Source organism: Xiphophorus couchianus, chromosome 20 (assembly GCF_001444195.1).
Source record: "Xiphophorus couchianus chromosome 20, X_couchianus-1.0, whole genome shotgun sequence".
Taxonomy (NCBI): Eukaryota; Metazoa; Chordata; class Actinopteri; order Cyprinodontiformes; family Poeciliidae; genus Xiphophorus; species Xiphophorus couchianus.
In genome coordinates, this window is record NC_040247.1 from 28908951 (window position 1) to 28968916 (window position 59966).

At 41.4% G+C, this 59966-nt stretch overlaps 3 protein-coding genes and 1 long non-coding RNA gene across 8 annotated transcripts; 3 read left to right on the top strand and 1 right to left on the bottom strand.

Annotated features, from left to right (window-relative positions):
- Positions 1-11914: 11914 nt before the first annotated feature.
- barx1 (BARX homeobox 1) lies at positions 11915-22723 on the bottom strand. Of its 2 annotated transcripts, XM_028003738.1 has the most exons (5): positions 20127-22723; positions 15768-16603; positions 14524-14794; positions 13203-13287; positions 11915-12349 (listed from the first exon to the last, which is right to left on the bottom strand). In XM_028003738.1, exons 2-5 carry the CDS (start codon positions 15967-15969, stop codon positions 12182-12184), a joined length of 726 nt encoding a protein of 241 aa, XP_027859539.1. In that variant the 5' UTR covers positions 15970-16603; positions 20127-22723; the 3' UTR covers positions 11915-12181. The 2 variants fall into 2 exon arrangements, with proteins under 2 accessions (XP_027859539.1, XP_027859540.1); XM_028003739.1 differs by lacking the exon at positions 20127-22723 and having other exon boundaries at positions 15768-19482.
- On the top strand, positions 19626-32717 carry ptpdc1a (protein tyrosine phosphatase domain containing 1a). Of its 4 annotated transcripts, none has more exons than XM_028003735.1 (10): positions 19626-19855; positions 24812-25264; positions 27086-27257; positions 27345-27425; positions 27529-27647; positions 28432-28569; positions 28649-29712; positions 29897-30082; positions 30565-30675; positions 31671-32717. In XM_028003735.1, the coding sequence occupies exons 2-10, from the start codon at positions 25177-25179 to the stop codon at positions 31782-31784; spliced, it is 2073 nt and encodes a 690-aa protein (XP_027859536.1). In that variant the 5' UTR covers positions 19626-19855; positions 24812-25176; the 3' UTR covers positions 31785-32717. The 4 variants fall into 4 exon arrangements, with proteins under 4 accessions (XP_027859536.1, XP_027859535.1, XP_027859538.1 ...); XM_028003734.1 differs by having other exon boundaries at positions 19627-19855; positions 25169-25264; XM_028003737.1 differs by lacking the exon at positions 19626-19855 and adding an exon at positions 25385-25454 and having other exon boundaries at positions 25158-25264.
- A 1237-nt stretch (positions 32718-33954) lies between these two features.
- Positions 33955-35417, top strand: LOC114135014 (uncharacterized). Its single transcript, XR_003593515.1, has 2 exons — positions 33955-33993; positions 34082-35417. It is a non-coding gene; the product is annotated as an uncharacterized LOC114135014 (long non-coding RNA).
- Positions 35418-36530: 1113 nt separating this feature from the next.
- Positions 36531-56226, top strand: wnt7aa (wingless-type MMTV integration site family, member 7Aa). The gene is made up of 5 exons (XM_028003892.1): positions 36531-36636; positions 38782-39193; positions 39435-39661; positions 45133-45404; positions 55234-56226. The coding sequence occupies exons 2-5, from the start codon at positions 39123-39125 to the stop codon at positions 55711-55713; spliced, it is 1050 nt and encodes a 349-aa protein (XP_027859693.1). The 5' UTR covers positions 36531-36636; positions 38782-39122; the 3' UTR covers positions 55714-56226.
- The last annotated feature ends 3740 nt before the right edge of the window (positions 56227-59966 follow it).

A 59966-nucleotide genomic window follows, 5' to 3' on the forward strand; every position in this document is an offset into this window, starting at 1 on the left:
TCAGGGCTAATGCTAATTTTTCCATATGTGTTTTCTGTGTTACAGAAGAACAGACCTGATGGGGAAACAAGAAGGACAAGGACATATGCAAAATGATTGGTTTTTTTTGTCAGTTTAAAAGTGTACTATTGGGAGAATTTAAGTTATTCAAAGAATTTATCAATACATTTAAGTTATTCAACATTTTCAGACTAAAAGTGTTTAGCAAAATTTTGCTGTTGTTTATAATGCCATCATAAATGTATCTTTACACTGTTTAAAAACGGCCTCTGTTTAACGCAACGTGATGGGCTGGCAGTAAACTGAATTGAACTGAATTAGTGGTGTTGGTAGCACTGTTGCCTTGAAGCAAGAAGGTTGTTGGTTTGAATCCCGACCCGGTTCGTCTTTCTGCACGGAGTTTGCATGTTCTCCCTGTGAATGCGTGGGTTCTGTCCGGGTACTCCGGCTTCCTCCCACAGTCCAAAAACCTGACTGTCAGGTTGATTGGTTTCTCCTTAGGTGTGTGTGTGTGTGTGTGTGTAGGTGTGTGTGTGTGTGTGTGTGTGTGTGTGTGTGTGTGTGTGTGTGTGTGTGTGTGTGTGTGTGTGTGGTTTGTCCTGTCTGTCTCAAGGTTGCCCTAACTCTCGCCCATTGACCACTGGAGATAGGCACCAGCACCCCTCTCTACTCCACTTAGGATAAACATGTTAGATAACTGATAGAAGCTGTGAATCAGGTCATGCGATAGTTCGTAATGTAGAAAACTTTTTTCAGAGCTGGTGATAGAAATTTGTATGTTTTTTTCTATTTTGCCTACAACAGTTTATCTGGGGGTTTTTGTGTGTTTTTTTTTACCAAACTAAAATATATGGTTGTCTTCTCTTCTCTGAGTGGAGAGAGGAGAGAGTTGATTTACAAATGTATCATAAAACTCAAACTAATATAAAGTGACCAAAGGATTCCCATTGCTAAAAACCCAGCATGGTCTAAAGTGCCACATGAACACATGCAGTCACGGTAGATTTCAGAGGTAATGGAGCTCTGCTAAAGTAAGTTTCCTTCTGCAGGTAATTTCCTGTGGCTCCCCTTACAACTGTCCGAATGGAACTAATGGGAGAAGGCATTAGAGGACATAAACAAGAGCACATCGGCCTGTCGGCTTGTCCACCACCAATGTCTCACTGTAGAGTACAGTACCCGTCCATCTCCCCCGCCCGGCTCCGAGAGTGGTTTGCAGGAAATGTCAGCCGGTGTGATTGATTTCAAATGGCCAATTCCTTGACTTCATGCTTCTATAAAACGAGACAGCTGCTGGGAGAAATCAAAACCCTGCAGGAGCTGGAAAGACCTTCTTTTTTTCCCCATCTGTTTAAAAGAGTTATTGCCTTTAGCAAGATGAGTAAATAAAAAAACATGGCCAAGATGTGGATGGAGGTCAGCGAAATGTTCATTATATAGCAATTACAGCACAAACTCGGCCTTTCCTCTTGAAAGGCAATCCCACTTTGGAAATCTTTATACAATCAAGACATGACATGTCGGCCATTAAACTTAGGTAAGGATTTGGACTTACAAGATGGCCACAGCAGAGTACTGAGGCATTTTGATTGTTATTTTAAAACCTCCTTTTCAGAGTTTCCACAACCAAATGTTTAACCTCTCTTCCTTTCAGCTATGCTTGCCATTTATTATGTTACTTCAGTAAATGTTTAATAGCTTAAGTGTCGAAGAGTTTCTTGTTGAACCTTTTTCCGTAACATTCTTCTCCAATGAAAATACTAAAGTTGTGGGAGCTGGCTGCCTTTCCTTCACATTAGTTCCCACATTTTGGGAACTAATTTTCCCAAATACTGAAAAGATTAACTACTGCGGCCAAAAGTTGAAATTACTACATTTACTCCGTTTTCTTGGATAATTTTTTGGGGGGGGAAAAAAATAACTTTGAGTACTTTTACTACACCATACATTTTACTTTTCCTTCAGCAATTATTAGAATGCATCATTACTCTTACTTCTGCGACAGACTGGCGACCTGTCCAGGGCGTACCCCGCCTCCCGCCTGGTACGTAGCTGGAGATGGGCACCAGCAACCCTCCCGACCCCATTAGGGACAAGGGTGAACAGACAATGGATGGATGGATTACTCTTACTTGCCGGTATCCAGTAAAATTGCTGATACTTTACCCACAACGACTTCAGTGGGGCAAAAAGTTAAATAGGACAAAAGGAGATAGAGGAGAGAAAGAAAGATAAAAAGAATACAAGAAAACACCCTGTAGTCTGCTTCTACACCTGCAGAAAGAGAAAAAAAGGGAAAACGGCGAAACCACAATGACAAACAACATGCATTTCAACAACAAATTCACTGAAAAGTACATTGTACTAATTAATACTGATAAACACACGCGTGTGTTTACGTGTGTGTGGGCGTGTACATCTGGTGTAGGATTTCAGCATCATAACATCTTTGTTGATCTTTGCTTGTTATTAGCAGGTCCCTCTTGAAAATGAGATCTAGATCTCAACGGGGTTTACCTGATTAAATAAAATAAAGGAATATTTACTTGTTAGACGTCTACATCTGGAACCTGCTTCCAAATTTTGTACCAGAAGCAAGCAATTGTGAAATGGTATGACAATAAAAGTCCTTGAATCATTGGAGAAAGTGAAGCTTGGATACTTTGTATACCTGACATATGTGTGAGCGTTAAAGGAGCTTCCCTGGGATTGACGAGGCTGTAAGTCTTTGCATATTTGCGGCGGCGAGGAGCACTGTGTGAACCAAGAATTCACGTTTCTGAGGGAGGGTCTCGACTGCCTTGCTCACACACAGCTGCATGGAATGGCACACACACTTCAGCAGCTGAAGATCTGGCTTTTCTTGGAGCAGGTGTGTACGCAGAATTTATTTTCGCCACCAAATGACACTGCGGCCATTTGTGCAAAATCCAAAACCTTTTCTTTTTTTTGGTATCCAGTCTAATGCTCTGTAGAAAACTGGTCAAGGTGGAGGCAACCGGCTTCGGCTGTTTCACCATCTAAAAAGGTCGACAGGGTCTACAGAAATAGCAGCTCGCCAAACACAGCTGCTTGACAGATGTGTTGTCTGTGCTTTCGTCGATTACGAGAGAATACTGAGCATCTCTGATATCACTCGTAAGGTTTTTGAGCATGCAAGGAGTGATTGCAGGATTTATTAATGCAGTGCATTTTATTCGGTATATGTTTATCTCACTGTCAGTCGACGTGGATCCAATGAGGTGGCTATGTTTAGCTCCTTTCTTAGTTTTGTCTCATTTAGTTTTTGATGAATTGAAAGCCATGTTCAATAGCCTCATGGAAGAGAAGGGTGCTCTTGCTCGGTGAGCGCGTATTTCACACTTACAAAATCTGCAGAATGCCTGCGATGCATCTCCGATCTCCGAGAGCGGATCCCTTCCTTAAGTGTTCTCTCATTCTTCCACTCTTCTACATTTTACATTTTCATATTTTACCCACTTACTGGAGTTCATTCTACTGCGGCCTTGTCACTCTGGGCTCTGGGCCCGTCGCCTAGCCAGCTTGGGTGGAAACGACAAACAAGAAACGAGGACACTTCCTGTCAATCATCTCTTACAATACGGAACTGGGAGATAATCGACAAGTTTAACTCGGAAAGAAAGTCAAACCCGGAATAAGCAACTTCACGTTCAGAAACATTCCCCAAAATCGGTAACGCACGACTCACAAATTTGCAACTGACTTAAAAAAATAAATAAATAACAGTCTTAAAGTCGCTTGTAATAAGCAGACTTGACAACATTGTCCGTGGCGCTGTTGTTACGTCTATTACAAGTTGGACTAAACCATTGTTCCAATGACGGCACAATGGGGGTGAAACTTAAGAGTTCACTCCTATTTTTCTCTTAGATAAATGGCATATTCATTTCGGTCTTTGTTTCTTCTGACTTTTCATATTTATATTGCTTTACTACAAAGGTCCATGTTGTGATTTATTTGAAGGGTTCAAATCTATACTTTTCCACAAGCTATGCTCCACCCACTACATAGATAAAAAAAAAAAAAAAAAGTTTGGCAAAACCAAAAAGTTGAGAGATAAAAAAAAAACTCCAGGAATCTGATCTGTTTGGTGCGGATGTCTTCCCCTCTCTCATTACCCACCTTCCTGTCCAGCAACTCTCAACTAAGGGCCGCTAGAGCTAATCAAACCTAAAAACAACAAAGATAAAGACATTACAGTAAGAAGGATAAAACATCCAAAGGGGTAAAAACTTTTTAATATATACTGAGTTTTAGAATAATCCTGCTCCAAATATCGATGTTGTTGATATTCTGTTGTCAGATGCCTTCTCAGTCCCTCAGCCACGAAGGGGCTGGGAACTGAAAACTGGTCCTTTTAAAATGTAAACAGCGTCATTTCCTCTGGGAAAAAAAAAATCTGACCCCACTGGAGGAACATTAACTGGACAGGGTTGCCAGCATGAGCAGTTCGAGAGGGAAAAAATCAAATAAAAAAAATCAAATCTACATATAGTTTGAGAGTCTTTTAATTCTAACGAGCAGAGAAAAAAAGAAAACCTGACAGCTTCTCAGATGGTGGATTAGAGGCAAACCAATTAAAATCCCCTTAAGTCACAGTAACGTTCAATTTAATACCACTTTGCTCAGCGACACGACCGAGTCGGATTCATCAGTCATGGAGTAAACTGTCTTTAGGCTGCGTGTGCTGTAAATAAGAAGCAAAAAGAAAAACATTGATCTATTTCCTCTGCAATTCTAAGCCGCTATTTTGGCAACGAGCTCTAGGTCACACATGATGTGTTCACTGACATGCGGCTCTACAGAAAAGTCCAGTGCGACTCCCATTCATTAGAAGGCTGAGCTGTCAGCACTCGGAGGAGGGCGGGACGGGGAGGGGGTTCTGAAGCAGACCACATGGCAGCGTTAGCAGTTTGGAGTGATGGGGAGAATAAAGTCCTCACTGTTCCAGTCTCAACAGTCAGAGAGGACAGAGCCATAAATCCTGCTTCTTGTGTCCACTCGGTTGCCGGAGTCACGTTTTCTGATCAACAATTAACCAACGGGAACTTTTCTGCTCGGCCCAGGAGATCAAATACCTTCTCCTGTGGATGTTCTTCACCGAATAACACTCAGCACTCCTTTGTCGATCGTTATTTGTGGAGCTTGAGCGACTTTTCAGCTCTTTTCATTTTACGTTTTAAAAAAAATGGGGCTTTCCGAGGGCTTTTAAAAGGTTTCTTTTAAAATCCTAGATCTGTTCAGTCCTTATGCCTGCTAGTGATAAGATGTACCACTGCGGCTTGAACAGAAACTGCAAAAGACATAGCAGATATAACTGAAAGAGCATCGTTTTGAGTACAGAAGCACATTTAGGCTTAATGACTCCCAGGTAAAAGAGTCTAAATGTATAAACTGACTGCAAAGCTACTTGAATGTCTGAAGGTAAATCCCTAAAGTGTTTCAAGGATTTATATTCAGTTCCATTAGAAATCCAAGTGGTGGAGGACAAAGTGTTTCTGTTTTCAGACAAACAGAAAATCTATTGCAGTTAATGATTACCTGCAGATCCACACCGACACAACGCCATGTTGCTCGTCTTTAAAATGTTTGTCTTGTGTGGTTTGTTTACCCCCATCGGTCCATCAATGTCACACTGAACAGTGACATGTCATCTGATTATTATCAGTATCAGTCATGTATAATGTGTGTGCAGGCCTCGTGTGTAGCAGGTCTGTTGTCACTGAGCACACTGTGAGAAGAATGGCAGGCCTAATGCGGAGCTGGGCCTGCACAGAGTTGGGTTTCAGGCTAATTGGGATCATGCGCCGCATGTGCAGTTTTGGCACATGTGCTAAATTAATCAGGGGCTCTTTAATGGTGGAAAAAAAAATCCTCCTGTGTGCAGTTGGAGAAGTGGCTTGACACCCCGCACCCCCAGCCCTCACTCTCCCCCCTGATCCCCTGACCGCCCAGGCCTGGGCTGTGTCTAAGCATGGACCTTTTGACTCAATAAACACCCGCTATTTAAAAATTAGGGTCAGCGTCCCAATGCTCACACCGACGCGCTATCAAGACCACCACAAAGGCTCCACCTAATGATTAAATTGTATGATTGTTCTAAATCTGCAGATTCCTGGCAGCTGACGCTTCCTCCTGATTGTAATTTATGTCGGAGGCCATTGCTGTCCGACTGTCTGCCATGTCCAAAGCCCAGGAGAGGGGACTGCCTCGTGAATCGGACCTGTATCATCCCGTCTGCCACGGCTCCCGGGCTCACCGTGTAGCACGACTTAAATCTGCTCCTGTTTTTCTTTTCGTTCAGCCTGCGTAAGCTCTGTTGTTTAGCTTAGCCTGTCATCTAGGTGAATATCATTAAGGCTTGACAGAAATTTGACATCCTTTAGGCAAGGACTGATTAGACATTCTCTCAGATAAAGATGCTGGTGGAGGAGTGTGTACCGTTATATGTGTGTGTGTTGGTGTGTGTGTGTGTGTGTGTTGGGGGGGGGGGGGGGAGGGGGGGGGGGGGGTGTGCATGCATTTGTTTGTAATACCTTGTGGGGACCATTTTCCTGACACATACTACGTTGTGGGGACCCACTGCTCCTTGTGGGGACCGAAGCCTGGTCCCCACAAGGAGAAACACTCTTTCTGGGTCAGGGGTCAGATTTAGGACTAAGGTGTGAATTGGGTTTTGGTTAGGGTTAGGGTGAGGTATGTAATGTTAGGGTTAGGTGTTAGGGTGTAGAAATGAATGGAAGTCAATGGAAAGTCTCCACAAAGATAGCCACGCAAACATGTGTGTGTGTGCGGGGTTACAGGTAACAGCTTTGGATTCTACCTGACACTAAGAGCACTTCTGCAGGAACGCAGAAGAAAGGAAATTGCCCAGTGAATACAATTAAAAGGCATATTACATGTTTGGGAATGAAAGTTTGAAATCTGGGTTTTATCCTGACTATTGAGATGGCTGTGAAAAAAATAAAGAAATTAATAATAATAATGAATTTTATTAATAATGCACTTTACATTTAATTGTTAATCTCAAAAGTGATGCAATCAATAAAACAAAAATAAACACAAGAGCCCTAAAATGCTGATTAATAATGAAAACAAGACAAATTGCTTGCCAGGAAATGTTAAGGTTTTTTTTCGGGCCTCTTTTAAAAGTTCCTTCATCTTTCCACTGGTAATGCTGAGCTCAACGGTGTGAATTATGATCCTTTCCCCCCCCCATTTATTCAGCATTTTAATGCTAATCCGTCATAAACGCAGGCATGGGGTCAACTTTTTATTAAATACATGATCGATTATAGCAGGTCAATATGAGAAACTCTGGTTTGGACTGGTTATCACTTGTAACACTTTTGACAGTAAATCATCTCCTTCATTTACTGTTGGTGCTTCAACATATAATGTAACACTATTAAATTACATAACTTACAAAGTAAATTGTTTAATTTTAAAAAAAAGAATACATTACAGATACTTTTATTGGACTCGTAATTAATTAGGATGAAATTAGAATGAACCATAATTAATTTGGAATCTGTCTGAGTGATTGGACTGAATGGACTATGTATTTGTAAATTGTATACATGTTTTTATTTCATTGAGACATTTCTTAAGAAGCAGTTTATAAATGAAAAGACATTTCTTAAGTGTAACCCTGCAGAAGAAAGTTGGTCTTAATTCAAACATTACAGTTTTTGTGGAGACATGTGGCTGATGCTGTATGACTGAACTTACCCATCATGAAATCTTTGTACTCGGTTTTACAGCTTCAAAACCTCTCAGTACGGCGCCTCATGAGGCTGACGTGTCTAAGAGATGGCAGATATTGCAAGATTTTTTAATTTTTTTTTTTTTTTTTTGGTGCAATTAAATGTCAAACAAGAAGAAAACGCCACAATAAATAAAATGTAATTTGTTGTTTAATTATCTCTTGGACTCACAGGGGGAAATTCTGATCATTCTAGTCCTGGTCAGTCCTATATGGTAATCCACAGAATTATTAGTATTATTTTATTGTTTATTTTTTAGGCTGCCTCCCTCAGCAGTCTTTCTAAAATAAGGGACAGGTTCAGCATTTTATTGGAAAAGACCACCATGATGGAAAGGTTTTTGTGTGATGACTCAGACTCAGACTTCTTAAATGAGCTTGTGTTTTTTCCTGTCATTCTGTTTATATATATATATATAACAGTTATAGTATTGTTGCTACAAAATAGCCAGAGGTAGCTTAGTGTGAGGGTGATTTAGAGAATTAGTAATATTCTTAAATATTATTTAACATTCAAAAAAGGAGGATAATTTACTGGTCTGAACAAAATATCAATATCTGCTGCACTTTCTACACCCAAAAATATATGTTGCTTGAATTGTCAAAATATGATACTACCTTTTTGCTGTGTGTTTTTTACCAACAGGCAGAGCGAGCTACTTATAAATGTTAAAGCTACAAAGATACAGTCCGACAGTGGGAGGGCTCTTGTCTAAAAAGCTCCGTTATAAAATAAAATGTCTAAATGTCTAAAGCTATATGTGGTTGATACCGATCGCATAAAAGAGAAACAGATCATATTTGGTCGAGCGGACCTGCCGGGGGTTGAACCCCAGTGTGTGACAGGTGGAGACACACACACACACACACCACTCCGCTCACTCGGAGCTACACACACATTTCTTAAATGAGACATTCTCTCAGCGGCGGCCTTTGCTGTGAACAGTTTGGTTGCTGCAGATGCTTTTCTGACAGGAGCCCAGTTGGCATAAAAACAAAGTTCAGCACAAAGAGTTTTCCTCCTTGTCATATGATGTGATGCCTGAAATGTCATTGAGATAAATCGACTGTGACGAAAACACATCAATACAGAAATAGAAACAGAGTATTTGCTCTCCGGTATCTACAGGCTCCCACCACAAAAAGGACACGCAATTTCTGACTCTTATATTTGTGCAGGTCTCAGCTAAAAACCAGGACTTGGTGCACGGAGTTAGTTGGCGGTAGAAAGTTGATTCAGGGTAACAGCGATCTGGCTTTCTGAAACCGAAAACCGGGGATATGCTCATAGTTATCCCCAGAATTTACCCAGGATTTTTGACTTATCCTGCTTTCTGAAACGGGGCCTCGGCGTCCCGCTAATCCAACACTCAACACACTTCCGCCACAGAGAGAGAGAGAGAGAGAGAGAGAGAGAGAGAGGAAAAGGTACAACTTCTTCTTCTTCTTTTTTATTTTACTAAAACATTGTGGCGTTCAACAGTTATGAACTTATTATAATCCCATACCTGTTTCCTGTAACTCTTCCGTTTCCAGCCGGTTCAACATAACTGCCACATTTTCAGCATCCCAATATTATTTGTTATTCTGTGCTTTGCGTGTATCACTGCAGCGCCGCTCATATGTCTTATTGTTGTTATAATGCTCGACAACCGCAGTATAAATAAAGCTGAGCCGAGTGGTGTTGAAAATTGCGACCGAGCCAGATCTTCATCATCTAATCCACCGATTTCATCATCAGTTAAAACAAACAAGTCATATTTATTCTTCATCTTGTGCGCTAAATGCTTATTAAAATAAACCGACCGGCTGGTGACAAGCAATTCGCTGCGTGCGCTTCAATGCCGTCAGGACAGGTCCGCTGACGGAAACCTGCGTGCGCATTTCTCCGGGTGAGACTGATTTCTGTCTTAGCGCCCATTAAATGTCACATAACGAAAAGTGCAGAGGCTGCAAGTCCGTGTTATGTGCAGAGGCGACGGAGGCCCAGTCGGTCCAACCTGAGAGCGGAGCTCCCAGCGGACAGGGTTTGTTTTGATGTGGTCTAAAAATCCACAGCAGGTTGTTCTCTCTCAAAATATAGGCTCAGAAAATTCATAATGCAACCATTTTAAAAGTAGCCGACAAACTGTATTTTTTTTTTTTTTTTTTTTTTAGAATATCACATAAAATATAATTCAACACGTTGCTTGTTTTTTTTTTTTCCGGGAGGGGGGGTGTAAAAGTATTCCCAGGCTGATAAATTATAACGAATAAACTTATTTGTCCTGAAACATTGCTAATGGAACAAAACGAAGCGTTGAAGCGGTCACTCCACAGCAACAAAATCATTAACTTTAGGAGGTTGTGGCTGCTGCTGAAGATGTTTCAGACATGATGTTCAGTTTGAACTATCATTTGATGCTTTGAGGTATTGACGGAGCGCTTTAATGGATGCTTTGGACCAAACTAATGCTTGTCGACGCCAATAAGTTACGGAATCAAACATTAACCGTGTGCGCGCGAGTAGGAATGACTGATTTCACGTAAAGCGTCTTTGAGTGCCGTGAAAATTACTTTTCGTTCGTATGTATTCTGAGGGAAAATAAATGTTGCAGCTAAAAAATCAATAAAAAATCAATAATATCTTATTTAATTTTTCATTCAGTTGTGTGGATGATTCAGAGCAGCCAGCTTTGCTGATAAGACAACTGCGTTTGAAATTTGTATTTAGCGGCGCTTTAGAAAGCGCAGGATCCGTCAGTTTTAGCTGATATCAGCCTATTTCTGTTTGTTTGTTTGTTTGGCGCATTATTTTTTTTTATATTATTATGCTGCCGCGTGGGTTTTTGGTTGAAAAACATTATTGTTAAATAATATCAGTTTTCTTAGTTGGGTAACAATTGGGCTCCGCCCTGCGGAGAGGGGGCCCACTCTCAGCCATATGTTCCAGTTTGAGCCGCACACTGGGCGCAGTGGGATTATGATGACGTTTTCCTTCTTCAGCACACAATTAGAATTAGAATGAAGCTCATCTGGATCCAGCAGATTCTAATAGCTGTAGAGCTATTAGAACATGCAGAGTTAGAGTTTAACATCACGTTAAGAAAACCGATTGGATTCAATTTAAGATATTTTGAATGTTTCTTTTTTTTTCATTTGCCTTCCGAAGAGGCTTGTTTGTCTGATTAAAACAACCTTTTACGCATAACTTTAAAGCAAATATTTAACATACCAATTATTATTTCTGTACTGATCGTTTTCTTCCTATCAGCCTGGTGTATCATCTGGTGTTACTTTGTGTATCTGATCAAATGATCTGTTTCACGTTTTGGCAGAAATAAAGATTGCAATGAAAAAACAAACGTCTGTAATTTACAATTTACGGTAAATATATAAAAATGTGGTTGCGAATTTTACCTTACAAACACGGTAAAAAAAAAAAAAAAAAAACCGTATGCGGTATTTTAAATTAGAGACATTTTTTAAAGTGCGGAAAACATTAAATGTGTGGAATTATGTGTTTCACCTTTTTTTTTTTACTGAAAAAAAATTCAAATGAATTCTTAAGTATATTTATAATATCCAACATATAACGTCTAACTTTAATTATCAGCTCTCACCTACTGAGACATCTAAAAGCAATTTTTTTTTTAAATATTAAAACATGTGACAGCTTCAGTTTTGAGTCTTCCTTTTTTTTCCAGTTTCTTAAGCTAATAAAGAAAAAAATGTTTCAGAAAAGTTTGAAAAAATCTGGTAACATGAAAACTCATTATAGGTTCCAACTAAAACAAACAAGAAAATCCAAAAAAATGTTTTTTAAATGACCTATTAGTCTAACTGAACTCTTTATTTGTTTCCTGACCCTTTATCACAATCACTCCTCAGAACAGCTTATTTAATTACATCCAGCATAACATGAAGAGTGCTCGTTCAGTTGCCGGCCTGCTTTTTTTGCTGAGTGATTTAGGATTCTGCGGGGATTGGTCGGCTATTATCAACATTTTCCTGTCAAAGTGTTTTTCATTTCCACGTCTGAGGACATCTGACATTTTCTGGTCCACATAAACCCGACTGCTGGCTGGACTCCAGTCACACGACCCTCTGGTAACACGCACGTTGTTTGGAATGACATGGAGGAAAGCGTTACTGAAAATATATTTAATAATTAAACATAGCACAGTTACATAAAAAGGAATGCAAAACAGATGAGTAAAAGTGGGTCCTTAGAAGGTGAAAACAGACCTACTGCAAAGGTTTGAGTTCCTTCCTGAACAGCAGCAAGTTCATCATGAGGGAACGCCAAAAAAAAAACCACACGGCTGCTTCCTGGAGCATATCGGGTCTCTTGGAAGCGTTCTCCTAAAGGAGCGCTGAGCGTCCCAGCGGTTCCACGAGTCCAGCTGAATTGCTTCACTCTTCCTGTGTGTTCTCGAAGTGAGAGCTTGACCCCTCGGACTGACGGTCGGCGTCGCCAGCAGGTCGTTCCTGCTCAGAGAGCTGCTCGCTGCTGGGGATGGAGTTCTTCTTTGGTCGGCCTTTTGGCTTGGTGGGGGACTCCAGCCCTCCTCCCTGTAGAACCTGCAGACGGGAAGAAGAAGAAGAAGACAATCTGGTCTGTGTCGCTGTAAATGATCACCCACACTGCAAAAACACAAAATCTTACCAAGCATTTCTGGTGTAGTTTTTAGTGCAAATGTCTTAGAGCACTTGAAATAAGAACTAACTTATATGTACATTTTCAGCAAGATATAGAAGCTTGTTTTCAGTAAATAATTTATTAATATTGATTTTTTTTTTTAAGTATTCGCTCCATTAGCAGATTATTTCACTTATGACAAGACATTATTCCCTTGTTATAAGTGAAATATTCAGCCAGTGAAACTAGAAATTTTACGTCACTATTACAGGATTATTGACTTTGTACATTTGGACAGGTGCGTCCAGGAGTGGACGCACCTGTCCGGGGTGGAGAGGTACTTCTGCTTCTCGAAGCGCTTCTCCAGGCCCATCAGCTGCAGCTCGGTGAACACGGTGCGACTCCGCCGGCCCTTCTTGCCCCTTCTTCTTTTCAGCCTCTAAATCTTGCTGAAAAGTTACTTATAAGTTAGTTTTGTCTTATTTCAAGCGTACTAAGATATTTGCGTACTAGAAACTAGAACAAAAATATTTGGTTAGATTTTTTAGTGTTTTTTGCAGCACTAGATAGTTGCCATTTCAAGACTCTTCTATTTTCAATTCCCCCCCCCAAACAAATCCTCAGTTCTCTGATATTTCATCAACCACAAAAAAACACACAGCTGCTGCTACCACTGATATGAGAATGGGAAATTTCAAGGTGAAACAGATTCCTGTGGTCAGCAATACAGAGCACCAATATCATCATCATCATCATCATCATCATCATCATCATCATCATCAGGGCACAACTTACAATTTTCTTCCATTTCATCCTCCTGTTCTGGTACCAGGTTTTCACTTGCAGCTGACTGAGGCCCAAAGACTCGGCCAAATCTATTCTGCAAGGAGCAAAACACACACGGATGCTTTTCAGTATTCCATATTTAACATATTAACACAACGCGTGCTGTAGAAATCAAGTAATGACATGAATATTTTAAGAGTTTTTTCTGTATTTCTAAATGCTAAACTTGCAGATTCGGTGTAAACATGCAGCAGCAGCAGCTCAAACGTCAAGGCCTTCGTGTTTTCTTTTGCCCAGTTCGTTTTAAGAGTTTACATTTTGCAATTAAAAACTGTACATAAAGTCAAACAATGTTCCTATTGTTACAAATCAAGCCTAACTAACTGCTAGAGAACGTTTTGGACGTAAAGACCTAAATATCTTAAGACAACACAGTTCAGTTCAATCAATCTAACACAGGAGCAACTTCAACGCTCCCCCTTTGGATTGGTTGTGTTTCTAAATGTTACACGGGAATAACATAAAACAGCAACAAATCCAGATTTAATCAAACTAAAAGAGCGCAAAAAGAAATGAGAACACAAGACGTTATGTTACAAACACCCTGAGTCCGTTTGAAAACTGGCCTGTTTGGTCCAAATCCACCAAAAGTAAGTTTGATTTCAGCAGAGAGCCTTCGTTTACGAGAACATAACATCTAGGAAAAATCTGTTATTTTACAAAGTTCTGGGTATTTTTATTACATGTCCATAAAAAGTCTTTAACTTTTTTTTTTTTAAGACGATGTTTGCCTGTTTTATGATTAAGGTGGCCGTCTGTGGGCCAGTCTGGACACGAACCGAACGGTGGGTATGAATAAAGGAACCGGATCCTGAGCCCGAACCTCACATTTCAATTTTCTAATGAATTACTGACGAAAACATGTAAAACCCAGATTAATATCAATTCGCGCAAGGCCAGGTGTAAATATTAGGCTACACGTAAGTCATTTGTCATATTCAAATTGCTTTATTAAATAAAAATTGCACTTCAACTTTAACGCTTACTTTTTCCTCTCTTTTTTTATTTTTACTGCTGACTGCAGCAAAAATAATATTTGGACGAGTTGGAAAAAGAGAGGAAAGGTAAAACAACAGCCGCTGTTTATAGCTAAGTCCAATAAGAAGTATTGGACTTGATTTATTTCGAGCTGAAAGTGCGGAGGTCTGATTAAGGGCCTGTTCTCTCTCTCTCTGTGTGTCTCTAGTTCCCCCACATGAAGATGAATACCGACCAAAATGTCTGAGCTGAAGCCTACCGGCTTTGGGTGAAAGCCCAGGAGTGGACGCACCTGTCCGGGGTGGAGAGGTACTTCTGCTTCTCGAAGCGCTTCTCCAGGCCCATCAGCTGCAGCTCGGTGAACACGGTGCGACTCCGCCGGCCCTTCTTGCTCTTCCCGCCGCCGTCGGCTCCGTGCTCCAGCTTCCCGCGCAGGTGCAGGTCAAGCGGCAGGTGGTGGCCGGCGGGTCCGACCTGCAGGCCCGGAGCGGCGGACAGAAGCGGGGAGCCCAGCGTGCAGGACAAGGGGAACTTGAGGAGGTTCGCCTGGTCGTCTTTTAGCACTGCGGCGGCGTGGGAGAGGAAACATTGAGGTCGAGTTTAAATAGCAGCTTCTTGAAGGTAAACTGTAGCTCAACAGACGAGTTTTACAATGACGTCGCCTCGAAAGTGGAACTCGACAAAAAAGCAGTAAGTTCATCACGCACTTACTGCCGTTAACGTTTAAACGGACTTTTATGTTTTACTGACAAAGAAATGACAATTTAACCTTATTAATCCGCTTTGAATTGAGCTTATCAGAGACGTCAAGGAATCGCAGAACCTCAGAAACAGGGCAGAAATCAAAACCTGCTTTTATTTTTTCGTCGCTTTGGTGGTTTTCAGGAAATAAAAGCACAGATTAGCAAAGTGAGCTCATAACTCATCCTGCACGCGCTCACAGCTGGACCGGAAACTTTAGCTGAAAAATAAAAGATAAAAACGAAGCTAAACATTCAAGCCGTTGCTCGGACTAAATACTGGAGTAATTAATAAGCATAAACACCGAGGAATTTAATATTATTTCTTTGAAAAAGCTAAACACTGTTTACACAATAATAACCAAAATACGGGACCGTCGTAACTAAATAAGCCGCTACCCTGAAAGCTATTTAAGATAATCACAATTTTACAAAACTGAAAAATAATAATTAGCAACATTTGCATTTTACTCATTAAAACCTCCTGAATGTATGCATTATTTTTTAAATCTAATTAGTTTTTGGAAATCGCAACTTTTTTTTTTCTTTTTACACAATTTTGCGTATTGATTTGACAGATAAAGAAGCTGCATTAAAGACAACAATCCAAATTTCTATCCGAATAACATCACACGGGATTAAGCTAAAACAATATAGGGGACAAAATCTCCAGTAGCTGATAAAGGATAACATTTGGAACATTGGTTAAAAATCTACAGGTCTAACTGAGTTTTCCTTTAATTTTTTTAACCAGTCTACTTTGTGTAAGGCCGAGCTCATCTGTTCTCCATCTCACCCAGCTGACTGTGAAACGGCCGGGCGGACAGAAGAGCCTGCACCCCGAACTTGAGCAGCTCTCCGGCCGGCGCTGACGTTTTGTGCTCCGGGTGATCCGTCAGAATTTCCTCTATCATGAAACTCCTGTAGCGGTGAGTCCTGTGGTCCGGCTGGACGTCGGGCGGGTAGTAGTGGGCGCCCATGTCCAGCGGGTGCTGCATGCTTCGGCCCGTGCCTGTCGGCACTTAAAAAAAATAAATAAATAAAAATAATATATATATAAAAAAAAAAGCTCGGACACGGATGATCGCTCCCTCAGAGGCCCGAGTCACAAGTCATTTTTTCCTCCGCGGCATCGAGTCAGCAGCTCGGAGATGCCAAACACAGGCAGCCTAATCTCCAAAGTCCTCTGATGGAGATTTAATCTTCTTGTTTGTTTTTCCTCCCCCAGATGATTTTTATTTTTATTTTTCCTTTTGCGGAGGAATCTTACTGCCGATGGCGATCACTTGGCCTGAGTCCGGAACCCGTGCATGGCCTTGCTGGGGGGGTTGTTCCTGCGGACCGCGGAACCCGGCACCTTGGTAGTGAGAGCGGGAATAAGCCTTTTGGAGTTAAGAGTTCCAGCGTGGCTCCACCCTCCTTCCCTCTCTCCCGCCCGGGATTTGCCCTTGCAGCTTTCTGCCTTTGTTGCAGCTAAACCTCCATGCAAAGGCACGCGTGTCCTGCGTGGACTTATTCAAAACAGAGGTAAATGAGGACTTGGAGCAAGGACACTTGAAGCAACTTCAACTAGGAACTCTTAGCCTGATGATGGTGATGGTGGTGAGCAGGCTGAGAATAGAGAAGCTGGTCCTAAAAGGATAAAATGATATATTTTACATATAAAACATATTAAAACATTTTGAGTTGGTTTATTTCTTGCAGTGCAACAGTCAGACTTAGTTGTGCGGTGTTAAAAATAAGCTCTTATTTAGCTTTTTGTTTTTTTGTGGGTGTTTTTTTTTTTTTACCTCATAGCCCGAGTACCTCAGCGGGTTTTTTAATCCATCTTGAATCATTGAGCTAAAATTTCAGTAAGACTTGCAACTTACTTGAAGTTGACAATCAGATTAGCTACTTTTTTAATTTAGAAAACTCCCTTGTTGCATCAAGGCTTCTATAAGCAGAATAAAACACAAACTACCCTAAGTTAGAAGACTAGAACATTGAAGAATGAAGGATACAGGCCACCTAAGAAATCGAGGATGAAATAAGAAATCTCGTAGAAGTTGACGATTTTTCTTGCGGATTTCGTTTAAAAGATTTTGGTCGGTCACTGATCAAAAAAAAAAAAAAAGTATTGTTGTGAAATTTGATTGTAGCACAAATCTAATCGGAAACGTCATTGGCAATTGAAACAATGATAATATTATAAGAGTAATTTTTTTTTGTTTGTTGTTTTGCTTTGTACTCCTCTGAAATATGTCTCCCTCTGGTGGTCCCTCCAATGATTACAAATTAATCCCTGGGGATGTCTGCGAACAACAGCAAAGATTTTCTCACTAATCTGGATGATGGTCCTTAAACATCTTAAACATGTTTGGTTTCTAAAACACGACTCAGTTTTTTTTTTTTTGTTTTTTTTTTGTACACTGCAAATTCAAAATTTGATGGAAAACCCGTTAGTCACTCAATCAAAACTTATTCTCTGTATTAAATTAGCAATGGTCACAATAAACTAATATTTAAGTTATTAAATGGAGCCACCTATTGATACACATTCCCTAAGCTGAATCAATCAACTTACATTGCACAATAGATGTATGATACATTTTAAAAAGTGAGACATTAGAATCACAGAGATTATTCAGATAACATGATCATCTGAATAAAAGCAATTCATCAGAGTACTGGGTGTTAAAAAAAGTTACTGTTCCTGAAAACATATCCTGGACATATCAATAAATTATTAGGTATTTTAACATTTAATATTATTAATATTAGTCCATGCCGGGACGCACATTGCCTCAAAGGGGATATAGACCATTTTCACAATTACATCACATAAATTCCAATTCCCTATTCTTTCCTGTCTATCGCTTAGCAAAATGGCAGCAGGTGTAGACGGTGCTGTTTGTCCATTTCAGCTGCAGAAAAGATTTTTAGATGCTGACATTTGGTAGAGTTGGAATATAAACAGGGCATCATTAAAATAATTGCCAAGATGTTTAAAATTCTTTTATAAAATATTACTACAACCACATCCTGTTTTCTGGACGTTAATGACTGGTAGTGGGGGAACAGTCCACAAGGGGGCAGTAAAGGATCTGCTACTTGCTGGGTCAGTGGTGATCCCAAGGCCTGCTGTGTTGTTATAAAAGTGTTACTGTCTCTCCAGCAGGGCTAAGATTAATGCTGTGGATCTAGTCTAAAACAGATGAGGCCCTACAGGCCATGGCAGCCATGTATAATGACTAAATGCATCTGGCATAATTGTCAGACAACTAAAGCAACAACAGAAGATACCAAATATCTTAAATCTTTAAAAAAAAAACCATGTCTTCTTTTTTCAAAACTACTTGAACGTATCTGGTTTTTGAAGTGATCCTGAAGGCAACGTTTGTCACCAGTATTTATATTCAAGCCTTTCTGGATTAAGATTTCCAAGAAAAAGGCAACTTAGCAGATCAGAGAGGACGGCTTTGTTACTGGGAGCAGTTTGGATGATGCTTTTTAAAAGATTTTGATAAGACTCCGAAGTATGGAGAGTAGATTTCCTTAAAAAGATCTGGAATACCAGTTTGTGTCGGTAGTACACAAATAAATATCCCTGGACCATTTGTCCCAAATCCTCTGAGTAAGTAATTCCTTATCAAAAAAAAAAGTGAAATAAAGAAGAGACAGGTAATAAGCATTTACATTTAAAAGCAGGTAGATCGCTGAGGAGATCAGATCCCAGGCTGATGATTCGTGCAGAGATATGTTTAACATTGAGCGTGAGGTGGGTTCAGAATAATTTCTGATTCCTCCACTTGATTGTTGTAGGTAACATACCTCTAGAGAGTCATGTACAGAGCGCCGTTTCACTTTAGAGAAGGTAAAGGCAGTTTCTTATTATCTGGCTACTTAAGGTGCTTGTCTAACTTGATCTCTTTTGTGTGTAGGTTGGCCTGCTACTGTTTCAGTTCAGTTTTTGTTTTAGTTTAGAATTTTTTTTTTTTTTTTTGGATAGTTATTATTGACCAAAGTATTTTCTTCTCTTTTTTTTTTGGTTTTGTTAAAGGAAGGGGAGTTTTTATTGTCTAGCCCTCTGGCTTGTTTTAAACAAAAAAGGACCTATGCTGTCCCTGCATAGTTTTATTTAGATTGAGGAGACTAGTGGAAGGAGAGTTTTTCTTTTCTTTGCTGTATTCACCAGGGATTTTTGTGTGAGTGTGTTTTTGTTGGGGAGGACTTAGGTGCATTTAGTTATTTTTGTTTTCCTTATTATTATTCCTCCCCCAAGCAGTCTAACTTTATTTAATTGGGTTTTAACTATGTCTCTCAGCTATAGGTTTCCAGGGCCAGCATAGACTCCTACTTTTAGTGTGGTCATTTTTATACAATAAAATAAACTGACCATTTTTGTCCATAGGCATTTATGAATTCAATAAACTGTATTTAATTTGCAACAGTGCCTCTGGTAATTTTTGCAAACTTATCTGTGATCTGGTAAAAAGAGGATTTAAGGTTCTTAACACACGACAAAAAATGTACCAAAGGTCACAGACAGACAGACAGACAGACAGAGAGAGACAGACAGACAGACAGACAGACAGACAGACAGACAGACAGATAGATAGATAGATAGATAGATAGATAGACAGACAGACAGACAGACAGACAGATAGATAGATAGATAGATAGATAGACTGCTGAGCTGAGACAGAGATCACGTGGTGCCTCTGGGCCGTTGTCCCCGGCTGGTTGCTAGGTAGGCTAGTTAGCTCGCTGACCAAATGATGTGGCCGCTAGGACGGAGCGCTTTGCGACCTGCCAGCGTTAACATAACGGCGGCTTCGGGGAGATGACGAGACGATGTCAGACACTGTAAAAACGTCCCCGCTCAAGGACGACAGGAAGACGGTAATTCTGTCCCTTTTTTCCTTGGTATCCTATTGGTTAGCCCGCGCCTGGGCTTTTAAAGTACAGTAAGCTAATTAGCTAACGCTAAGTCTTCAGCTTGCAGCATCAGCACCAGGACACAGACGGAGCTGCTGCCGCAGCTCTGTCACGAAGATGTGTTAAAAAAAATGCCACCGAGTAAAGAGTGTGCGTCAGTCATCTGTAGGGTCATGACACGGTGTTGTTAGAAGCTGGTAAAAACAGCACTGTGGGTCCGGACAGGTTTACTGACCGAGTCGGTGACAGCCTGGACGCTCATCAGTGGTTTCCTCTGAGCTGTACTGCATATCTTGCTGACTCCGCTTTCATTTAGTTCAGTAGTTGAGTTCAAAAAGTGAAACTCATATTCTAAGTATTATTTACAAGCAGAGTGATATATTTCAAAGATTGATTTCTGTTGCTTTTGGAGATTGTAGCTAATGAAAACCCAAAAGATATAGTATCTGCTCTCAGTCCGGGCTTCTTTTCTATAAATTACTGCATCAATGCAGCGTGGCTCGGAAGAGATCTACCTGTGGTTCTGCTGAGGTGTTCCAGAAGTCCAGGTTGTATTGTTGGCCCCCATCAGGTATTAGAACCTGGAAACAAATAGCGTATCTCTATGAAGGTTGTCAGCAAAGAGAACCTGAAGTGCCCTAATATGTCCTAGTAGCAGTTGCTCTGACTTTGAAATAGGGTTGCACCAATTGTAGTTTTCTGGCCAATTACCGATCTTTAAAAAGCCTGACCTGCTGATTCCAATTTTTTTGTTTGTTTGAAATGTCACTAAATATAGCAAGAAAGTCACTGGGTTGGCTGTAGTGGGGTGAAATTGCGAACGTACAGACGTGACCTGGTGGGCCGGTTTATCAGTCAAACCCCTCTCACGAGAGAGTAGAAGAGGACAGTGGTTAATTTGTAGGCCTTTGCCAAAGTAGATGAGATCGGGGGATAAGATCGGCTTCACATGTAAGTATCAGCTGATCACCAATCTCCCAAAATTAAGGTTAAATCGGCTGGTCAATAAATCGGAGGCAAGGTCATCACTCCCTGGTGGACAGCGGATCCAGCAAGGCGACCACATAACTGCTCCTTGTGTCGTCAGAGGAAATCCCACGAAGAGCAAATTTGGTGGACAAACCATGAAGGTGCATTATGCAGCCAAATATCTGGGATCTTAACAGCCCCAGAAAAAGAAACCAGGGACACCAGCAGAGGTTCCCCAGTAGCAGGCGTGCCCTGAGAGGAGCTGGTTTTACCATTAAACCTCGACCTGTTTGCCTTCGGGTCACCAAATGTGGAGGAGTGAGAAGGACGACACAGGAGGTAGGTCTGATCATCTCGCTTACTGGACTCCAACTGACCCTCACAGAATAATGGTAGACAGAATAACATAAAGGAAAGGCGGTTTGCCCAGGCTGCCAAAGAGGCTAGCCATTGAGACTCAAATCTATTGGTGAAGCTGTTGTCGAAACAAGAAAACTTGCCCCGAGAGGATACAAGGGTTGACGCAATTAAAAATCCCATAATGGAAATGATGGGACTTGACGACCAACTCTCCATCCTTGTCAAAGACGGGAGCGTTTCTCGACTCGTTACCCACAGGGAGCCGCGTTTTACCATACTGAGCCAATGCTCCTTTTCTATCCTATGTGTGTCTTCCAGATCAGTAAGATTCCATCGCCAATTGCATTCATGCTGTTCCACGTCGTTGTGCAGACACTTTTCTCTGCCCAAGTCCTTTGTTGTCTGATCAGGTGCCCCTCCAGACACATTGGCATAAATTAAACATGGTGAGAGAAACATCATCTCGTTGGGCATATTTCTTTCGTAGCACTCACCGGGAATGACTCTCACATGCCGCGCTCATTAGGAGCGTGGCAGGAAACTCTCAGCTTTCGCACCATCTCTCCTAAGTCCTCCCGGTGGACGTGAGGGTGTGCAGCAACAATGAATGTGAGCAGCGCCGTGGTTGCCATGTCCCCTACTAACGGTACTGTAGAAATTAATTGTCGCTGCATTGACTAAGTTCAGCGTTTTTAATCTGCTGCGCGCGTGTCACGTTTGTGAGGAAGAAGAGCTTAATTGTCATCAGGAGCTCCACGTGAACAACACCAGGTGATGTCAAGACCCTTCTGACCCATCGGAAACACCTCAGCCAGTCTTAGATCAGCCCTCAGTGCCATATCAGTTTTTAAGGGGAAGTGTGGATTACATCTTGAAAGAGAAAAAAAAAGCGGAAAAAAACCCCTCTACAGGTTCTAACTTTACATGGTTTATTATTTATAGAGTTCAGGAGCGTAACTCCGCGTACAGGCAGTGATGTAACGCCAGCTGGATCTGAGGTTGGTAAAGATAGCTTTCAGTAGGAGTCCATCACCTCTTCACAATATAAAATGGTTAAAGCGGCAAACAAAATGTTCTGTTCATCTTGCTAACATCTATATAAGTTTCTGTAGCAATATTTAGTCCTCTTTATAGAACTTGTTAGAACTGGATAGAACTGCGTTTGATTATGTTTATTCTAGCTTTTATTCCGATCTCTGCTGCGGACTGATGTCATCTTAAATACATTATTCAACCTCAGTTGTCAGTAGAGCCACTCAGATTATTAGTCACATAGTTGGTTGAGTTTTTATCCAAGTGTATTCACCTGGTTAATGTGCCTAATCATAAATATCACAGTCTACGTGGTGAGATAAAGCTCAAATATATTGAAATAGATCTTTTAGGTCATATTGCACAGTCCCACCTTGAACAGCATTTAAAGCTCCTGCCTTTAGTTAAGGTCAGAGGTCATGATTCAAGTATTTTTGGTCTAATTTCTAGTACAAATATCTCAGTACACTTGAAATAAGACAAACTAACTTATAAGTAACTTTCCAGAAAGATAAAGAAGCTCGTTTTAAGTTATTCCTTAATATTGATGGAAAAAGTACTTGTTCTATAGGCAGATTATTTTACTTATAACATGGAAAAATGTACTGTTAAAATAATCTGCCAATGGAATTAGTACTTTTTCATGAATATTAAGGAACAAGCTTCTATATCTTTCTGAAAAGTTACTTGTGAGTTAGTTTTATCTTATTTCAAGAATGCGAAGATATTTACACTAAAAACTAGATCTAGGGCTGTTGTAAACAAATATTTTTGTAATCGAGTAATCTATCGATTATTCTTACAATTAATCAAGTAATCGGATAAAAAAAAAATAGCTAAAATAAAACATTGGTAAATCTAACGGCAGTATTACTATCACATATCAACATCAGTCCAATTTTTCACATTTGAGCTTCCCTAACAATAACTTTTCTGTAGTTTGGAAAATGAACTTGTAACAATAATAGCTCGCTTTCTACGATAAACAGAAGAAAAGTTATACAAGAATCTGAAGAAATGTCTGTACTCTAGCTTTTCATTTATGTATTCATCTTCAGTCAGTTTACTAGATGAACTCTCACCGTGCCCAGACATTTATTTGTTGAGACCGGGATGATATGAAATAAATTTTCCGGTTCATCCATAAAGCTACACTTACGTTAATCATCTAATGTGCAGCCGCCCGCAGTGTTCAGTCTATCCGCTCACCTGTATAAACACACCTGCAGCGCTCTTCCCCGCCGCTCGCTCTGAACCGCCACCAGGCAGCAGCTCCGGGAGGAGAAAAGCTGCCGTACTCCAAGCATCGCTCCAGTCATTTTAAGAATGCTTATTGGTCCCCCCAAAAAACGACAAAGACCCGGACATTATCACGAATCAATAAAATCCTCCCAGGCCGAACTTGAAAACTGGACGTTATGCTGCTTACAGTTAGCTTTCGTCAGCAACTCAGGCGGAAGTCAGAGCGCTTTGCAAGGCAAGTAATAATAACCCGGCCGGAACACGGTGCGCTAAATAATCAAATAGAAATTAACGAAGCTTCGAGGCAGGTACATTTTCCTCGAGGAATTTTAATAATCGAGGTACTCAAATCACTCGAGGAATCGTTTAAGCCCTAACTAGATCGGAAATATTTGGTAAGATTTTGTGTTTTTGCAGGACTGTTTTCATCTTCCAGGACAGGAGTCTTCAAATCCAGTCCTTGAGGGCCTGTACTGCAGGTACTGCCTCGTGGTTCAACACACCCCAACCAAACGACTGAACGACCTCCTCAGTTTGGAGTGAAGTTCTCCAGAGTCTTGCTAATGATCTCATTACATGACTTGGGTACTCTGAGGCAAAGATGCTTCTAAAACCTGCAGCACAGCGGCCCTGGAGGCCTGGATTTAATGATCCCTGATCTCAGCAGATCTTCAGTTGGTTCATCCTCCAGTTACAGGTGGACTTTATTTAATAATCAGGTGAAGGTAATTGGCTGTGCTAGATATCATTCATCATGCGCACTCAACAATTTTAGAATTAAAACATACTGAGGTTGTTTTGTGCATTTTGTGCATTGTTCAAGGGGTGTGAATACGCTGCACATCTATCCTGCCACTCTGCTGTTTGACTAAACTCGTCTCATCGACTGAATCAAAGAGGAAAGAGCTGGCAGAGGTCAAGGAAATGTTTGTTATTCCCAACAGTCCAGCTCCATCCTTAACGGATCAGTGGATCCGACAGGTGCTGAATTTCACTCATGCAACACTGAACATGCAGAGCTCTGATTGGAGTTTCACAGTATCATACGAAACATCTGTTCCCCCAAGCCAAACTGATGTCTAGAAACCTAGTAGTGACCAAACCTTTCCTACGGGAGTCAATGAATCTGTAGTGTGAGCACAGAAGTCCTGATTGCTTGAAGCGCTGCTACAGCAAGTGGATGTGCTCAACTGAATAATTGATTAGAGCGCCATCAGCCTTGTAGAGGAGAATCGATTCCCATCATCACGCTGGAGTTGCAAATCAGTGAAGGGAGGTTAAAACCAAGAGAGATCTCATGTCTGTGCTTTGCTGCAGGTGCAAACATCAGCCCAGAGTGAAGCTCAGGACATGAGACCCCAGAGCAAACATGGAGGCAGGCAGATGGTGCATTCCATGGCAACACTTGTTGGTACTTCAGCTGCTCCCAGCGGTGCTGATGCTACGCCCAGCTGCTCCCTGTGCTTCTGTGGTCTGCCTGACATGTGTCTCTCCCTCTCTCCCCTGAGGTGTCCTGCCAGGCAACGCTGCTTACGCCTATCGCAGCTCCGACGCGCGAGCGCCCAGTAACCGTCTGCGTAATTGGCACAGCCGGAGCTCCTGCCTGTTTGCTGCTTGGCTGTTCCGTTTTGTGTATTTCCACCTGCTGACACACCGTTTGTTCTCGTGTTTCAGCCCCGGTCATGGCAGCAGGTGTCAGCATACTGAGCGACCTGCCCCACTCCGTCAGGGCTCCCCGTACAGAGGAGGTCGGCGCAGAGATGGAGGCAGGTAGGGAAAACTCTGCAGCACAATCAACAACACATGCATACTCTTCTGCTGTTGCTCTAGGCAGGACCATAAACCTATAGTCATGCCTCTGTATCTTGTTAAATTAGAGATTCTTTACAGGTTTGCTCTCACTTTGAGGCGGGATATCTGTGTAACTCAGAAATGTGACGCATCCTGTTTCCTCTTGCAGGTAATACACCTGATTGGATGTCACATGTGAGAAACTGATTGATTTATTGTAGATTTGGTGAGTTTCAGGTCTTTGTTTTTAGGTGACGTGATGTGCACTGCATGAATAAAGTGAACTGAATGAAATCGAATTCTTAAATAGTTATTTATACTTATTCTGGTAATTGAAAAAATAATAAAGTGTGTTCTTGGTAAGAATGTTTTAGAATAATAACAGTTTCAAGTTTTACTGGGCAGTGATCTCAACAACAGCACAGAGTTAAGTGTAAAATAATTGCAAATATAAAAAGATAAAAAAATAAACACTATTGTATGCTTAAGCCAGACAATAGCATACAGTAAACCTTCGTTTATCGTGGGGGTTACGTTCCAAAAATAACCTGCGATAATTTTAATTTGTTACTATTATTACACAGTACTATAGAACAAAACCAAAGACCAAAATCTGTTTTCAGGCCCAAGCATTTGTTTTAAGAAATTAAAATAGAAAAGGTTTCTTACAAATAACTGACAGTTTTTAGAAATACTGTAAAATAATAATTTTAATAATCAACCAACGAGGTTGGGCACATTGTGACTCGCGTATTTTACAGTTCCTCTGACTGGGCTTCTCTGTGCTGACTCCATCTGCTGTAGCGTCTTTTTCTACTGAAGGCCGTGGTGCAGGTGTCTTGTTCTGAGAGAAGAACATAGTTATGGGTAGTTGTTGGCGTTCTCTTTTTTTCTACTGAGCAAGAAGATTCTTCTAAACCAGTGGTTCCCAAAGTTGGTCCTCGAGGGCCGGCATCCTGCATGTTTTAGTTCTCTAACTGGTAGTACCAACAACCTTTTCAACATGTCAACGTTCTTCTTAGGCCTTCTAACAAGCCATTATTTGATCCAGGTGCGTTATGCCAGGTGTGTTATGCACCCCTGTTCTAAACAGACATGCCACCTTCGATTATATTAGCGAACTGTGATGAATGACACAGGAGAGGGTCTCGTTCTTGTGCTGCTCGCTGACGTTTTTGCAAACATGTAAATTTGCCAAGCCTAACACATTTTGTACTGGACAGTAAGGACATTGATTGACAGCCAATCAGGACGCAGAACACAATGCGTGTTTTTACAGTGTAAAACCAGAACCATCTGCGAGGCCGCGAAAGGTCAAGTGCATTATAGTGAGGGTTCAGTATATTGCTGATTTCATGCCACGATAATGACCTTGAACCCCAATTATTCCAGTTTGATTGGGCTCAATTTCTTGGACATTCTCCTGCTAGCCCTTCTCGAGTCTTGAGGAAGCACAGCAGCCACAAACCATCACACTGCCACCACCGTGTTTGACTGTTAACCCTACGCACAGAGCTGCTAACTCTGCAGTGTCTGTTAGCCCAGAAAGCCTGCGATACCTGAACCAGTTCAGTTCATGTTTCAGAACTGAGAACAGCCTTTCTGAAATGATTAAAATCATTTCCAGCAGATTTAGGAACTGTTGCACTTTTTTATGCTAAATGCCCCAGCTCTGCTCTGGTGCTCCTGCTCTCCTCTCTGATGGTTGCTGCTGGCCTCTTCCAGCTTAATAAAACACTTCTCACCTCATTTATACTTCTGATCATTATTTTTATACGCTGTGGACATTTTTTTTCCCAGCCAATGCAAGAGTCCCCACAGCGAAGTACACCAAGATGGGGGAAACACTGAGACACGTCATCCCTGGTCACGTGCAGTGCTCCATGGCCTGTGGAGGGAAAGCTTGTAAATACGAGAACCCGTCTCGCTGGAGCGATGAGGAGCAAGCTATTAAAGGACTCTACTCATCTTGGTGTGTCTACAGGTCTTTCTAAGCTCGTAGCTGATTGGTCCATCCTGTTTTTTCCTCCTCATATATTGTCTAATTTCCCATTTATAGGATCACTGACAACTTGCTAGCTATGGCAAGGCCTTCCTCTGAAGCCATAGAGAAATATAATATAATCCAGCAGTTTCAAAGGTACTGTATTATTCTGGAGCTTGCTGTTTTTTTTATTATTTTTTTTAGCTTTGGTTATGTTTCCATTCCTTTAGCCTGTTGACGTGTGTAATGCTGTCCTCAGGTGTGGTGTGAAGACTGTTATTAACCTGCAGAGACCCGGAGAGCACGCCAGCTGCGGCTTCCCGCTGGAGCCGGAGAGCGGCTTCACCTATCGGCCCGAAACTTTCATGGAGGCAGGAAGTGAGTTCCACATCAAGCAGCACCGTACTGGTGAAAGCAAAGGCTGTATTTTCTGTAAAACAAATTGCTCATCATACACGTTCAGACCTGTTAGTACTGTTAAAACTGGATCATGGTGAGGGCATTGACCATTTAGCCAACTATTTGAGGTTTTTCTCATATTGTTGCCTGACTTTTTAGGGTCCGCCACAAGTCATTTCGTTCCGACCGTGTGTCAGTTTGTACCTTCCAGCTAGGCGCTTCCTGTCTGATTTAACAACCAAGCATGTAAAATAATGTTCAAAGGAGTATGTTAACCTGTTGTATATATGGATGGATGTTGATGTTTCATTGTTTGTTTTTTGGTTGGTTGAGCTTGAAATTGCCAAAATCCCATGAAGCCTTCTGTGCGCTGTTCTTGAGCTAATCTAAAGGCCACATGAAGTTTGTACCTCTGCCAATTCCAGCCATCTGCTACCATGGTTGCCAAACATTGGCACCAAGGACAGAACAACACCTATCAGTCAAACTCTTTTGTATGTTCTGTAGTGTTGGAACACTGGTTTATTTTTTGTAATTGTCTCAATAAAGTAGCTGTTCAGGGTGGGGACGATGTCGCCAGGCAACATGGTAACTTTTATTGAAGCATTGTCTGTTCATCTCTTCCTGGGTGAAAAAAACATTTAAACAATAGATGTTGACAATGAGAGGAACAGAAGTGGATCATGTATGAAGTGCCAAAATGATCAGATCACATGAGGAACACAATGAGCCAGTTGTTATTTGTTGTTTGACTTTCTTTCAGTATATTATTACAACTTTGGATGGAAAGACTACGGTGTAGCATCATTGACAACAGTGCTTGATATGGTGAAAGTTATGTCGTTCGCTGTTCAAGAAGGAAAAATAGCCATCCACTGCCATGCTGGTCTCGGAAGAACAGGTTTGTATGCCAGACTCCTCTTCAGAATGGCAGAGATTCTCACTTTTTCTTCTAAACGTTTGAATTTCCTTTCACTCAGGTGTGTTATTGGCATGTTATTTGGTTTTCACCACCCGGATGAACGGTGATCAAGCCATCCTGTTTGTTCGAGCCAAAAGGCCCAACTCCATCCAGACCAGAGGCCAGCTGCTGTGTGTCAGGGAGTTTGCCCAGTTCCTGGTTCCTCTGCGAAGTGTGTTCTCATGCACTGAACCCAAAGCAAGTGCCGTCACCTTGTCCCAGTACCTTACCCGGCAGCGTCACCTACTGCATGGCTACGAGGCCCGGGAGATGAAGAACGTGCCAAAGATTGTTCAGCTGGTGTGCAGGCTGCTGGTGGACATTTCGGCCAACAGACAGGTGGTGATCGAAGAGGAGTGGCTGCAGATGCCCGACCTCACCGCCGAGGTGGAGAAGACCGTGTCCCAGCAGGCCCTTCAGCAGCTGGGGAAGGAAATGATGGGGAAAGGGATTCCGCTCCTACCTTGTTCATCAGACATGCTCAGCCCTCCACCACAGCCGAGCAGAACCTCAGGTGATCAACCACTCGCCAGTGACAATGAGTTGGACCCACTGTGGCGACAACAGAACCTAGGAAGTCCTCAAAGATTTCTGTCTAACAACCGGAGTCTCAGCGACTCTTTGCTCCACAAGCATGGAATGTACCAGGACCGCGTAGAAAACCTTAGTAAACCAATCAGCTGCCGGACGAGACTTTGCTCGTCTCACGGCAACCTAAAGACCTGCAACCAGTCCGGCTGCTGTTACCCCTGTACGCAAGACACGAACTCTCACACAAGAGCCAAACAAGACCTGGGCATGTGTGTTTTACATAACAGGCATCGCAGTTTAAGCTCTCATTTGTCAGAGCTTGGAAAGAAATCCTGCTTTGATGCCACGCTGCCACCTTTTCCACTCCAGAGCAGCTTAGTTTCCAGTGTGGAGTATGTGGATGGAGGAGCTGACCCAGGCGATGCCCCAGAAGCCCCTCACATCAGCCTCCAGTCTGAACTCTCCCATGATAACAGACGTCTGATGGTGGCCAAAGCTCTGGCCACAGACCTGGTCGACAAGGAGGTCTCCTCCAACGTTTTAATGTGGCAGGTAAAATCTTTTCTTATTCTGCCCAATGCAAATGGCAGTCCAGGCTCGGTGAAGCCTTTAACAACTAAATCCAGATTTGTCTTGTCTGACGGAGTGAACCTGCAGCAGTTCTTTCATAGTTCAGTCAGTCAGCCACTTCCTGTGTTTCAGTAAATTGATCCTCAGCGTTTCTTGTTGCGTACAGACAGAGCTGAACTCCAGAGAGGGAACTTGGGAGAGGCTGTGTAATGAAAGAGACCCGGTGGTCCTCTCCAGCTTGATGTGGTCATGGCTGGAGCAACTCAAGGATCCAGTCATCAGCCATGACGATGTGCTATCCCTCAGTGAGAAGAATGTAAACCCACTGACTGCCATCAACTCTCTGGAAAAGGTAGCTGCGTCAGCACGTCTGTGATGCTCACAAAATCATTTAAACTGCTTAATTTAAACATCTTCAGTGTCCTCAAACACGTTTTCTCACAAACTTTGCGGTAAGAAAAACAACCTTTTTTTTAAAACAATTTTTAGCAGTAAAAAAAACTGGTTAAAAACTGTTTTCTACTAAATTTTACAGTAAAAAAATACCATAAAACCAGGTGTTGATGCAACGTCCTTTGATGTTATTGCTAATGGGCTACTTTACATACTATGCAGTCATGTGGAGGAGTTACACAATAGAGTATTTCAGGGTGTTATCTTCTCACCTTTAAGAACCCCATACACCAGAAAGTTTTTTTTTTTTCAGGATGTCCTCAAACAGAAATATTTTGAGGACAAAAGTATCTTTCAAGTATGCGTCTTCAGAGTATGTGAGAATGCATGCTTTCTTCCAAGTTACCAAGTCTGACTAACTTGCTGTAATTCAACCTCCAGGGTCACAGGCTCACGTTGCTGTGCATCCTCGAGTGTGCTGCTCATCTCCTGCCTGTGCCTGAAGACGTGCTGATGTGTTTCCTCAACAAGACAATCAAAGTGTTCACCAGGGTAGGTGTTAACACTAGGCGCTTTTCCTCTAGCCCGCCTCTAACCGGTTCAGTTCCGGTCCACCCCTGTCAAGATCCATTAGCAGATCCGCAGCGGCTCTGCCCGGCTGTTGTCAGATTTTCGTACCTACTTTAAGGGTAGAACTAGCCGGGCCGAGCCAGATACGGCACCAAAACGATTTGATTAACAGCTTCACTGCAAAAAAACGCAAGAATTTACCAATTAACTTTGGTCGAGTTTCTAGTGCAAATATCTTAGTACACTTGAAATAAGACAAAAGTAACTTATAAGTAACTTTTCAACAAGATGAAGAAGCTTGTTTCAGGTCAGTAGTTCCTTAATATTGATGAAAAAGTTCCAGTTCCATTGGCAGATTATTTCACTTATAACAAGACATTTTCCCCATGTTATAAGTGAAATTTGAAGCTGCGGTCAGCTTTCTGTCTGATCTGCAGCTTTGCGCCGTCAACGTGAAACACTAGAACTACATAACATTTTGGATAAAAAAAAAAAAAGTTCATGCTTGACTATTAATTTACATGTTTTGACTTCATTACCTAAATCCAAAAGGTTGCACTTTAAAAAAAATTTAATTAAGTGCCAGAATGTGATATTTGTATGTATCGTGGAATAATCAGCTGATCTGAGTCTTTATCATTGTGTTTAGGGAAGCAATGAAGTTCTGTAAGACTAAATGAAATATCTGGGTTCATTTGAGTCCATTAGAATGAGAACCTGAAGGTTCTCCATTACTGAGCGTCACTGCGAACATCAGGGAGAGTTGACCGCCGCCGCTGCTCGCTCACAGCCCAACCACAATACTGAGGAACAAAGTGTATAACGGAGAAGCTCACCTCCCGGTGCAGGACTGAACCGAGCCGAACCGGACCGCACATTAACCGGTTAGAGTGAGACCTGCTAGTGGAAAAGCGCCTACTGTGTACCCCAACATTTGAAGATGTGAACTCCTAAGACATTTGTTTTGCTCTCACCAGACTGATCCAGCCTCAGAAGAGAATGAGTCACTGTACAAAACACTGAAAGCAATCCTGACTCCCCTTCTTTACGAGCTGCATTCCAAAGCTGTGGATGTGACCAAAGACTCCTGATCAGCTTCAGCTTCGTTTCTCCAGACAGGGTTCCATGCTCGTGTCATTAGCCAGCGCCTTGCACCATGTACTTTGGACTTTACCGGCCTGTAAAGTTTGAAGCGTTTTCACTGAGGAGTGTATCGATATGTAGATGGTAACTACTGCCATTGTTGATGCTAACGTGCCACTGTGCTCAGCTTGAAACATTTGTCTGCGACTTCTTTTACGCCGTTTATGACAGACTACGTTCTTGTAGTGTCTGACTTTTATCTGCCTGTAAGAAGACTAAGAAAAACGTTTCTTTTTTCTGCTAACAAATTCAAATTCAAGAATACTTTATTGATCCTAAAGGGAAATTAAATTAATAAGTAATGATATTTAAGTGTAAGACAAATCCAAAGATGTTTTACAATATACAGATGGTGTACTATTACTTATTTATTCCGATTTTTCTTTTTTTAAATTTTAAACAGCTGAACTAGAGTTCAGCTAAAGCTTAGCGAGTAATAGGATTACTTTACTTGATATAGAGTATCAAGCCAGATAAGAAACTTTGACTATGTGTTGGCAATTCATGTTCAACTGACCACTGTGCTTTTTGTTAATCTGTGCAACTTGATGTCCTTAATGTTATTTACAACATAAAACCTCTCATTGTGATGTTCTGCTGATGCAGAACTACCTCCTTCGGCTGGATCCTTTACCATGGTTTGTGCGTGTGTGTGTGTGTGTGTGTTTGAAAGTGGGCGAGCTGCGATAAGTCTGAATACTGCCTCTCACCTTATGTGTCTCACGTGTGGATGTATTGTTGCTTTGACCTGCTAACATGCTGAACGTGGAGCGCTGATGGAAGACCTGACACGTTTCACTGTGGGGTTTGTTTTCGGTGTCCAATAATTTTGGTATACTATCTAAAGGTTGCTTCATACAGAAATAAATGCCTGAGTAATTCCAAGTTGTGTGGACTAATTATTCCTAAGCATTAGTTCAGCTGAAAGGTGAAAAGAAAACAGTTACATAATGAGCTGCCCATTTCCTGTAGCGGCCAGAGGTCCTTAGATCAAGGCGTCGAGGCGTTGGTGTCCTTCAACTTTGATATATACTGTATATATATGTGGATATGTGTGTGTGTATGTGTGTATGTGTTGACATTTAATTTAACCGATTAAATGTCAATCGTATAACATTTAAACATTACATAAACCGACACCCTCATCTGTGGTCATGAGCTTTGGGTCATGACCAAAAGAATGAGATCACGGATACAAGCGGCCGAAATGGGTTTTCTCCGTAGGGTGTCTGGGCTCTCCCTTAGAGAAAGGGCGAGAAGCTCAGTCATCCGGGAGGGACTCAGATTAGAGCCGCTGCTCCTTCACATGGAGAGGAGCCAGTTGAGGTGGCTCAGGCATCTGGTCAGGATGCCTCCTGGACGCCTCCCTGGTGAGGTGTTCTGGGCACGTCCCACCGGGAGGAGGCCCCGGGGAAGAACCAGGACACGCTGGAGGGACTGTGTCTCTCGGCTGGCCTGGGAACGCCTCGGGATTCCCCCGGAGGAGCTAGAAGAAGTGGCTGGGGAGAGGGAAGTCTGGGTCTCCCTTCTGAAGCTGCTACCTCCGCGACCCGACCCCGGATAAGCGGAAGAAGATGGATGGATAAACCGACAGGCCAAAATATAAAGTTAGGAGGAATTTTGGTATTTTAAAGCAACTCTTTTCTTGTTCCTTTTTTTTCTTTTTTTTTTTTACACTTGCTCAATAGTATTATCCATCCATCCATTTTCTAACACCCTTGTCCCTAGTGGGGTCAGGAGGTGGGCTGGTGCCTAGCTCCAGCTAACGTTCCGGGCGAGAGGCGGGGTCACCCTGGACAGGTCAGTCAGTCGCAGGGCAACACAGACAAACAACCATGCACACACACACACACACACTCACACCTAGGGAGAATTTAGAGACCAATTAACCTAACAGTCATGTTTTTGGACTGTGGGAGGAAGCCGGAGAACCCGGACAGAACCCACGCATGCACAGGGAGAACATGCAAACTCCATGCAGAAAGACCCCGGGCCGGGAATCGAACCCAGGACCTTCTTGCTGCAAGGTGACAGTGCTACCAACTGCAGTATTATCTTTTCTATTATTTTGCATGAATGCTTGTATACATCGACCACAAGGTGGCAGCACTGCGGCTGCGAGGGGACGGAGTGAGCAGAAGTAGGACAGTCAGTCAGGTGGGTGTACAGAATCATTTATACCTGCAGTATTTAGTTTCGTATGAGCTTCTAGTTGGATTTTTAGCTCTGATATTCACTTTGATAGAAAACCAGCGGAGTGAAGGGGACATTCTGGCCGGAAGAGTGGCTCCGGTGCTTTAATGCGAGCTTTGCTGTTCTGGACACCCATGCTGGACCGGGATGCTAGCTGTCAGGGATTGTTAGCTAGCCGGCTATCAGGGTGGTTAACGGGGTTCGGCTGAGAATGTGGCGCTGCTGTAACTGCGGGTTACGTCTCTTGGCTTTATGCTTTATGTTGAAGGTTAGCTATAACAGAAGTGAGACTCTCCCAGGAAAAAATCCGGCTCATCTTGTCCGTCACCGTGGCTGATGGTGGGGATTAGCTCGCTAGCTTCATTCGCTGATCAAGGAGGAAGACGGAGGAGAACTTGTGATCAGTTATCGGAACCTCCTTCCTCCTAATGGACACCAGCTACATGAGTTAAAGAAGAGAAACAGCGAAATACAATAAAAAATATCCCGGTATTGTTCCCACAGTGGGAACATTCAGGTTAAAGTTTTTTTTTTTTTTTTTGTTTACAGAAACGTGTACAAGCAAAAAACAAACAAACAAAAAAAACAACCTTTTTCTCTCCACTTAAAGCTTAAATAAAAAAAATAACATTGAAGGATACTGACATTCAGCTTGTTCCTGTTCATCATCAATCTAAATGTTTTACTGTCCCATGTTTAGGCTTTCAAATGATTTCAAAAATGTTCTGGAGCTTTAATATTCCAGGCAGGGCTGCATAATGTCAGGAAATGATGATGTTTTAGATGGCAAATCCACATTTCTCACTGCTTCTTCTCCTAACTGTTATGATGAACACCTGTGACCTTCAGCATCCGCTGCTGCCAGACTCCATCCAACAGGCTGGTCGGCATTATTCTAGAGGGGACGACTCCAACCTGGAACCCCTCTGTGGCGTTAATTTTGCACATTGGCAATATATTTATTTTGACTAACAAGGTTGAAATAAAAACTCTAGCCATAATTGTTTTTTGGGGGGTTTTTTTACCCATCAATTTTTCAAGTGATGGTATATTTAAATCGATTATATTTTCATTCCATTTAGTCAGCTTTCAGTCCCAACAAGAGAATCCACATCCAACAAATGAATGCATGTAACTTCTTTTTGTGTCCACAATGGCAAAAAACCCACTGTCTGTCTCACAACTTCTTGCTGGACCACGCAGTCCTAAATTCTGCAGCTGCTTGTGGGAAATCAAATGTCTGAATTAAGGGTGCCCCGATTTATAGACCAGCCAATTTTTTTAGTTTTGGGAGATCAATGATTGGCCGATACTTATTCTCCGATATTATCTACATCAGTAGTGGTCTAAAAAAAAAAAATCAGCCACCGTCCTCTTGTGAGGTTTGACTGACAGACCGGCCCACCAGGTCATGTCTGCACTTCGCAGTTAACAGTAGTCACCCCACTGTTACCAACTCAGCGACTTTCTTGCTACATTTAGTGACATTTTAGAACAAAAAATAAATAAGAGGTCTCTGCCAAAATTGGAATAGGCAGGTCAGACAGAGATCATAACCACAAAGGATATTTCTTTTCTTTTTTGATTGATTTTTATGGAAGACTCCATGCAATCAGAGGGTAAAGTTGAAGGTGTCTACATGTCTGCACCAAGTCGTAGAGAAACAGCGTCTTAAGTCAGAGGCTTGTTCAAACTGGTTGTAATACAGACTGCTACAGGAGCTCTTTCCTGCCCACAGCCATCACTGTCTAACTCTTGACATAAATGAGTTTCAACAACATTTAATTTCCCTTTTGAAATCAATAAAGTTTTTTTTTTTAAGTGAATTTGGTCAGGAGTGTGAATTATAATCTGCCTCAGAGCCTTCAGATTTTTCCCTCACCGTTTTGAAAATGTAACGAAAACGAAGGAACTTATGATAACCTAAGAGAATTAGAAAAGCTTTGGATAGAGGGCCAGATGAAGGGAATAAGGGCTAAATGAAGGGATGGATGGGGGGATCTCATGCCATGATGCAGCCCTGGGCGGTTGCCCATATCAGAAACCGCCACTTCATGAAAATGCTTTTATGCACAGTTTTTTCATCAGAAGAGTTGAGGAAATATACATTTATAACAGCTGACATCATTATTGCAATATTTTGTGATAATTTTACATTTCCGTGAGGGTTTTAAATAAAATAAACAACCTTTAACGGTTCTCCAACGTCTGACTTGTGGGCCCCCCTTGTGGTGTAAATTGTGAACGCGGGCGCATTTGTGTTGTGACATCTGACACTCCCCGTTCTGACTCCACTTCTCTGCTTTCCGTCTTTTTTTTCTTTTCTTTTTTTCGCAGGAAGGCTTCCCTCCCAGATGTAATTATTATTTTTTATTTTTTCACACTTTCAAGACGGAAAGCGAAGCGACATCCTTGTCGGCATGGTGGGATGAGGTAGTAGGTTGTATAGTTTTAGGGTCACACCCGCACCGGGAGATAACTATTCAACCTGCTGTCTTTCTCAAAGTGCTTTCCTCATCAGTCTGAGCCGCGGACGAGTTCCTGCTGCTCTCCACCAGACGCTGCCATCGCCGTCGGATCGTTCTTCAGCTGCTCACTCAGTGTGAGGTAGTAGATTGTATAGTTTTATGTTTGTGATTGTTTGCCCTGCCTAGGAGATAACTATACAACCCATTGCCTTCCCTGGAGAGTGGGAACACCCCAAAGTAAACCTGGTAACGTTTTCTTTGGAGCGGTGTGCATAAGACTGACATGACACTGTCATAAACATGACATAACACCTGTTATGAACATGAAGGAGTCTTCATAAATGTTTAGTGCTGCTGTCATGAAGTGGCATTCGGCAAATAATGACAGTTTTACTGCAAAGTTGCATTAAAAGTTAATTAAAAGCGTCAACTTTGCATTAAAAGTGTCATTATTTGCCGAATGCCACTTCATGACAGCAGCACTAAACATTCGTGTTCGTAACAGTGTCACGTCAGTCTTATGCACACCTCTTCAAATAAAGTGTTACCAAAAGGTCCGACACCATATTTTAGGATATGTTCTGATGCCGTCAGCAGTACCAACTGGAAAACAGAACTGCTGTCTGGTTTGTATTGAACCAGGTAGTTGCTGCACCGACGCCATAACCAATACCTCTGCAGCTCTGCATTCTTTACGAGGAATCTTTTTTTTTTAAACCTAAATTAATCTTTAAAGTCTCCATAAACATCACAAGAAGACATCTGATCCAAATATTTTCTCCAGTTTGGTGTAAACTGACCTATAAGTCACTGATGAGCAGCCGGTTGGAAAACCTAAGGACTAAAACATCAGTAGGAAGCACTTTACTGCCTCTTCCTGCTTAAATATCACTGCATTCCCTAAACAATTTGATTTAAAGGGGCAGTATCATCTAAAATGTGCTTGTTTTGAGCTTTTACATCATGTTATAATCTATTTCCCTCATCAAAAACACACCTTTGCTGGTATTTTGCGCAATCGATTGGTTAGCATGGGAAATTAAAGTATTTCTCAAATGTGCATGAAAGAATCAAAGCAACACTCAAGGTATGTTTTTGATGAGGGAGTTACATTATAATAGGATATAGAGCTCAAAAATGTTGATTTTACATAATACTGACCCTTTAAAAAAAAAAAAACAGAAGAGAGACGCATGTTTTTACCACCGTAGTTCTAAAAGTGACCATTAGGTGGCGGCATTTATTTTTTACCGTTTTACCGGATGCGAGAGAATCTGTAAACCCTGTTCATTGGTTTGTTTTACTGTTCTCTAAAAAGTAATGAAGTGTGAAGTGACTACTTTAAAGTGCAGTCCTCTGAATCTGCACCTTTAAATGAAGACTTTCCATCAGCAGATCAACAGATGCTGCCTCTGAATTATTCTGGGCCAGTAACTCAGATCAGCAAGGAGTGCATGTGTTAAATGAAATGGTGGTAGATTTATCCACAGTTGGTTAAATATGTTAAAATCATTGTTGGTGAACTGAAGGCTGACACGGGCCGTCAGAGCAAGCGTCACATTTGAAATGTGTTTAACTGAACACAAAGTTTTGTTAATCGATATCCTGGTGTTGTTGGGGACCAGTCCACTAATCGGAGCACTCCCTTCACAACTCCAGACTTTTTATGTGTTTCCATGGGAGTTTATGTCACAGACCAACACAAAGTGCTGATAAATGTCTCTGAACATTGTGTGTAGTACAGACATCTGGAAAGTGTGGTGTGCACTTGTTTTCAGTCCCTTTTGCTTCCCCAAATTAAAATTCTTGTGCAGCCATATGACTTTGTGTTTTTGTTCTTTGAAAGTTTGGCCCCATTCACTTTTGCGAGGAAAGTCAAGCTCAGTCGTATCGGATGGAAAGTGTCATCAGATTCCTATTTGGATTTTATAAAGTGATGGGGGGGGGGGAATAATCTTGGCCATAATTTGATATTTGGAGGGCGCAGTTCCGGCCCCCCGGCCCCCACCACCATGGGCCTGGTGTCCTAGCAACATGGAGGCAGAGGCATGTCTCGGATGAGAATCGGTTCAGTCACTTTTTGAAAAGATTTGGGGCATCGAGGATGAAAGAGGCAGGTGCTCCCTCCGCACTCTCTGCACGTGCCTATATATTGTATTATATTTATTATATGTAAGCTAAACTGCTGGCATTTGAATGGCCAGGTTTTGGTGTGCGACATAATTAGTGGCCGTCTTTTGTCAAACTTTCTGTTTTCTCCCTGTTGGGACGCTTTAAATAAAAGGCGTTACCAGCCTGGCCGCGCGACTCTTGCAGCTCCTCGGCTCAGAAGCGCGCGGGGCTCGGAGGCAGATCCTCGGCAGAACACGCCCTGATAGAAAAAGGTAGCCCCACGCGGAGCGAGACCCAGACGGACGCGATTGTTGAGCCGGATCACAAAGCGGAGCGGCCGGGATCAGCCGCTCCAATAATGCCCCCTCCGCAGGCTCCCACAACCGGACTCCCACCGAATCAGACCGGGACGGGCTCGCTGCCGCTCACCGTGGACTCACTGTGGACCGACGGCTCGGAACACCTGGAGACCCTGAAGGAGTTTTCTGCTGCGGCAGAGGATTAAATCCCACCATGAGCAGGAAGACCCGGCGCTGGATTTTCCATTTTTTCCTCTGCCTCGGAGTAGTTTACCTGAAAATCGGGTGAGTTGCGGATTTCCTGAAGCTTGGCTGTAATGACCCGACAGCGGGGTGGCGGGTCATTGGGTCAGGACCAGCCGGCAGGTGAGTTTTCCCATCAGCTCCGCAGAGAGAGGAGCTGGTGAAAGCAGAAAGTCAGTTGTCGGCGTTTCTTCCTGCACACCTGTAGCTGTTGTTCTGCTGCTGCTGGACGCATGTTCACCTGCATGTCAACTCTTCCTCCTCCTCCTCCTCCTCCTCGCAGGGGGCTGTCGTCGGTTGTCGCGCTGGGAGCCAGCATCATCTGCAACAAGATCCCGGGCTTGGCCCCCCGGCAGCGGACGATCTGTCAGAGCCGACCCGACGCCATCATCGTGGTGGGAGAGGGAGTCCAGGCGGGCATCAACGAGTGCCAGTTCCAGTTCAGGCACGGCCGCTGGAACTGCTCGGCCCTGGGGGAGACGACCGTGTTTGGGAAGGAGCTCAAAGTGGGTAGGTGGCCGGGAAACGTCTGTCTGTCTGTCTGTCTGTCTGTCTGTCTGCCCGCACTGCAGAAATGCCAAAAAATGTTATCAAGAAGTTTTTGGTTCAAGTTTCTGGAGCAAATATAAATGTGAACTTAAAATAAGACAAAACTAACTGACAAGTAACACTTTGGCAAGATACAGGAGCTTGTTTTGAGTCGTCAATTTCTTTAATATTGACGAAAAAGTTCTAGTTCCATTGGTTGATTATTTCACTTGTAAGAAGACATTTTCCTCTTGTTATTAGTAAAATAATTTGCCAATGGAACCAGCACTTTTTCCATCAATATGAAATGATTATTTACATAAACCAAGCTCCTCTATCTCGCTGAAAAGTTACTTCTAAATCATTTTTGTCTGCACTAAGACATTTGCACCAGGAACTAGACAAATACTTGGTAAGATTTTGTGTTTTTGCAATGCAGGCTGTTTCTTTTGTTGTGTTTGACTCTGACGGCAAAACAACATCAAAAAAATATTTCTAATATGAATATGACACGACGCAACATCAAGACTCCCCATAAAATTCCAGAAAAGACTGAATTAATAAACATGCTCATGTACATGAATGAAACCCATTTTTTGTGATTGCGCTGGCATGTTTTATTCTGCATTAATAAGCCGGCAGCATCTCCCTTAGCAGAAAGAGGAAAGATGCCACCGCAGAGACGGATTGTTGAAAATTGCTATAAATTTTCAAAAAAAAAACATTCGGTCCAGAGGAAACATTCCTCTGAGGTACTTGACCCTCCGACCTTTGGACAGATGTCTACGAGTCTGAAGCAGAGGCCGGTTGCATCTGCTCTGTGGGAAAGCGAGCCTCATGTCTGATGGTGTCTGTGGAACAAAGCTGCAGGCGATGCTTAGCTGCAGACGGCAGAGCACAAATATTTCCTAACAAGCCCGCACTCTGCCGCCTACGTCCTCCAACGTCCTGTCGTCTGGAGGGACGGACAGATGGACGGACTCAGGCTTCGGGTGTCTTTTTGGTCCCTAAGGATGTTCAATCCTTCATCGCAGCATATCTGCGTCTTGCTGCATCGGCCCCGGGGTTTAACGCCGCTCCAACACTGCAAAAACATAAAATCCTACCAAGTAATCTTATGGATCTTAGTACACTTGAAGCAAGATGAAAATAACTTATAAGTGACTTTCCCAGAAGATGTAGAAGCTTTTTTTAAAAAAAAAAAAAAAAAAATTATTTAAAAAAATGTTCCAGTTCCATTGGCAGATTATTTTACTTATAACATGATAAAAATGTCTTGTTATGCGTAAAGTAATCTACCAATGGAAGCCGTACGTTTTCATCAATATTATTGACTTAAACCAAGCTCCTATATCTTGCTGAAAAGTTAATTGTGAATAGTTTTATTTTATTCCAAGTGTACTAAGATGTTTGGACTAGAAACTAGACCAAAAATACTTGGTAAAATTTCGTGTTTTTGCAGTGTGTTGGCAGTGGAGGAGTCTTTCACTGGAAAAACACAAAATCTTACCAAGTATTTTTGGTCTAGTTTCTAGTCCAAACATCTTAGTACACTTGGAATAAAATAAAACTACTCACAATTAACTTTTCAGCAAGATATAGGAGCTTGGTTTAAGTCAATAATTCTTTAATATTGATGAAAAAGTTCTAGTTCCACCGGCAGATTATTTCACTTACATTATGGGGAAAATGTCTTGTTTTAACACTAGAATGGCTGGAGTTAGGCCATTTGGACATATACCTATTCAGGCTAGAGATAGTCCAACTGGCCTGAAGCCCGTTGCACTGAAGCCCTTTTGTTCAGTAAATAGGGCCATTACCTTATCAGTACCCTAGTAATGGCCTCAACGCATCTCACAGTTGCACAATTGTTCCTTAGACTTCGACTTCGACTTAGACTGACTTTGTTGTCATTTTCAATGCACAGGGTGAATACAGAACGAAATTTCGTTGCATACGGCTCAGGATAATGTTTGAGGTTCCAATGTTGTGAGTAAAATAAAATACAGTATAAAATATGAATATAAATATAAAATATAAAGTGCAGGACTGACAGTAAAATAGAAGTTATTTAGCTCTGTACATGTGCAAGGTATAAAGTGGAGACCAGTTTTTGAGTGCAGTCCAGTTAAGAGCTCAGCAGTCTGATGGCAAGTGGGAAAAAGCTGTTTCGGAACCAGGTGGACCTGCACCGGATGCTGCAGAACCTCTTTCCAGAGGGCAGCAGGGAGAACAGTCCATGGTGGGGGTGTGAGGGGTCACTGATGATGTTTCGGCCTCAGGACACGCATCCTGCATCGATGGTTGACCTGACACTTCGCCCTTTTGCCTGAGCTGGGTGTGGAAGGTTGTTGCCGAAGCAGTTTCTCCTTGTGTGCCTACTTCTCACTCACATGAGAGTTACCGAACTCTTTTGCAAGCTCAACCAGGAAGTCCACCCGTCTCTCCTGCACCCCAATGCATGCCTGATAAAGCACATGTGCATTCAGTGCTGCCATGTCAATCATGTTTGCCAGGTTTGCTGACCAGCTGTCACATAGTGATGGAACCTTGGTCACCCCCCGCAAGATAATGACTGAAATAAATGCCATTAGTTCTTGTGAACTAAATAGGTGAAGCAGTCACCTATTTATCCTCCACAGCACAAAAGGCTGCATGCAAATTTGCATGTGCTAAGTCTCCCAGATTTCTTTTGCTTACACTTTTTGCATGATTTTTTTGAGGTGGATCAACACAATTAATTTGGTTAGTTTATTTCTAAACTGTCATTTTATACCCTCTTAGCTTTATTTCAAAGAAAAACATTACTAATTTCTTTTAGAAAAACCTTTGCATATTTCTTGAAACAGATTGTATGTTTTGCAAACTCTATGTACATTTGGCAAAATGACCTGGATAATGCAGCACAACATCATGGATCAGCTGCAAAAGGTCACATCTCTCCAAAAACACTTCATGTATGCTTCAAAACTAAACTGAAGAGCATTACCTACAGGAGATCTGATCTCCTGTAGGTATCATAGATACCCACCCCCAACATGGACTATTCACATTCCTACATTCTGGCCTGACGGTCAACGGCCACATTTACAATTGAAGAAGAATGCTAATTTGAGCCATCAGAGTCGTCAGGGTGGACTCCGGCCTTTTGGCCCTGTTCAGCCATTCTGGGGAGAAATCGAAAACCCAGCCATTCTATTAAGTGACATAATCTGCCAATGGAACTAGTATTTTTTAATCAATATTAAGAAATTAGTTATTTAAAACAAATTACTTTATCTTGCTGAAAAGTTACTTGTAAGTTAGCTTTGTCTTATTTCAAGTGTAATAAGACACTTGCACTAGAAACTTGAGAAAAATACTTGGGAAGAGTTTGTGTTTTTGCAGTGCATCCTTTTGGATGCAGTAGTATTAAAACTTAATTTGATGCACTAAAAAAAAAAAACATACACAGAGATCTAAATGCTTTTCATCATTGCTCAGCCAAACCATGTATGTTCATCCCCCCAACACTTCCCCTCCCCAAAGACTTCAAGTTCAGGCAGGCGCTTTGCTGTAAGTTTACAAATTTCCCCTCCAGGTTTTTCAGCTTTTCACCATCAAACGATTCCCAGTGCTTCGCTTCAGGAAGACTCTCCGTTACCGTGTGCCTTAACATCGCATCAAACACATTTTAGTCAGGAGTTCAGCTGAGCGCTGCTCAGGTCCAGCTGCCCTGCAGAGTGCGAATCCATTGTTTTGTGTTACTGGACTGGAACGCTGACGCCTGACAAGAATATATAAATTTGGGATTGTTGTTGGCGGTCACGCAGCAGTGGGTAGTGTTTTGGCATTAGGGTAAGGGATCTGTCCCACTGACAACTTAACTCCTTAAACTGGCTTCTCAGTTTTTGAACCGCTGAAGCCAACTGGAGCAGTGGAGTATCTGCGGAGCGGCGCACCGCTGCGTCTGGTCCTCTGATTCGTCCGAGGACCAGATCTGTGTGAAGAACTGCGTCTGCAGAAGTTTAGCTGTTAAAATGCAGCAACTTTATTGACTGTTCCTGGATACGGTCCAAGTGCGCTCCACCAGGAGTTATCTCTGATTTAATTAATAAAAACTGCAGTTGGCCTGAAGTGGTCAGATTTATAGGGCTGGAAATCTCTCCGTGCTGGGAGGTTTGTGCATGCCTCTCAGATTCACCTCCGCAGGGTGGAGACCGGCATGGCGGCTGGCAGGGAACCGGGCCAGAAGTCATGCAAAAAGATTTTTTTTGTAGTGTGTTAAAAATGAATACAGGGTTTCCTCCAGTGTATTATAAGCCTGGTGGGCCACCAGACTGTACTTGTGCCCCCACCAGGCTAAGCGTTGCTTATTTATTTAAATTTTTTAAATTTTTTGCACTTTTAAGACTCTATAGTTGAAGTCCAGGTGTTAAATCATCTAAACTTCCAGCACATAATTATCAAGTGATATTTTCAAGTTTCCTGTCAACTTTAAACATTTTTTAACTCAAAAACACGACGGGCCGCTGGATGAACCACTGCCTGAGCGCCCAACCACCGGGCTTAACACGTTTTCTATGGGAAACCTTGTATATATATATATATATATATATATATATATATATATATATATATATATATATATTCACCCAAGGACAGAGTGGCATGTTTGATTGGGCGTTACGCTTGATTAAGGACAATGTTTCTCCACAACTCCTTCTAGCTAATAAATTATGGAGTTACAAAAAGGAATTAGAGCAAACTTAGAATCCAGAGAAACTACTTCCAGAACAGGAACCTTTAGTTTAAATACTTCACTCCAGAGGATCTATTTTTATTCTGCTTTGCAACCCGGAACAGGAACATTTAGTTTTTGTACTTCAGGAAATAGAACAAACTCAGAATCCAGAGAAACTCATCTAGAGAAGCTACTTATAACCCAGATCAACATTTAGGATCGTCTACTTTATAGAGTCAAACATGGAGAACCAACACTTAGTTTTATCAAGTCATGAATCCAGAGAAACCCTTACTAGTTTATAAATTCTTACTCTTACTAAACATGGGGAACCAATATGTAGTTTTATACTTTTATTTTTCTCTTGTTATTGTTTGTATTTCCTCTAACTCTTGTAAAGCCCTTTGAATGACCTCGTTGCTGAAAATGTGCTATATAAATAAAATTACCTTACAAAAAAAATGTTCTTTCATCTGCGCTTTTCTCCCATTCGCAATATCGCATTTTACACGTTTCGTTTTAGATCTTCATCCTGAAGTTTATCTGCTTTAAAGAGAGCCTGATTAATGAATCGCACTTGGCTTGCTTCGTGCATTTCATAATCATCTCTGAAGCAGTTATGCCAGGTATGTAAGGAGGCTTGACAGGACCTGAAAGAGTGGATCCTGTTGTGTGCAATTGTCGTCCAAACTGCTTTTTTTTTTTTCTCTTCATCTTTCTGTCTCCGCAGGCAGTAAGGAGGCCGCATTCACCTACGCCATCATAGCGGCCGGCGTGGCCCACGCGGTCACCGCGGCCTGCACCCAGGGCACTCTGAGCGGCTGCAGCTGCGACAAGGAGAAGCAGGGTTTCTACAACCAGGAGGAGGGCTGGAAGTGGGGTGGCTGCTCAGCGGACGTCCACTACGGCCTGGGGTTCTCCAAAGTGTTCGTGGACGCACGCGAGATCAAGCAGAACGCCAGGACGCTCATGAATCTGCACAACAACGAAGTGGGCCGAAAGGTATGTTTGGGTTAAGGATTTCCATGACCCTAATGTCAAATCAGGGAACCTGTGCTGCTGTCGCTCTGCTTCACAGATGAGAGTGAGGTTCAATTTGCGCGTGTGTGTGTGTGTGTGTGTGTGGGCTTGCGTTTGTTTATAATACCTTGTGGGGATAATTTTCCTGACACATACTATGTCGTGGGGACCCACTGCTCCTTGTGGGGACGGAAGCCTGGTCCCTACAATTGGAAATGCTGTTTTTGGGTCAGAATTGGGACTACGGTGTGAAATGAGTTTTGGTTAGGGTTAGGTATATAATGGATAGGGTTAGGATAAGGGCAAGGTTTAGGCTGTAGAAATGAATGGAAGTCAAAGGAAAGTCCCCACAAAGGTAACCACGCAAACGTGTATGGACGTGTGCATGTGTGTGTGTTTGTGGGGGAAAAAAAAGGATTTTACTCACTATTCAGGTTTCTGCTATTAGCAGTACGTGTTAATGATTCGTTCCAGTTTTGCATGTTTTGCTAATATGTTCAGGAATACATATTAGGGGTGCACCGATTTATTGGCCAGTCGACTTATCGGCACCAATTTTCTTAATTTTAGGAGATCGGCCAATGCTTTTTATCTGGAATCGGTCTTTTCTACCTCAACAAAGGTCTAAAGAAAATGTCCTCTTTTGCTCTCCCATCAGACAATAGTCAGGAACTTTCTTGCTATATTTAGCGACATTTCAGACAAAAAATAAAATAAAATTAGCATTGGCCAAAATGGGAATCTGCAGGCCAGGCTTTTTAAAGATTGGTAATCGACCAGAAAACTGCAGTTGGTGCAGCCCTAATACGGGACCCATTGAATGAATTAGAATATTGTTAAAAAAGTTCAGTTATCTGAGGAACTCTGATCACCAAGTGAAACATATTATATAGATTTGGCAAAAGCTTATGTTTCACAACTTAATTTCTGTTCTTTTTCCACTTGCAGTCAATGAAAGCAAAACATTTAAAATTAGAATAAAACACCAGACCAATAAAATAAAACTATTTTTAAAAACAGAAATGTGGGCTCAGTGAAAACCTGGTGTAAGATCTGCTTAGAAGGTATTTTACAAAAGGCAATCTGACTCATTGGGACATTTGTTCTAATTTATTGAACATGACTGTAGGTCAACAGTGTCTCTATGTACAGATTTTCAACAAACTTCTGATAAAATATGAACCATGACTTGGTGACCTATGTCCAGATTAGAACATCTCGGAGGAACTTTGCTTTATTGTCAAAAAGTATTTAATAAAGAGCACAAATTCAACCATAGAGATCATTATTGAGCACACTGTTACACACAAATGGAGTTGTAGGCTATTTCTTATTCCGATACTGTATCAATGTTACATTTGTTGCATGTTACATTTATTCATATTTTTATTTACCCAGTTGGGCCCCATCAAGACTCAAGGCTTCTTTTTTAAACGAGTTATTTTTAGGCCGTCACAAAGTGTTAAAAAAAAGTTTTCTGCCAACTGTTACCCAACGTTATAGATGCTTGAAATTCTGCCCCGAACCTTCGGTGCAGTAACATCTGCAACAAATGTTCCTAACGGGATATTTTACAATGTTTTAAACGGATACAAATGTCTCAAGCGGTGTCAAAGGTCAGAGTTTTAGGTAGTGATTTCAAAACTTGTCTGATTTGCAGGGGTGGGTTATTCCACATGTGGAACTGCAGCCAAAGAAGCTGAGGAGAAGCTCTGTGAACGAGACAAGGGTGTGTGAGGGCTGGGCAGCCGACGGTGGTTGGATGGGACTAAGGAAACAAAATGATTTTAAAATGAATTCTAACATGCACCAGCAGCCAGTGGAGCTAGCTCTGGCTGCTGGTGCTACAGGGAGTTTGGAATGAGTTAGTTACATTTACTCAGTTACATTTACTTGAGTAACCTTTTTGAAAAAGTGTACTTTTAGGAGAATTTTTACTACGCTGCACCTTTTGCTTTTACTTGAGTTACTTTATTGTGACGTATCGTTACTCTTGCTTGAGTAATATTTCTGGATTCTCTACCGACTGAATGAAGAAAAAACATCTTTTGAACAAAACAATCACCAGACACAGACACACAGCTGCAGTTTTTGTTAAAGTTTCAGAAATTTTATGTTGAAAGAAACTGAATTGGAAAAAAAAAAAAGTCTTTTGCCTGATTTTGTTACTTTTTGTTTTATTTCAATTATTGTCATTTTCATCCTACTGATTTTCTAATCTGTTCATGTCACATTTGAGGATGAGTTGGGTAATTCCTTTGAAGCAGGGTTGTTTGGGAACATTAAATACCTGCAATAATTTCTTCTTTCTCTCTGACATGAGCAGATATTCAGAGTTGCGCCAAGATTTGTGTCATGATAAAACAACTCCAGTTTCAGAAATGTTGGGGGAGTTCGCTCAGTGTTTTAAAAACATCAGTTTTCATGAGACCGACATAGAAAACTCTGGATCTTCCACTGAATCTGCTTTAGGCTGAGGGCCAAAACAATGACCTTCCATCTGGATCATGTGTTGTAAAACAGAACATGTGAAGCATAACAGGACAGAGTATCTATGTGATGTAAAAGTAATCTAAATAATGCAATTTGCTTTTATGCACCAATATGAAAATTTGGGCCGATATGAGAATTATTTTTGTGATGGCCGGTTAGCGATATTTCCCAGTATTATAAACATTTCACTATTGTTTCAACACCTTTGGAAAAACTCCCAACCAGAAGCACATAAAAATAAATATTAGTAGTTAATATCGGCCCAGTTTTTATCAATACCGATATGTAAAAAAAAAGAAAAAAAGACTAATATTGGCCAATACCGATGTTGGTGCCAATATGTAGTGCATCCCTACAGTTTATATTGCCATTCCAGTGAAGGGTATGGTATTTATTTTAGTTTTTTACTTTTCCTTGAAGCAGGGTTCAAAATGTTCAGTTTTACTCCCTTTTATATTTGTCATTCAAGAAAAACATTTTCAGTATAATTCTAACAGCCAGTTAACGTCGCCACCTACTGTCCAGACCTGGATAAAAAAGTAAACAGCTTTTTAATTCTGCTGTAAACACATGGTGGCAAGCTACTGCGCTGAAACAATTTGAAAATATAGCCCTGAGTATTTACTGACTATTGTATTCCAGAAATAGAAGGCGAGGAAAAATGTCGGCTGACATCGTTTGATTATTCTAGTTTGAAGTAGCCCAACTGATCGGGAAGACGTCTAATCTCTAATTTCATTGTGTAATAACGTTTCTGAAGTCGTTCAGAAAACAAGTCAAGAATGTGTAGTGTATGTATAAGAATGCATCCTGATCCTGCCTCAGGACCCTAACTGGGCTCACATTAGCAAGGTTTAATGTCATTAACCAGAATACAGGAAGCCAATCGACAGATCGATAGACACACAAGCAAGCAGTCGACAGTAGAAGCAAACGAGTCACATCCTGTGATGCACATGAAAGGTTTAACTGGAAAACCTAGCTTTGCAGCATCGTCATGTTTAGAAATAAACCTTGAGGTTTTCTTAAGCACGAGGTTTTCTTTCTTCCAGTGACGATGGCCCCCGAGTGAGGTTCAAACAGTTCCTGGAGCTTCTGGGAAAGAAAAATACCTACTGGCCAAACAGTTAGTGTAACAAAGATTTTTGGGTTTGTTTGTTACATTTTGGAACCTAACTCAAAATACATTGTAGACAAAATGCTATCATTTTCTTAATGAAAATAGATGTTTTTGTACGTAGAAATCTAAATTTCTCCACGATACAGCAAACATAGTTATTAGGATGGTGAATCTAAATATTTATTTGAAGATATTAAAGCAATATCACTTTAGATGTACATTTTTATAACAACTGAAGTTAAAATAGTTGCTAGACTGTGCTATGAAATGGCACTATGTGGCCCCACTAGGGGTAAGCGTGTTGGATAACGGATGGACGGATATTTTAGTGCTGCGAGTGAAAGTCTGAGAAGCTGTTCAGCACATTTGCTGAGGCGCAGCAGTGCACCAATGATTGTATTTCAGTGAAAAAATTGTAGCAGGAGTAGCCTTCGACATAAAAGCTGCATCATTGTATTGCCACAGTAATGTACTACAAACTCACACGGGCCTGTCAGAGGTTGTCACAGTAGGCTGCATGAGGCCTGTGAGCTGCAAAATGCCTCGGTCTGGTGTAGACTGTAGCAGAGTGCTTTGGGATTCAGTAACACATTTGGGGCTCGGGGTGTTTCAGTAGTCAGCAACATCCTCCGGAGTGACTCCTGGCACCGGTCCTCACTGCGTACCTAACTCTTATCTATCTATGGCTACAAGAAGTTGCTAGTGCACAATAACTGCCACACCGCATTGGCTCAAGGGCTGATAGGGTATTTTGCAGTTGTTCGGTGTATCGGAGATGGTCAAACATTCTGTGCACGAAGAAAGAAAGCACTGATGGATGGTTGACGTTTACCACATCCCAGGGAAGAAAAGTCTCTCTCCCCTTTGGACACATATCCATGGACAACGGGGAGAGAGAAGGAGACCAGAGCGAATGTCAAAGCACAGCCAGGACACAGTAGCTTCCAGTGTCCAGTGGTGAAGACCGGTGGTCTGGTGTGGCTATGGATGGCCTTTGGCCAAGCATTAAATCTGAGATGTTTTCCTGCACACTCCATAGGAACGGAGAAAATGAATAGTCTTCTCATGTCTTCACTGGTTGGTGTCTTGTATCAGGTTTCTGCAGCAAAGGTAAGAAGTCGGCCAGGTAAACCTGCAGGTGTGTGTTAAGGCTTATATTTGCATCACCAAGTGTAACTATTAGCTTCATAGGTACATTTTTTTTAAAAACAAAATGACTTGGAAAATCTTTCTTCTGCCTGAATCTTATTATAAAATTACCTTATTTGTTGACATTTCTTAAATTTTAGTCTTTAAAATACCAGAATTTTTACGCAAAATTTTACTTTTGTCTGCCTTATGTCATTGTTGAATATTAAATCCAATGCTCTGGTGATCAGTTACTCAGTGCTTGACTAGGCTTTTTATGAAATACTTTTTTACTCTTACTTGAGTAATTTCTCAGAGGGTGACTTCATGCTCACATGCGTTGCATAGTCATGACAGATTTTGTTTTACTGAGGATGAATAACGAGGAGCAGAAGAGGCTGCAGGACTTTCTCACATCAAGTTAAATAATTAGTTTAGATGCTGAGACTGTAACAGCAAATCATTTTTGACAGACGTCAAAATGAACATCTGTCAAACATGAGACCTGAACATGAGGTCGTAGTTTTTTCAGTTCTTTGTTGCTTTAACCTTGACCGTTTTTCAAGCTTTTCATTTGTCAAAGCAATGTCTTTGCATGCTTTGTACATGCTAACTTCATGTAAAATGATGCTCTTTTTTTCTGTCTACAACAGTTAAACAATTTCAACCATTCATCCTGCTTCTCTCTCTCTCTCTCTCTCTTTGGGAGGGAAACCTAAACGGTGTCAGACAAACTTCAGAGTAATGTTTCACATGTTTTCAGTTAAATATATTGTCATTATGATTAATTGTGATGCTTGATGCTTTTGGCGCTTTGTGCCCTTTGTTCAGACTGTTATTTGCTAAGGCCCAGGCTCAGTTTTTTGCCACAGTTGCTTGAGGCCGGTTGTCATCAGGCTTCTTACCTCCAAGCCGGTGAACACAAATGGAAAGATTTCCCTAAGTCAGGGATGAGCTCTGTAATTTGCCGACTAACTTTCAGACTGAAGTCAAGATTATTTGAAGCGAAACCACTGCAGCACAACGGAAACTGCAGCCTTGCCCAGTTTTTATTATTATGTTTCGTTTAAAGCAAAAGGAAATTGCAAATTAGATGAATGTCAGAAAGGAAGGATATTTCTGTGAGGAGTAGAACTGCAGTTTCTTGCAGTAGAATTGCACCATATGTGACTGCGCTGTGGATCTACAGTATTTGATTAATTAACATGTGTGAGACTGGTTTTATATATATATATATATATATATATATATATATATATATATATATATGCCGTAAGTTTCCTTGTTTCATCAACCACAGCTTATGCACTTTTGAGCTGTTGCGGTGCATTATGGGGGATATGTGGTATGATTGCTATGGGCACTATTCTGGTAGGCCATGAATAATAAAAACTGTATATACAGCTCTGGAAAAATTTAAGAGACCACTTGAAATGATCAGTTTCTCTGGTTTTAGTTTTTATAGGTACATGTCTGAGTAAAATAAACATTATTCTTTTATTCTATGAACTATTGACATGTCTCTGAAATTCCAAGCAGCAATTTAGTATTAATTTGCATAAAATGAGAAATGGTCACAATAACAAAAAAGATGCCTTGCTGTCAGACCTCAGATAACGCAAAGAAAACAAGTTCATATTCATTTAGAAACAACAATACTAATGTTTAAACTCAGGAATGGTGATGATAATTGACTTCCTTTCAAGTGTCTGAAATGCTACTAGTTGTCCTTTAGCACGGGGCAGTTGCTGTCTATCTATGCACTACAATGACCATCACAGCATAGACCTTAAGAGGGATTTCTTGGTGTCATCTACCCCTGAGGATTAGGAGTCTGAGTTATACGAATGCTCCCACTGTAAATTGAAGTTTACGGGTCTACCTGATCTGGCCGATCATCTACTGCAGCACAACGAGGAGTTTGAGAAGAGAGTTATGAGGCTGGAGAGAAAGAAGCAGGTTCTTGGCAAGCAGTAAGGAACAGAGCCGCCGGATAATAAACACCAGAAGGAAAGCCTTGCAAATAAAACGCCCATAGAATTCAGAAATCAATATTCGGTGGAATAATTGGGAGGTTTGCGGTGGGGTTCTGTGCAGTGGGCTCTTAATTTTTTCCTGAGCTGAATGTCGTGACCAGGATTCATTCAGGCTGAATGTGACCTGCAGGTCTTGAACTGGTCCAAACTGTCTTCGGCCAAAAATGTTTAGACTTGTAGCAAAGCACAGTCCTACCGTCAGCATGTTCACAGTAGTAGCTAACTGTCAGTAAACTGCTAGCTACTGTTAGCTACAAGCTAATTACTTGTTAGTGTGAGTCTTTTGTATTACAGAGAATAAAAAAAACAACGCGATGTGCAATTCCTTCTGCTTCGGATTAGCTCAGCTTCCCAACTTTACATACAACCTCTGTTGTTTCTGTTTATCCCAGCTTCTCTAAACTGGTGTTTAAGTGAGTCTCCATGCTTGAGGTCTGACATTAATCACAGCGTAATACTCTGTCAGGCGCATAGTATGTACGTACTATACTTATACCGCTGTAATTATTGTAGAAAACCTTTCATATTTAATGGGAGATGATGTAAGCGTGTTTCAAGTGTTTCTCCCCGTCTTGAGAAGAATAAACAGCGGCGTAAAAGGTGCCACAGAAGGCTTACACGGGTTCTGTTAGGCAAACAGTGGCAGCTTCGACGGGATTTCACTTCAGTGAGCTCCATTATTTCAGTGTTTGCCAGGTCTCCGGGGGGGCGGGAGGCACGACCACACTAAGCTTTGCACATCTCAGGCTTTTGACAATTACCCCGAGAGACTCCAGAAAGTCTGAGGCCACATCAGAGTGGAATAATTAAAAAGCAGGGAGAGGCTTTTCTATTGCCAGCCGGGGCTCCCGCTCAGTGAGAAGGAAACACGCTAAGCTCATGTCATTCAGCCCAAGGAACACAAGAGAATGTTCCCGCAGCTCTGCCTGACGTTGTGAAAGGTTCTTCGCCAACGCCATGAAAAGGCCTTTCTCTCCTTTCTATAAAGGTCCTCGTGTGTCGAGAAACCAAACGGTCTTCAGTCGCCATGGGAGCCTTTGAATTCATTGTGGAAGAGACATTTTGGGGTCTTGGGTTAGTTCTTGTAATCAATGGGAAGATTGTGAAATTATGAAGTCAGCTGGTCTCAAACCGGCAACCCATCAATTACCGGACAAACTCCTACCACCTTTACCACCAACGCCCCATGGGCATGTGCTATAATATCAAAGAAAAACAAAAATGCATGTTTCTTTTAAAAAGGTTCCAAATTGTTAGAAAACTGATGTTTATTTTCTCCTCTATCTTGCCCATCTCATTCCAGAGATGTTCACAAGTCATTTTCCCCCCAAGTCAGTCAGTTTCCTAGCATGTACCGGTTGGAAAAAATACTCCAAAGAAATCAAACTGCAGTTTGTTACCATGACAATTATTCATTGGCATAATGTCCCCAGAAGGAGGACATTAATCATTTACTCAAACCAACTCTAGCAAGTTCCTTTCAAATCTTATTCTATGAGAAAAAGTTCCTTTATAAGACTAAAGTAGAGTCCGAGGAGAGGCGCTGAGTTTCAAGGTTTGAGTGCAAGTCAAGTGCAAACTTCTTCTTTTGGTGACTCAGGAACATCTGGAGTTCAAGTCGCAGACTTCAGGCATCATTGCTTCCTTACTGGCACGCGTGAGGAAGCGCAAAAGCCTGTTTTAGACATGCTGGGCAAAGTGGATATGTTCAACCCTCCCGTAAGTCTTAGTGAGACGATGTAGAGGAGTGCGGCAGATGTCACGGACTGTCAGTGGGGAAGCAACAGGGGTGTCCTGTCAGTTCCCAAAAGCACAAAGAAGATGAAAAATTGTGAAATCATACGCATGGTCAGTGCGACCCCACTGGTTCTTCGCACAGGTTAAAGAGCTCATGGACTGGACCCCATTGTCCTAACAAACAATGGGGTTGTTAAAAACATGATAATGCATGTGTGTACACTCGGCAGCATGGCTTCAAAATGATATCATAATATTTGTAGAAAATGTGTACCGATGTCAATCTGCAGGCTGGAGCAGCTGCTACCACCATTGCCTTGAAGCATGAATGGACGGATGGATAGTTTTCTTTCCAAAATAATGAATCCTATCTGTGTGACATATGTTAGACACATGATCATTTGCAGTCAGGCTCGTCAAGACACTAACGTTTCAAACTTGATAACAATATGGAGAAAAATCCTGAATGATGTTTTTGTTGCCATGGAAAAATATATTTTTGAAGACAAAGTTTTCTCTTAAGGGAATACTATAATTTACAACATAAAAGCATTTTCATTGAATTAATACAAGCAAAACCGTTAAGTCTAAGGCAGGTTAGTAATTATTTGAACAAAACATAAAATGTAAGTATCAGTACGGATCAGTTTATATTGATTTTTATGCAAATGAGTGTGTTTGAATAGACCTTGAAGACAAGGCCAAATCTCTAAAAACAAACAGACCTTAAGGTCTGAGGTTACTGACTAAAATCCAAAAGAAAAAAATAACTACTTTCTTTAGTTTTTTTGTTGTTGTTTTGTTTTATAAGTGCCCAACACCAGATTGGAAAGAGAAAAAAAACCCCCAAAGGAGTCTGAAAAACCCAATGATCATTCTAAGGCCTTTCACACAAATTCAGTGTGTGAATGTCTGTGTGATTGGATGAATGACTGAATGTAGAGTAAAGCCCTAGATTTGAGAAGGTGCTGTACAAGTACAGGTCATGTACCTTCTTTTTTTAATAAGACAACAGTTCACATGTTCTTTGGGTTAAAGAACGGCCCAGGATGAGTTATTAGCCGTAGCAGCTCTGAGGTCTCTGGAATGCCAACATTCACTCTAAACGCTCAAAACGTTTGTCTGACCTTGTTGGACGATTGTTTCAAAATGTCTGTCTGGCTTCTAGGCAGAAAGTGATTTCTCCACGACAACTTTGGAACACAAGTAAAATCCAGTGAAAAGCCAGTGAAATTATTGCCTGCTAGTCCTCTTTAAACTCATTTCCTTTCTTTCGACCCTTTCCTTTGCTTTGCAGGTCCTCGAGAAGGGGATTCGCCTGGAGTGCAAGTGCCACGGCGTTTCCGGATCCTGCACTACCAAGACGTGCTGGATGACGCTGCCTAAGTTCAGGCAGCTGGGATACATCCTGAAAGACAAGTACAACCAAGCGGTGCATGTGGAGCCCGTCCGCGCCAGCCGCAACAAGCGCCCCACCTTCCTCAAGGTCAAGAAACCCCACTCCTACCACAAGCCGAAAGACACGGAGCTGGTCTACATCGAAAGGTCGCCCAACTACTGCGAGGCCGACCAGCTCACCGGCAGCATGGGAACACAGGGGCGCCTGTGCAATAAAACGGCTCTGCAGCCCAACAGCTGTGACCTGATGTGCTGTGGCCGTGGATACAACACTCACCAGTACTCTCACGTTTGGCAGTGCAACTGCAAGTTCCTGTGGTGCTGCTACGTCAAGTGCAACACCTGCAGCGAGAGGACAGAGGTGTACACCTGTAAATAGGAATATTTATTAGGGCACACACCTGGACTGTGCTGTGTGCGAATGTGTGTGTGGGTGTGTGGTTGGGTATGTGTGGCTTTTCTTTACAAAATCACATTACAACAATTTTAACTGGCCTGTTCTGCTCCTGTTGATTATGATGACGCCAATAGTCGTTGGATTCAGCTCGTAGGTCCATAATTGTTCCATTAATCTTTCAGGTGCAGAGCTTTTTCATATTGCAGACTACTTTTGGGTTTTTTTGGCAGTCCGTACATATCCACAGATGCAGTGGGACGAATGTCAAACGTTATTTGCTTTTCATTTTGTAGAATAGTAATTTATTGACTTGGAAAACTACTGATCACATTGAAAACACTGCAAAAACACACAAATCCTACCAGGTAATTTTTGTCCAATTTATTCTGCAATTATCTTAGTATACTTGAAATAAGACAAAACTAACTTTCAAGTAATTTTTCAGCAACATATAGGAGCTTGATTTGAGTCAATGATTTCTTAAAATTTATTTTTTTTAAATACTACTCCCATTGGCAGATTATTTAACTAATAAGAGACTTTTCCCCATGTTATAAGTGAAATAATCTACCAGTGAAACTTACACTTTTTCATCAATACTAAATAATTATTTACTTAAAACAAGCTCCTATGTCTTTCCGAAAACTTACTTTTGAGTTATTTTTGTCTTATTTTACATGTACTAAGACATTTGCACTAGAAGCTGGAAAAAATATTTGGTAAGATTTTGTGTTTTTGCACTGAATACTCTCGCCACTACATCTCAAAGCAGATGGTGTGGATGTCTAAAAATAATATCTGCACTTAAAAGCAAAATGTTTTTGCAACTTTTTAATTTTATTTGTGGTAACTTAAACACTGGGGCTAAAAAGTGAAATGAATCCCATGTAGGTTGTCTTGACCGATCCTGTAGCCTACAATAAGAACTACTGACCATGTGTTTATAGCAGTACTGTTTTCTGCTTTCTGACCTTACTGGACTAACACTTACCAGAAAACTGGCAGCAGCAATGTTTTATCTACATGCCCACCTCTTCAAAATCAATTATTAAACTCGTGTGAAGGTAACGTATCCCATGGCACTTGATTTATCTCAGGATAAGAACCACCAACGTGCAATTTTCCAAAATACATATACAGTTCCAGAAAAAATGAAGAGTCCACTGCATTGAATTCGACTGAAAACCTCCTGGTTATTCCACCAAATATTGATTTTTGAACGCTTCCTGAATTCAAACATTAGTGTTGTTGTTTCTAAATGAATATGAACTTGTTTCCTTTGCATTATGTGAGGTCTGGAAGCGCTGCATCTTTTTTGTTATTTTGACCATTTCTCATTTTGTGCAAATAAATACAAAATCTTTGCTTGGAATTTTAGAAACATGTTGTCAGTAGTTCACAGAATAAAAGAACAATGTTCATTTCACTCAGTCATATAGCTATAAAAAGTCAAGTCAGAGAAACTGATCATTTTAAGTGGTCTCTTACATTTTTCCAGAGCTGTATCTGCTTCTAACTTGGTCAAAATGGAAGGAAATGCAAGTGATGGAGAGGGTGGCATGAGTGTGGAAAATGGTAAAATATGACATAAGTCACATTCATAAATTGCCAACTGAAAATCTGCTGTCCAATGGGACTTTCAGACTCTTTACACACAGGAATGTTTTTTTTTCTCAAATGGGTTGTTGGTATCAAAAACATCCATGTTCACTCAGCTCTGTTTCTAGAAACGTTTTCATCCATATAGAAACACGGAGGACCGCCCAACACGCTCTTCTACTGTCATACCCTCCCAGATCTGTAAGTGGTGCTAAACATGGAGTAGTTCTCCTATGTGGTGTGTGAAGCATCCGGTGTGGTAGTGCAGCATACAGAGAATTACCTGAAGTTGATTAATGGGGTTCTGTAGCACCTGCAGCACAACTACAGATGTGTAATCTGCCATTGTCGTCGTTACGTATGACGTGTTTGGAGTTATAGCTCAGGTTAATGGTTGGGCTGATATGTCAGCGTTACCCAAGGGCAAGATTTCTGAAAAGCTCTACGGTCCCCAAATACGGCAAAAAACGTAACAGTTTTAGAAAATAATATTTTTCTGTGGAATAGGTCCAAAACTGCCACCAGTTCTTTTTAGAGCCTGTTGAACTGTCCGCTGAGATCAATAGGAAAAAGTTGCTGAACTCGTCCAACCTGCTGAAATGTTTCAGGTTAATCCAATCGCAATTAATTTCACTCCCCCTTGCCTCCCATTAAACCAGTTAAGGGAATCAAGACATACAGAGAGGTGTTTTGAAGTCATGAGGTCAAATCTGCTAAAGATTTCTGCAAAATTGTAGTTTGGAATGGTTTAGAGTCCTTTTAGTGAGATGCAAGAGGAAGTGACTGCAGTATTACATAGTTTAATGGAGCAAAAGTAATCGCTACTTGGTAGAAATTAAAGGAGCACCACACATTACTGATAAGGCAACACCGATTTAAAACTAGAGCTATCAACTTATAGCGTGACTACATAATTAGTTAATTAGCTTCTTTGTTCTGCTCTTTGTAGAGCAATCCTGGAAAGATAACCAGCTGATATTAGATAGTTAAATAGTCATGCTATGAGCTGATGGCTCTAGTTTTAAATTTAGAGCTAATTGGCACAATTAGCAGCTGTAGTAGGCTACTACACATTTGTGGTTGTTCTGCAGCTGTTAGCTTAGCTACTGGCTCTTGTTTAGCTAGCTAAAAGTTAACTAGCTAAAAGTTTTAGCTAAATTAGCTAGCTAAACTAGAACTATCAGTATATAGCATGACTAACTCACTAATATCAGCTGGTTATACTTCCAGTATTGGCCTACAAAGAGCAGAACAAGGGAGCATCAGGATTCTGTGCCATAAGCGCCGCTAAATATCAGCTCAAGATTATGATTCGGTGAGAATCTCGCATCACTCCAGGTCTGCCCTCCTTCCGTGTTTTCACCAACATGTATTAAGATCATTAATTGCTAGAACCCCAGTTGAACCATGATTGTGAAAATGATGTTCTACGAGCTGTGGATCAATGTGTGTAGCTACTGCAAAGTCTTTCTTGAGATCGTTTGTTTTCTTTCCTGTAAATGTGCTGCTAGGTGTGTTGTTCTGTTTTAAGTTATGGTGTTTGTGACTGAGCAGCCATGTTGACTCTTCAAGCTAGCAGTGTGTAGGAAGTGTAAGACAAACGTTCTATAAATTTGGTTGACATAATATATTTTTTAAGAAATTATATTTATATAGATTGTCTTTATTTGTATTTTTTTGTATGTCTGTGTAATAGCTGTTCGCTAATGAACTCAAACAGCTAAGAGCGTAGCTTCATTAAAAATGCTAGTGCAGTGTGTTAGTGGTATTTCATCAGAAGGGCACAAAGAAACACTGGTGTTCACTTATGACGCTTTCCTTTTACCTCTGAAGTTTGAAATTGGATGTAAGATAAATTCAAACCTTTTTTATGCTAGCTTTAGCTCGTTTATCAATTACAGCCTAGCCTACCTAGTTGAAACCAGAATAAAACGACACAAACACATTTTTTTTCTCACTGTGTGAATTTAAATCTGACCATACCTCTCTTGTTTTAGGTCAGTTAAAGCAAATAGAAAAATTATGTCTATTTCCTACATGCCAGAAAACTTCAAACATTTTTAGAGACGTTTTTGTAACTTTCCTTGAATTCAAACGCTTACATACATTTGATCTTTTAAACTATATGACTTGAGTCAAGCCTTTTGGGTTTTGGACCAAAAGACTTTTATCTCTGGAACACAGCACCTTTCTCCTTCCTGAGCATTATGATGGCTGGACATTCCCACGATGTTTAAATAATTGCATATGATTTTTTGAACAGATGAATGTGGCACCTTCAAGCATCTTTAGAAACCATTCTGGTGTCTAAGAAAGTAGGGCAGTAACAATAACTCAAATGATTAGAGTACCTCGATTGTCAAGATTCCTCAGGGAAAATGATCATTCAATTATATTTTGCTATTTAGTACCATATGTTTCGGCTGGATAATTATTTGTGTCGTACAACACTCTCACCTCCACCAATGAGATGTTGACAAATGCTAAGTGCTATTAGCACAAAATAGGATGATCAAACATCCTCTTTTCCCTGGATATTTCCAGGTTTTAGTTGCTTTTTGGGACCGATAGGCATCCTTAAATTGACTGGAATACAATAATCTTTCTCCCAGAACTTCTGCCTACTGGCTGATTTG

Excerpts from the sequence above, each read along its gene's own strand:
- wnt7aa (XM_028003892.1), top strand. The coding sequence starts at position 39,123 with ATGAGCAGGAAGACCCGGCGCTGGATTTTCCATTTTTTCCTCTGCCTC. Across the intron at positions 39,194-39,434 it reads GTAGTTTACCTGAAAATCGG|GGGGCTGTCGTCGGTTGTCG; the intron begins GTGAGTTGCGGA and ends TCCTCCTCGCAG. Across the intron at positions 45,405-55,233 it reads ACAACGAAGTGGGCCGAAAG|GTCCTCGAGAAGGGGATTCG; the intron begins GTATGTTTGGGT and ends TTTGCTTTGCAG.
- ptpdc1a (XM_028003735.1), top strand. The coding sequence starts at position 25,177 with ATGGCAGCAGGTGTCAGCATACTGAGCGACCTGCCCCACTCCGTCAGG. Across the intron at positions 28,570-28,648 it reads TGCTGGTCTCGGAAGAACAG|GTGTGTTATTGGCATGTTAT; the intron begins GTTTGTATGCCA and ends CCTTTCACTCAG. Across the intron at positions 30,676-31,670 it reads CAATCAAAGTGTTCACCAGG|ACTGATCCAGCCTCAGAAGA; the intron begins GTAGGTGTTAAC and ends TGCTCTCACCAG.
- barx1 (XM_028003738.1), bottom strand. The coding sequence starts at position 15,969 with ATGCAGCACCCGCTGGACATGGGCGCCCACTACTACCCGCCCGACGTC. Across the intron at positions 13,288-14,523 it reads TACCTCTCCACCCCGGACAG|AATAGATTTGGCCGAGTCTT; the intron begins GTGCGTCCACTC and ends TGCTCCTTGCAG. Across the intron at positions 12,350-13,202 it reads GGATGAAATGGAAGAAAATT|GTTCTACAGGGAGGAGGGCT; the intron begins GTAAGTTGTGCC and ends TCCCGTCTGCAG.